The sequence below is a fragment of the Carcharhinus amblyrhynchos genome, chromosome 21 (genome assembly GCF_965287045.1).
Source record: "Carcharhinus amblyrhynchos chromosome 21, sCarAmb.v2.hapA, whole genome shotgun sequence".
Lineage (NCBI taxonomy): Eukaryota > Metazoa > Chordata > Chondrichthyes > Carcharhiniformes > Carcharhinidae > Carcharhinus > Carcharhinus amblyrhynchos.
In genome coordinates this window covers 43,100,301-43,172,389 of record NC_137344.1, presented here as the reverse complement: position 1 = coordinate 43,172,389, position 72,089 = coordinate 43,100,301, and positions in this window count along the sequence as shown.

Genomic DNA, 72,089 nt, shown 5'->3' with positions numbered 1-72,089 from the left:
GAGTCACAAAGTCATGGATTCAAGCCCCAGTCTGGGTTTGAGCACATCTTTGGACCGGCTTTCCAGCACATCATTGAGGAGTTCCTATTGTTTAAATCTCCCACTTGACAAAACAAACAGAAGCTCTATTCCAGTGGTTCAAGCAGACACGAAGAGAAGTCTCATGTCGCTCTTCGAGAAAGACCTGAGAGTTTCCAATTGTCCTGACCCTCCTGCCTCAAATAATGTTAGCAAAAATGCTACAATTCCCATCAAGTAGGTCGGAGTGACCAAGATCGCAATGTACCCGCACTAAGGGCTCAATCTTATCGGCCATACATGCAGCAAAGTTGGAGAATTTGGCACTCAGCCAAATCTCCGTTTACTGCAGCAGGATGGGAAAATCCTGCCACACGAGTGGCTGTAAAAATTCAGGCCTGAGACATTTTTTTGGGTCTTGGGATGATCCCTGTGGAAAAGAGATGTGAGAGATCTAAAGACAGCCTGATCTCCAGAAGATCCTCCAGACTATACCCATACCCCCTGGCAAAGACCCCTCCCCACCCCGCACCTAATTCATTGGCACCAGCTCCACCCCATTGCCGCTACTAGCAGCACCCCCCCAAATCAGTCAAACCCCACTATGAGTTGCCAAAGGCCCCCCTCTTCAGGGCCTCCACCTTCCCCCCCCCACTTTCAGGTCCTACCTTTGGCAGTACCAACCTGACAGTGCCAAAGTGTCAGGTTGGCACTGCCAGGTTGACAAGCAGCAGTGCCCTCCATATCCCTGACCACCCGGGGCTCCAATGGTATCTGAGCCCCCACACCCAGCGTGGTCTTCACATCTGGTCTCCATTTGTGGAGACCAGTGATGATTCCTGCTGGTTTCACATTGTGTGGGTAAATTCCGGAAGCCAGGTGGATCCAACTTAAAACAGAAAATATGACTTAACTGAGGATTTAAATATGCTAATCGAGTTCACGTCCTCATTGGGCATGTCGCAAATTGCATCATGGCCCCTCTGCTTAAGTTTCCAGCCATTGCAGGATTTGTGCCTGCGTACCCCATAACCCCTGATCCCCTTTAATCAAGAACCTTTGTCTTAAAGACACTCTGGCCTCCGCAGCCTTCTGCGCCAACAAGATCTACAGATTCACCACTCTCTGGTTGAAGAAATTCTTTCTCACCTCCGTTTTAAAGGATTGCCCCTTTAGTCTGAGGTTGTGCCCTTTGGTTCTAGTTTTTCCTACTAGTGGAAACATCCTCTCCATGTCCACTCTATCCAGGCCTCGCAGTATCCTGTAACTTTCAGCAAGATACCCCCTCATCCCTCTAATCTCCAACGGGTACAGACCCAGAGTCCTCAACCGTTCCTCATTTGAGAAGCTCTTTATTCTAGGGAGCATTCTTGTGAACCTCCTCTGGACCCTTTCCAAGGCAAGCCCACCCTTCCTTAGATATGAATCAATATCAATCACATGAGTCTCAAAAGGTTGGTATGCAAGAACCACAAATGATAGGAATGCTGAATGTTATCTTTTATTGCAAGAGGAGTTAAATGCAAAAATAGGGAGGCTATTCCTCAGTTATATATTGCACTTCAACCTTAACTAATTATGAAACCCTCTTCCATCGAAAAAAAGATGCAAAGTCTGAGGTCACGTACCAACCGACTCAAAAACAGCTTCTTCCCTGCCGCTGTCAGACTTTTGAATGGACCTACCTCGCACTAAGTTGAACTTTCTCTACACCCTAGCTATGGCTGTAACACTACATTCTGCACCCTCTCCTTTCCTTCTCTATGTATGGTATGCTTTGTCTGTAAAGCTTGCATGAAATTATACTTTTCGCTGTATGTTAATATGTATGACAATAATAAATCAGATCAAAACATTCGTGAAACCGCTTCTGGAATACCTTGTAGAGTATTGCTCTCCTTATTTAAGGAAAGACGTTGTAGGTGGTTCAGCGAAGCTGTCCGTGATTACTATCTGGAATGGGTGGGTTGTCTTATGAGGACAGGTTGGACAGGCTAGGCTTGTATTTGCTGGAGTTTAGATGAGTGGGAGGTAAGTTGATTGAAGTATATAAGATCCTAAGGGGTCTTGACAGGGGACAATGTTTCCTCTTGTGGGAGAATCTAGTATGAGGGACTGAATGGCCTACTTCTGCTCAGAATTTGGATGTTCGTACAAGCCTAAACAATTGCAGTTCAACATTAATTAGTTGTGACAATCAGTTTGCAGTTGCAATCCGATAAGGCACTATTAAGTCTCAAGCACTTTATCACATAGCAATGCCAATGCAGACGGAAATAACATTTTAGCAATTAAATGCTTAACTAATATAATCTTACAGCTACAGCAAAGTATAACCAATCCTACAGAGTTAAACCCCTGAGAAAGGGGAATCGAGTGGAAAATTTCCACCGATCCCCAGAAAGAGATTGTAAATGACTATGCAACAATCAGTCATAGTTTCTACAAATACCGGGGGGTGGAAATGGGGAGTGGCATTGAATGGATGTGCCCAGGGAATTCTCTGTCACCTGAAGAGTCACCAAGAGCCCTTTGTTGCCTTTGTTTGGGAATATCCACCATATCTACTGCCTCACAGGCACTCAATTGGGCAGCAATGGATCTTTCCTGGCATCAAGGATCCCAGTGGTGGGAATCCCGCGCCAGAGAGATGTTGACCAATCAGAGCCCAGCAGCTGTCACTGCAGGCAGCGCCAGTGGGAGAATGATGGCAGCTTCCAGTAATGCAGCCAGGAAGAGGTCACGGATCGTTGAGGGACCCAGGCCACTGGTGAGTAATAGCAAGATGGAGGCCGTTGGGGAGTGTGGTCAGTGGCACCAGGAGATAATAGCTCTCAGTGGGCCTCCCCTTTTCTGATGAGAAACCTCGTGATCAGGTACTGAGTGCCTTTAAATCAAGGGCCCTCTCAGGAAGCCCTTAGACAACCCTAACATGGTGTGCTTTTTGGGTTTCTTGCATAGTACACCCCCTCCGCCTGTTGTTGGAACGCTCACACAATGAGGCCCCTAAGTGGGTATAAACGCATGTGTTTTTGACTTTTAGTGGTGGCACGGTGGCACAGTGGTTAGCACTGCTGCATCATAGTTCCAGGGACCCAAGTTCAATTCTATTCTTGGCTAACTGTCTGTGTGAAGTCTGTACATTCTCCCTGTGTCTCCATGCATTTCCCTTGGGTGCTGCGGTTTCCTCTCACAGTCCAAAGATGTGCAGATTAAATTGATTGGCCATACTAAATTTCCCCTCAGTGCCAAGAGGGCTAGCAGGGTAAATACATGGGGTTCAGGCGATTGAGCCTGGGTGGTAGTGTTGTCGGTGCAGACTCAATGGGCCGAATGGCTTCCTTGTGCATTTTAGGGATCCTATGAGTCCCTACTTTGATTAACTGTTCAGAAGAATAGTTCCTCAATCCTTGTTGTATTTCTTCTGTATCCGATCTTTCAGCACCTGATGGATGTAGTGGCCAATGGTTTGATTGATCTGTGTTTGATTATGCAGGTCTGGTAATTTATCTATGTTCACTGAGCTTGATTAGTTAAGCCTGGATTGGACTTGGAGCACAGCAAGCAGAGACTGCAGAAACTATGAAAACAGAGCTACAACAGCATTTTACAGGTATTACAGAGCAGGCATTTTATGATTACAGTGGTACTTTAAAACTCTTATAAATAAACATGTTGCACATTAGCATCTGGTGTTATCTCTGCCTAGTTCTGAGATATATAAAAAGTACAACAATGGAGACTAAATGGTGCTAATTGTAACTACAGAGTCACAGAAATTATGAAACGTGGGAAGCTTCATTTATCCAGTACCTTCCCCATCCTCAGGAGCTTCTTCACAATGAATTACTTTTTCCTTGTAGTCATTGCTATTCAGTAGTTTAACATTTATTTATTTATTGTCACAAGTAGGCTTACATGAACACTGTAATGAAGTTACTTTGAAAATCCCCCAGTTGCCACACTCTGGTGCCTGTTCGGGTACACTGAGGGAGAATTTAGCATAGCCAATCCACCTAACCAACACGTCTTTCAGACTGTGGGAGGAAACTGGAGGAAAACCACACAGACACGGGGAAAACATGCAGACTCTGCACAGACAGTGACCCAAGCCGGGAACCGAACGTTGAACCCGGGTGCGTGGCGCTGTGAGGCAGCAGTGCTAACCACTGTGTCAGCATGCTGCCCTGCAATGGTTTTATTCTATGGAATTGCCCAGGTTAAGAGCCTCGACTGATGGCAGGGAATGAAGGCCATCCGTGACCCCTCCACCCTGGATTTGAATTGATTAGATGTGAGAAGGTGGCGCAGTTCCTGCCAGTCACCATCCCACCTGATTAAATGCTCTGTACCCAGCCCCATAGGGGCATTATAATCTCATTAGATTACCAGGGAGAAATCCTGTGTGCAGTTCAGCGCAGCTGTGAGATCGCGATCATTGTTCAAGAGGTCTGGGTATCTCAACTTAGTGAGAAGTCTCACAACAGCAGGTTAAAGTCCAACAGGTTTATTTGGTAGCAAACGCCACTAGCTTTTGAGGTTTGCCCCTTCGTCAGCTGAGTCACGAAGGGGCAAAGCCCGAAAGCTAGTGGCGTTTGCTACCAAATAAACCTGTTGGACTTTAACCTGGTGTTGTGAGACTTCTTACTGTGCTTACCCCCAGTCCAACGCCGGCATCTCCACATCATGTCTCAACTTAATCCATCGGTTTTCCAGTAAACACAGGAGAGCTGGTAAGCTTTGAATTGAACTGAATTCAACACCTCAAGTGGAAGAAAGGGGATGCAGAGATTAGCTAAAAAAAAGTGCCTGGCTGCGAGGATGTGAGAATTCCTATTACACTCACGGGGTTAAAAAGTATAATACATGGCATGGCTGAAGAGAACAATGAGACAGGGAAGCTGGAGATAAGCAGTACTGAATAGTGCGATGAGCTGACAGTGTGACTAATCCTTTGCAACAGTCGGAAATAAATGAAACCCTTGTACTATCACAACTGGCTAAAAATCAAGCTTGTGTCTGTGGGACTCTAGTCCCTCTGAAAGTAAGCTATTTATATTGAAAATCCATGCATTTTTGAACACAGTATAGCTTTAGATAAGCCGTGCACTTGAACTGGTGGTATTGATTTTAAGCTCTTTCACAAGCAGTTGGTGAAGTGGATGCGATGTTTCAGAGGTGTATGATTACAATGGCTCCTTTTTTTGTCAATTATGTAAAACGTTCTGTTCAAATGGTTAATCCCTCGAGTCCCTCCCAGCCGGTTTGTGGCTCGCAAAGAGCCAAAGCACCTTTCCGGGAAGGAGAGATGGGGGATTTGCGGAGCAGGGTGAGTGCATAGTGACAGTGACTGACTCAATTAATCCTTTGATTAACAAACCAACTGGTGAAATAACGCACTGGGAATGGGGCTACGAGAGGCAAGGTACAGCCAGCATTGATCAGACACTCCATTAGATACTTGTGCTGAATCATAGAAACCTGACTGCGCAGAAGGAGGCCATTCGGGCTGTCGAGCCCGTACTGCTGACAATCCCATCCACGTCCTATCCCCGTAACCCCACACATTTATCCTGCTAATTCCCTCTAACACTAAGGGGCAATTTATCATGGTCAATCAACCTAACCTGCACATCTTTGGAGTGTGGAAAGAAACCAGGGCACCCAATGGAAACCCACATAGACACGGAGCAAACTCCACATGCAAACATGCAAACTCCACACAGTCACCCGAGACCGGAATTGAACCCAGGTCCCTGGTACTGTGAGGCAGCAGTGTGAACCACTGTGCCACCATTCCATCCCAGATGTTCTCTGGAGGACAATAGATGAGGATTGAACACTGGAGATCGAAGGGTAATTTTGTTTGACGGCCTTGAGCAATCAGGGAGTTTTGCGTAGTGTTTCCTTTCATTTGGTTAAGAGGCGAAGATGGGATATATTTTACTACAGCTGTACCATTACATCAGTTAAGCACTTAATTACCAGATTTTGTAAGCATTGGCATTAATTTTGTAATAACTATTGGACTTGTAAGTGCTTTATCGGATTGAAACTTCAAACTGATTATCATAATTAATTAATGTTGAAGTGTAATTGTTATTCAGATATATATATAGACATCCAAATGAGGAGCAGGAGTAGGCCACTTGGTCCTGGACTAGATTCTTCCACAAGAGGAAACGATCTCCCCACACGGACCCTGTCAAGACTCTGTGCAGAAGGAGGCTATTTGGCCTACTGAGTCTGCACCGACCACAATCCCATGCAGGCCGTATCCCCATAAACCCAATGCATTTACCCCAGCTAGTCACCCTTACACTCATGGGCAATTTCAAGTTCAAGTTTATTATTAGTCACAAGGAAGGCTTAAATTAACACTGCAATGAAGTTACTGTGAAATTCCGCTCGTCTCCATATTCGGCGCCTGTTCAGATCAATCACCTAATCAGCACATCACTGGACTGTGGGCGGAAACCAGAGCACCCGGAGGAAACCCATGCAGACACAGGGAGAATGTGCAAAGTCCGCACAGACAGTGATTCAAGCCGGGAATTGAATCCGGGTCACTGGCGCTGTGAGGCAGCAGTGCTAACCACTGTGCCACCCACATGTTGAAACTCTATAGTTGGGATTATTTTGCCTCTCTGCAATGTGTTTCCTGGCAGCAGGAGGTGGCCCACCACTCGCTGGTGAAGGGATCTTATGGTCCAACGATGTATCCCATTATACACACCCCTTACTGCTTGGAAATCCATGTTGGGAGTATGGTGTCGGCAGGACCAGAAGTTCCCTGCGGTGAGAATGGCAGCAAGATTTTGGCGGACAATTTCATGTGCGGCACCTTCCCACCCTGCCTGCCACAGGCACCGTAGTGGGCAGGGAACAGAGCATGTGAAGGGCTGTTGACCTTGGGCAAAATTTTCCGGTTCTGGGGTGAGCGCGGCTGGAAAATCCCACCTCATGACTTTGTTTCCAGTTTGCTTTCAAACACAACAATGTGATGAGGCTTTTTGTAAAAAATGATCCATTAGTCTGAACCAACAACATTTCACACAGAAAAACTAAACCTGGGCCTTTTCCCCAGAAATATTGAAATAATCGGGGCTTGCTGGCAGTGATTCAATATCTCCCTTTCCCTGTTCATCAACATGACTGTGTTTGCCCCAGAACTGAGTGGCAGATGCCTCTTTTTCTTCATATTGTGATTGATATGGGGATTCTGTGGAGCTGGTTCCTCTCCATTGGTTCAATAGCCATTCCAGTTTATGAATATTGTTGTCAATGAATTAAACCGCACACAGTGGAGAAATGCTTATCCACTTGGAGTAATGTACTTGGTGGATTTTACATAGTACCGCACAACATCATGGGGCGGTTAGCACTGCTGCCTCACAACGCCAGGGACCCAGGTTCAATTCCGGCCTCGGGTCACTCCCTGTGTGGCATTTGCATGTTCTCCCCGTGCCTGCGTGGGTTTCCTCCGGATGCTCCAATTTCGCCCACGGTGCAAAGATGTTTGACTTGGGTTGATAGGTCATGCTAAATTGCCCCTTTGTGTTGGGGAGATTGGCAGGTAAATATGTGGTGTTGCGGAGATGGAGCCTGGGTGGAATTGTTGGTGGTGTAGGCTCGATGGGCTGAATGGCCTCCTTCTGCATTGTAGAGATTCTATGACCATGCAAATCTCTTGGAAATGGCTATGTTGGCATACAGACTTAAAGATAAAATTTACCAATATGCTTACCCACAAATAAATACTAACATGATGAAATCTCAAATATTGCAACCTACCAACATACACGTGAATAAGGTGATAAGAGCATGCATGGAAGCAAAAATGGGCCACCCCATATGCAAGCCCCTTCACCAGTTAGATCACAGCTAATCCCCTGTATTTTAATTCCATTTACCCATCTTGGTCATGCAATTTCCTTGCCTAACAATTTATCAATCTCAATTTTCAATTGACCCTCAATCTAAACAGTTCTTTGGGGGAAGGAGTTACAGATTTGCAGAACCTAGTGTAAGATCAAAAGAAATAGGAGCAATGTAGGCCATTCAGCCCCTCAAGCCTGCCCTGCCCCTCAAAAAGGTCATGGCTGATCTTCGGTGGTCTTTATCCCATATTCTTGCCACCCTGCCATAGATCCTTCATTCCCTTGTGCGAAGAAATATTCTCTGACATTACCTTTGATCAACCAGCTCTGATTTTAAGGCTTTTCCCCTTTAATTCTGAGTCACCCCCTCAGGGGAAGTGATTTCCCCCTACTAGGAGCATATCATATTTAAGGTATGGTTACTGTTTGTGAAGTGGGAAACACATCATCCAATTTGTATGCATCAAGCTCTCACAAGTAGCAATGAGAAAAAAGGCCAGGTAATCGGTTGTTTCTTTGGTGTAAGTTCATAGAATTATAGAAACATTACAATGCAGAAAGAGGCCCTTCGGCCCATTGAGAATGTACCGAACACTATCCTATCCAGGCCCTTCCCCCATATCCCTACATATTATACCCACTAATCCCTCTAACCTACGCGTCCCTGGACACTAAGGAGCAATTTTTTAGCATGGCCAATCAACCTAACCCGCACATCTTTGGACTGTGGGAGGAAACCGGAGGAAATCCACACAGACACGAGGAGAATGTGCAAACTCCACACAGACAGTGACCCGAGCCGGGATTCAAACCCAGGACTCTGGAGCTGTGAAGCAGCAGTGCTAACCACTGTGCTACCATGTCGAAGTTGACAGATAAATACCAGCCGATACACTGGAGAGAATTCCACCAATCTGCAAATTATACTACAGGATCTGTTATGTCATCCTGAGAGAGTAGGCAAGAGAGGAAAGCGTTACTCTCCAATCCGGAATGTGAACCTTTGTGTTTTATTTATATTTTAGTGGTTAAAAAGCCTGTTTGTTTTATGTTTCCAGACTCCACATCAATTCCGTTCATAGTTAATTGAACTCCATGAGACAGCTCTGCTTCTGATTAATCTCCAGAAAGACAAATTAACGAGTTAACACCATTTTTTTAAATCTCTGAAGCACCACACAATAATTTGGATCCATTCATTTTGAAGGTTGAATGATTACCGAGTGTGAAAAACCTATTACTGGTTTTAAAAAAAATCTCATTGAAGTGTTGACAACACTGTGTCTTTGGATCGATTTTAGCCCTTAAATAGATTGAATGAAATGTCACCATAGAATCCCTACAGTGCAGAAGGAGGCCATTTGGCCCATCGAGCCTGCGCCAACAACAATCCCACCCTGTCCCCATTACCCCAAGTATTTGCCCTCCTAATTTCCCAACACTAAGGGGCAATTTAGCATGGCCAATCACCTAACTCCATATGTTTGGACTCTGGGAGGAAACCGCAGCACTTGGAGGAAACCCATGCAGACACGGGGAGAATGTGCAAACTCCTGTGGCCAAACAGGCCACCTAAAATGGTGATTTGTAAAGCACTCTGGGACAATTGGGCAAGAACTAAAACAGCAGGCTGCTGCCTAAAGATAGAGATAAACAGGTTGCAACTCAGACGACTGAATACACAGGATATGGATCATCTCCAAAACAAAAGGGATTTTCTGGTCAAACTGGGTTGTTTACCAGAGATAGGGGTGCTGTAACCCCTTATTTGGGAGGGAGGTGTGTGTCCTACGTGTCTCCAGCACCTACAGACATGGCTGTTGTGGCCCCACCCAGAGACTGGTATGGCAGCACCCAATTGGACTTTATCGATCAGGGTGATCAAGTCCTGATCGATTGATTGGCAAAAGAGGCGTGGAACCCAATGGGGGTATAAAGGGTGCTGCGCAACCAAGAATCTCTCTCTCTCTGACCCCACGAACGAGCTACAACAACAGTGACCGTCGCCAACGACGACCAACACGAGGAGAGCCACCACACCCGAAAAGGAAGGAAGACCAGAGCCAGAGTGCCAGACCAGACCAAAGGACCAGGCTACGCGGAGGAGGACCGAGACCAGCGCACAGATAAAGGCCAATATCTGCTTGGGTACTTAAAGCAGATTTGGGTGAATTGCATCCTTTGTCATTTTTTGGGAATGTGCCACCCAGAAGCACAATGTTTCTGGGAGACATGTTGAGGGCCTATATAAATAGAAATCACACGCATCGCTGTGAGAGGGGAGGAAACTCATAGAATCCTACAGTGCAGAGGGAGGCCATTTGGCCAATCAAGTCTGTACTGACCACAATCTCACCCAGGCCCTACCCTCATAACCCTATGCGTTTACCCTAGCTAGTCCCCCTGACACTGAGGGGAAATTTTGCACAGCCAATCCACCTAACCTGCACGTCTTTGGACTATGGGAGGAAACCGGAGCGTCCTGAGGAAACACACACAGACACGGGAAGAATATGCACACTTCACATAGACAGTGACCCAAGGCCAGGCATCGAAGCCGGGTCCCTGGCGCTGCGAGGCAGCAGTGCTAACCACTGTGCCGTCCATAGTAACCCCTTTACCACCAATCCCCACTCTTCACCTCATTTGCCAAGGCATTTTCTAGCGCGCCATGGAGTCAATTTGTATTTATGTGGGCTAGTGCATTTGTTAATGTGACTCACTGTGTAACTCAATGCTGTGTGGAAGAGTGAAGTGAAATTAAGTTAGGATAACTTTTGCTTCATAAATATCTAACCTGCCTCCAACAGGCCCCATTGGAATAAGCATTTAGTTTTATTTCGATTGTGAAGGAAACAGCCCATGAAATTGTAATGTGCCACTCAAGGGCAACGCTCTCAGCCATGTCAGGATGAAGCTGCCTCGAAGCAAGTGTGGGAAAAAAAAACTGCAAAAGCATTCTGATTAAAAACACACCAGAGATATATTTAAATAATCAAATTAATATTAATTTAGAGCTCTTTGCCTCAAAGGAGAAGCTAACAAGTAAAGGTTATCCAACCGTGCAGCTCCATTAATCTGCAGCCTGTGTATGTTTATTTTCTTGTGGATTATGCCTTACCTTGCAAAGTGTTACAGGGTTAATCATCTGGTCCCATTGAACATTGTCATCCAGGTTCTGATCTGCGGTTCCTGTTCAATGGCTTAACCCAAGTTCGTTTGTTGATCATCCCATTTTTACAAACTCTGTCAAACCCTCAATCTCACCACTCACTGGGTATTAGTGCAATACCATTTTCAATCTCAAGATAAAACACTACAAATGTGAGCAATTTTAAGATTATTTGTCACAAGTAAGCTTACATCAACACTGCAATGAAGTTACTGTGAAAATCCCCACACTCCAGTGTTCGGGTACACTGAGGGAGCATTTAGCATGGCTAATGGACCTAACCAACACGACTTTCGGACTGCGAAAGGAAACCAGCGCACCCGGAGGAAACCCACGCAGACACGGGGAGAATGTGCAGACGCCACACAGACAGTCACCCAAGCTGAGAATTGAAACTGGGTCCCTGGTGCTGTGAGGCAGCAGTGCTAATCACTGTGCAGCCTCAAACACATCACCGCCGAGGATGGGACTCGAACCCACGCGTGCCAAGCACAGTGGATTAGCAGCCCGTCACCTTAACCACACAGCCACCGCCACATTAAAAATAAATTTGGAACAGATACTGAGATTGTTGGAAACAGCCAGCATGTCACAGAGGATGGGGTCAAACACAATTAACTGGCTTATTTTTAACACCCAGGAGTTTGATGGATTGGTGTCAGGTCAGGGATTGACGTTTTAAAAATCTCAAGCCCCGATTATCAACTACCTCCAACCAGCTCACCTCCTGGTTTAATGAGGACTGAACTATAAACAGGCAGCCAATCCATTCTCGGGAAGTGGGCCGGGCTAGTTGTTTGGATGTTTTAATGAAGTAAAAAGTCTGACAACACCAGGTTTTAGTCCAACCGATTTATTTGATAATACTCACAAGCTTTCGAGGGGACTGCCTCTTCGTCAGGTGAATGGAGAGCTTGTGAGTATTATCAAATAAATCGGTTGGACTAAAACCTGGTGTTGTCAGACTTTTTACTGTGTTTACGCCAGTCCAACGCCGGCATTCCCACATCATGTTTTAATGAAGCCAGGGCCCCTGATTTAATCTGGTTGTGTTTTCCAGGCGTCACGAAACCTGACCACTGAAGGATTTTTTTTTAAATTCATGTGTGGGATGTGGGTGTCGCCGGCTGGCCAGCATTTATTGCCCATCCCTAGTTGCCCTTGAAACTGAATGGCTTGCTTGGCCAGTTGAGAGTCAACCACATTGCTGTGGCTCCAGAGTCATATGTAGGCCAGACCAGGTAAGGATGGCAGATTTCCTTCCCTAAAGGACATTAGTGAACCAGGTGGCTTTTTCGACAATAGACAAAGGTTTCATGGCCATCAGTAGTTTCTTAATTCCAGATTTTTTTTTATTTGAATTCAAATTCCACCATCTGCCATGGCAGGATTCAAACCCAGGTCCCCAGAACATTAGCGAAGTCCCTGGATTAATAGACTAGCGGTAATATCATTAGACCATGAGGAAACACATTGGGGAGAAGCTCAGTGACTTCACAGCAATGCTTGTGGGCGGGGAGGAGCAGGAATGACTCTGCTAGCCTACCCAAGCCAAACCTCACACCAACCTCCCCTGGCCTCAACAACAGGCCCTCACTCTATAGAAAAGGTCCAGCAGTCGAAGTTCACAACCTCTTCTCCAGGATCTGCTGGGTCAGAAATCAAATTTCCCGCACCATCCCTGTTGTAAGTGAGGTGTAACCAGGAGGAAGCCTTGAATCACAATGGTGACGTATTGAAGGATAGATGAAACTGTACACAATAAGTTCAATGCAGGTGCAGGCGTAGTTTCACTGACTACCGGGCTCACACCAAAGGTTCCCTCCTACCAGGACCTGCGCTTTAACACCCAAAAGGTACCGGTTTGCACACTTCCTTCTGACAGATCCCAGAAGGGTCCTGTGACCCACAAACAACTCAAAACAAACAAACAAACACCTCCTTATAAGTAGTGGCTCACCTGATGAAGGAGCAGTGCTCCGAAAGCTTGTGATTCCAAATAAACCTGTTGGACTTTAACCTGGTGTTGTGAGACGTCTTACTGTGCCCACCCCAATCCAATGCCATCTCCACATCATGACCCCTTAAAGGGCCTTGCCACAACCCTCTTTGACTCCAGCGTTGTGGACTGAACTACTTGATTGGGTGGTCAGTTCGGGAATGCTTCTATCCGACTGGAAGGCTGACTTTGAGTGAGGTACCTGTCGTTAACAAAAGATGCACGTTCTAGTTAAAATACCACATTTGGAAAACTCAAAGTTGCAGACGGCTCCTCTGAAACCACCATGCCACTCATCTCACGCTCCTTCAACTGACCCCACTAACATAATCTGCCCCTGTAAATATCCAGGCCAACATTTCAAGTCAGTGACCATTGATCTGAAACTTGAATTTAATTTTTCCCTTTAACCCTGGGGTCAAATATCTTTTTTTTGGGGGGGGGTGGGTGTAGTTTCTTTTGTCTGACAGGGGGTTAAAAAATAATAATCTGTAACTGTGCTGGAGGCTTGTGAATTTGAACTTAGTAATAGAAGCACAGCAAGGGCTCTGGATTTTAATATACGTTTAAGGAATAAAGTTCAGAGCTGACCTCTTATTCCTTGCCCGCAATGCTGCTGCAGTATTTTACTTGTACAACGTCCATTATATGCTGACTCATAAATGCAGCATGGGATTCTGGCCGCAGAAGGAAATTGAACCCTGTGAGATGCAGAATCCTTTTTGATAGCTGAGCTTCACTGTTGAGAGAATTCCATGTACAAGAAGACTGAATAATATTGTCCCCTGTGTTGAAAATTGTTGTCCTATGTTACTGTGAAATGATAACATTAAACCATGTTTATGTTATGCAGAATGTGTAGTGAATGTGAATGACTTGTTCCTGTACTGACACAGTTAAAAATTGATGAGAGATTGCACTTGGTTCATGTATTAATTCAAGTTCTATCACAGATTTAAAAAAAACATATTGTCACAAGTGTAAATTTGAGAGGAAAGGGCGCATTTTGTTCCAACAGCAAAATATCATCCAGTTCAAACACTAGGATGACTGTAACACTACATTCTGCACTCCTTTCCTTCTCTGTGAACTGTATTTTTTTTTCTGTATAGTGTGCAAGAAACAATACTTTTCACTGTATCCCAATACAGGTGGCAATAATAAATCAAATCAAATCAAATCAAACGTTCACTGTGACAATGAAGTTTGATATCTACAAAGATTGGGTTATCATAGAATCTCTGTGGTCAGAAGGAAATCATTCAGTTCATTGAGTCTGCACCAATTCTGATTTGATTTGATTTATTATTGTCACATGTATTAACATACAGTGAAAAGTATTGTTTCTTGCGTGCAATGCAGACTAAATATACCTTTCATAGAGATGGGAACAAGAGAGTACAGAATGTAGTGCTACAGTCATAGCTAGGGGTGTAGAGAAAGACCAACTTAATGCAAGGTAAATCCCCTTCAAAAGTCTGACGGCGGCAGAGAAGAAGCTGTTCTTGAATTGATTGGTCCATGACCTCAGACTTCTGTATCTTTTTCCCAAAGGAAGAAGGTGGAGGAGAGAATGTGTGGGGCCCTTACTTATGCTGGCTGCTTTGTCGAAGCAGCGGAAAGTGTAAACCAGGGTCAGTGGATGGGAGGCTGGTTTGCATCATGGATTGGGCTAGTTCCTTGCAGTCTTATAGTTCTTTGCCGTCTTGGGCAGAGCAGGAGCCATACCAAGCTGTGATACGACCAGAAAGAATGTTTTCTATGGTGCATCTGTAAAAATTTGTAAGAATTGTAACTGACATGCCAAATTTCCTTAGTCTTCTGAGAAAGTAGAGGCATTGGTGGGCTTTCTTAACTAGTATCAGCATAGGGGGACCAGGACAGATTGTTGGTGATCTGGACACCTAAAAACTTGAGGCTCTTTCTACTTCGTCCCCATTGATGTAGAGAGGGACATGTTCTCCTTTGCACTTTCTGAAGTCGATGACAATCTCCTTCATTTTGTTGACATTGAGAGAGAAATTATTGTTGCTGTACCAGTTCACCAGATTCTCTATCTCATTCTTGTACTCTGTTTTGTCATTGTTTGAGATTCGACTCACTATGGTGGTGTCATCAGCAAATTTGAAAATTGAATTGGATGGGATTCTCCAACAGAGCATCCTATGTTTGCCCTGTCCTGTAACACCAGTAATTTACCCCACTAATCCCTCTAACCTACACATCTTTGTACACAATGGGACAATTTAGCATGACAGCGTGCACATCTTTGGTCTGTGGGAGGAAACCAGAGCAGCTGGTGGAAACCCATGCAGACATGGGGAGAATGGAGGCATGGTGGCACAGTGGTTAGCACTGCTGCCTCATAGCACCAGGCACTTGGGTTCAATTCCAGCCTCAGGTTGCTGTCTGTATGGAGTTTGCATGTTCTCCCTGTGCCTGCGTGTGTTTCCTTCCACACACCAAAGATATGGTTAGGTTACTGGCCACACTAAATTGCCCCTTATGTGAGGGGGAAATAGCAGGGTAACTACATGAGGTTACGGGGATAGGAGCAGGGTGGGATTGTTGTCAGTGCAGGCTCGATTGGCCGAATGGCCTGCTTCTGCACTGTAGAGAATCTGTGCTTGTACAAACTCCACACAGACAGACACCCAAGACTGGAATTGAACGCAAATCCCTGGCACTATAAGAGAGCAGTGCCAACCATTGTGCCACCATGCCACCCTCAAATAACCTTTAAACTAAAAATGCAGACAGTTTGTAACTTTTGAGTTATCCCAGTGTTATTTCAAGATGGCCCGGAAGCCAGCAAGTATTTAGTGTTGGTAAATTGAATGGAGATGAATGGTTAGTTGACTGTCTCTGGTACAACATTTAAATTTTCTATTCATCTGGGTGACTGACTGGTTAAAGAGAAATGAGTCCAGAAATCGCTTGTGTTCTGAGACTTGACTTTCAAACGGTTTCCCAGTTGTGCTGCCATCGCAAAGTGCACTTTCTTTTATTAATGTTGCTCTGAGGGAAATATTACTGCCCGAGACTAATTAATTCCCAGAATGGTAAGGTGCACAATGACTTTTACACTGATTCTTTGTCATTTTCCCAGTCACATGGCCAGCAGAATACCAATATGTAAATTGCTCACTCGTGAAGATAAATTGAAAATTTGTATCAGGCACAACTGAAAATCACTGCATTATTCACAAATTCCTATTTACAGAAACACAGATACACATAATACACATAATACAGTGAATTATCAATAAAATACGAAAACTCATATTTCTGTTTCCAACACTTAAGCTGGCTTTTATGAATTTCTACATCCATGTTGGGTGGCACGGTGACACACCAGTTAGCACTGCTGCCTCACAGTGCCAGGGACCTGGCTTCGATTCCAGCCTTAGGTCGCTGTCTGAGTGGGGTTTGTGTGGAGTTTGCACGTTCTACCCATGTCTGCGTGGGTTTCCTCTGAGCGCTCCAGTTTCCTCCCACACCCCAAAGGCTGGCCTCGTTAAGTAGTGTCCCAAGATGTATAGGTTAGGGGAGTAAGTGGGTCAATATGTGGGGTTACAGGGATAGGGTATAGATAGAATGCTCTGTTAGAGTCACTGCAGACTTGCTAGGCAGATCGGCCCCCTTCCGTGCTGTAGGGATCCTATGTCTGTAGCGAAAGCTACCAAATTAAAATTTTCACACTCATTATGACTGCCCACCAGCAGTGCAGCTGTGGTGTTAATGGATTTTCTGCACTTCTGGTAAAATGACGTCAGTGGCGTCGAGGCAGCACTGTGGAACCTTCTGGTACGTATCAATATTCAGGGTTTGATTGTACGTTGGGTGATAGCAGAGTGGAGAGGGTAAAATCTGATGGAAATCGGGGGCTATCTTTCCAGCACTGAGAATCGGACCCAGCATCAAGGAATTGGGTTGCAGTTGCTGGAGGCCAATCGTCTCTGCCCTTGAACGATGCTGCAGGAGATCCTCAGGGTAATTTACCAAACCCAACCATCTCCATCTGCTTCATTAATGCCTGTCCCTCCATCGTAAATGGGGATGATCACCAATGAGTGGGCAGAATTCACTCGTATCTCTACAGATGGTGAAGTGGTCCTTGCCTACATGTCGCAAGATTCTGACGGAGGGTCATCCAGACACAACATTCTCTCTCCACAGTTGCTGCCAGACCCGCCGAGATTTCCCAGCATTTCTGTTTTTGTAACAAGACTTGGATGGCTAAGGGATCAGTAACCTTCATTGCACTCAAGTTGGGGGGGAGTGACCATTTCTGACTGAGAGGTCGTGATCTTACCAGCGCACCGAGCTAGTAAGAATGCAGATGAGGCTAGAAATCAAGTTTGTACCCGGTTTCGAGTCACTGGCAGAGTTAGCGGCCATGGTTTTGCCAACAGGATTGGCACGGCCATTTGTTGACACTTGCGGGCATGTCCTCACATCAACAAGAGTAACAGCTGGTCTCATCAGTGGAGACCCCGCACCTGTGGCCACGCCAGGAAGATCGGAGGCCGTTGAAGACCCCAAGTGTTTGTGGGAATGGACAGAGATCTGGGAACCTGGCACTGCTTGGTTGGACAGTATAAATGTGCCAGGGACAGTGCCGGGAGGGGCCTGTGTGGGTGTTAGCCTCTAACGGGACAGGGTCATGGGCAACTGTGATTGCTGAATTCTTTAAGGATTATGGGCAGTTCATTAAAGTGATTGTGAGCTGTTAGAATAGTCGGCAAGATGGGTTTCTTCTAAGTTAAATTATAGTTAGACAACTGCATTTAGTTTTGATTTTTTGCATTACAGGAAGGATGTAGTTACACTGGAAAGGGCACAGAAGACGGTTATGGGGATTTATGGGAATATTTTGCCTTTAACTCAGTGTTGAACTCATTGCCATTTCTCCTCCCTGAAGAAGAACTGTTCTTTTCTCTGACAGAATTTCCATTATAGCGTCCCCTCCCTCCCCCCACCCACCCTCCCTTTACTCTCAGCTCTGAAGAAGGGTCATCCAGATCCAAAACATTTGGCTCTGTTCCCTCTCCACAGACGCTGTCAGACCTGCTGAGATTTTCCAGCACTTTTTGTTTTTGTTTCAGATTCCAGTATCTGCAGTAATTTGCCTTTCCTTTTATTGTGACGTTGCCGGGATTGGGGAATTCTAACTCCGAGGAAACTTTCAAAGGGCTAGGTTTGTTTTCTTTCTTTGGAACAGCAGAGACTGAGGGAAGGTTGGTATAAAACTATTTTGTGGGGCCGCAGTCTTACCGGCGCGCCAGAGTTACCAGCACGCTTTTTCCAGCAGGATTGGCACAGCCGTTTATGGCCTCACTTGCCACCTTGCCGGCATGATCTCACACCAGCGAGGGTCACAGCCGGTCTCCACTACTGGAGACAAGGCACCGCGGCCACACCAGGGGAATCCGGATGTTCAGCGGCATGGCCAGACAGTATGCATTGGGTCGTGTCAGCCTGGTGGTGCCCGCCTGGCACCCTGGCACTGCCCACCCGGTACCCTGGCGCTACCTGGTTGGGCAGCATAGGTGTGCGATGGACAGTGCTAGGGGTATGGCCTGAGTGGAGGTGAGGCCTGAGTGGGAGGGGATACTAGTTAGAGTGGATAGGAGATCTTGTGATTCAGTAGCAGTGTCCCCACTTGTGAGCCAGAAGCTCAGGGTTCGACTCTCATTCTGGGACTTGATGACCACAGAAATTGTCTTTATGACATGGGCATACAGGTTTGTTATTAATATGAAAATCCTTCCAACATACCTGGAGTAGACAGTAAGAGCAAGAGTCTTCGAATCAGCCAGAGTGCAAATGCAGTAGGAAACCACTGTGGTATCTTGCCAACCATAAGCATGGACCAACAATTGGAATCCATAGTCACCCATGCTTTCTTAGGCTTGGTAAAGGGTTTAAAGTTTATTTCTTAGTATCACAAGTAGGCTTTCATTAACACTGCAATGAAGTTACAGTGAAAATCCCCCAGTCGTCACACTCCGGCGCCTGTTCAGGTACACTGAGGGAGAATTTAGTGTGGACAACGCACCTAACCAGCAGGTCCTTCAGAAAGTGGGAGGAAACAGGAGCATCTGGAGGAAACCCATGCAGACACGGGGAGAATGTGCAGGCTCAGCACAGACAATGACCCAAGTCAGAAATCGAACCCAGGTCCCTGGCGCTGTGAGGCAGCAGTGCTAACCACTGTACCACTGTGCTGTACTTGAAGAGAGGGAGAGGTGGAGTAAATAGGGAGAGCCTATTTCCTTGGCAGAGATGTTAATGTGCAGGGGGCATAGATATAGAAGGATTAGAGGTGATGTTGAAGCAAAGGATTGTCACCCAGAAGGCAGTGGGGTTCTGAAACTCACTGCTTGAAAGAGTTGTGGCAGCAGAAACCTTCATTATAATTAAGAAAAAGCTGGGATATGTGCTTGAAATGACGTCAGCTTCAGAGCTACAGAACAAGAGCTGGAAACTGGGGAATAGGCAGGATTGCTGCACTCTGACTCGCACATACACTGCTTCCTTTTATACTTTACATTTTGAAGTTACCAAGTAATTTAAAAATAATAAATGCCTTTTCCTTGGAGGAAACCCACGCAGATATGAGGAGAATGTGCAAATTCCACATAGACAATGACCCGAGGCTGGTATTGAACCGGGGTCCATTGCACTGTGAGGCAGCAGTGCCAACCTATAAATGAGGTGAATGCATCTTTCAGTTTTGTATTCCCAATTTACTAATAGGTAATTCCTGATTTGCTGGACTTTATTGCTCCTGCTCCTTCTACATTTCTGCCCTCCTTTTCTGAAGACACTTGCTTATGTTGGGGAACAGTGATGTCTCTGCAGATTTCCACTTTTGATGATTCTACCAAGAAGTAGGACATCTGTTGAAGGTGTGCAGGGTAGGGGCTGCTTGTTAACCAGTAGATTAGTGCAGTTGATTACTATCACCGCTAAGCTTGGCTTGGCTTGGCTTGGACTTGACCAACTCACCGATAGATTAAATGGCAACCTTTCACCCCTGACCTTCCATTTATTCTGTGCCATTTTGGAGTTAGCAAGGGAGAGCTGTTGATTGGAGACTATATACTTTGGGTGGGAGGTAAGGGAATATTAAAGGGAAAGGGTAATTTTCTCAGGATGTGAAGAATTAGACAGAAATTATATAGACCATGGGGGCGATTTTCCCCAAAGAATTCAGTGTCTTTTCCCACCTGATTCTGGATGAGTTGCATTTCATGAATTCACAGCACTCTGTGCTATACAAAGGCTTGATGTGGAGATGCCAACGTTGGACTGGGGTAAACACAGTAAGAAGTCTCACAACACCAGGTTAAAGTCCATCAGGTTTATTTGGTAGCAAAAACCACTAGCTTTCGGAGTGCTGAAGGAGCAGCGCTCTGAAAGCTAGTGGCTTTTGCTACCAAATAAACCTGTTGGACTTTAACCTGGTGTTGTGAGACTTATTACAGAGGCTGTCAGGTGATTCACACGAAAGGGGGGGTGGTCTAAACCCATGAGAGAGACCAGAAGCAGAGTGCTCAGGGGGCCATCGGGCATGCACCAGTTTCCCAGCATACTGGGACATTGGTGGACATTCCCCCCGGACATTGCCGGCCTCCCGATCATCCCTCCCTCATTGCCGATTCTGGCCCTCCCCCTCCCCCTCCCCCTCCCCCTCCCCCTCCCCCTCCCCCAATTACAGCATTAACCCCCTCAACCAATCAGTAGCCTCCCAATCAACGGCCCCAGCTCCCCCACAACACTACACACCCCAAAACCCCATCACCAGATCCACCTATAGGCCCCACCTCCCTTCCTACATCTGACGAAGGGTCATCTCGACTCTCTGACTCTATTCTCGCTCCACACATGCTGCCAGACCTGAATCATAGAACCCAACAGTGCAGAAAGAGGCCCTTCGGCCCATCGAGTCTGCACCAACCACAATCCCACCCAGGCCCTATCCCTACATATTTTACCCACTAATCCCTCTAACCTAAGCATCTCAGGACACTAGGGGCAATTTTAGCATAGCCAATCATCCTAACCTGCACATCTTTGGACTGTGGGAGAAAACCAGAGCACCCGGAGGAAACCCACGCAGACACGAGGAGAATGTGCAAACTCCACACAGACAGTGACTCAAGCCGGGAATTGAACCCAGATCCCTGGAGCTGTGAAGCAGCAGTGAATTCACCTGATGAAGAGGGAAACCTCGAAAGCTTGTGAGTTTACTATCAAATAAATCGGTTGGACTTAAACCTGGTGTTGTCAGACTTTTTACTGTGCACACCAGTGAGGCCATCACATCTAGTCCCTGTTGCTGGAGACCAGCTGTGATCCCACTGGTGTGGACCTCCACCGGCAAGGTCAGAATTTCAAATTACCCGGACAATTGCGTCTGGAGTTCACTAAACGGATTGGAATGAGCTGATGGATATTTAAGTCAGTCTCACTCCATTCCCCGGCACAATGTTGATTATGCCAAAATTAATAGGCCGGGAAGATCACGACCTGTCAGAGTCAGGGCAGGAATTAGATTGTTTTGGATCGCACTGAAATTTCCCATCGCATTGCGCTGTTTGAGTTGTGTAGCAGGGTGGGAAAGTCATGCCCCATTAATCTTGGGCCAGATAGTTTGTTTCCCAATGGAGATGGAAGTGGGATTGGGAAACTTGAAACCTTGAAGTTTTTGACTGAAACAACTTCTCCCTTCCCGGCCCCACTATATTTTCCTGTGACCTTTCCATGCGTTGTTAAAGACATGGGTCGCAACCCCACATGCATCTCCTCTAAGATTGGAGTCCTGATTGTAAACCCTACAGCACATTTAAAAACCTCCTCTCTCCACCTGCTATTTTCAAGTGGTGGTATGGGTTTTGGAAGCTCTTATTAGAGAGTTTGTGACCACATGCTGAGGGGTTGGGAACATTCTGGAAGATAATTCATAAAGTTAAATCTCAAGAGATCCAGGGTAAGGTATCTAAATGGATACAAAATTGACTTCTTAACAGAAGCCAGATGGTGGTTGTAGAGAGTTGTTTTTCAAACTGGAGGCCTGTGACCAGTGGTGTGCCTCAGGGATCAGTGCTGGGCCTATTGTTATTTGTCATTTATGTTAATGATTTAGATGAGAATGTAGGGAGCATGGTTATTAAGCTTGCAGATGACACCAAGATTGGTGGCATCGTGGATAGTGAAGAAAATTATCTCCAATTTGCAACTGATTAATTGGGCCAGTGGGCTGACGAATGGCAGATGGAGTTTAATTTAGATAAATGCAAGTGATGCAGTTTGGTAGATTGAACCAGGGCAGGACTTACTCAGTTAATGGTAGGGTGTTGGGGAGAGTTACAGAACAAAGAGATCTAGGGGTGCATGTTCATAGCTCCTTGAAAGTGGAGTCACAGGTGGACAGAATGGTGAAGAAGGCATTCGGCATGCTTGGTTTCATCGGTCAGAACATCGAATACAGGAGTTGGGATGCCTTGTTGAAGTTGTACAAGACATTGGTAAGGCCACACTTGGAATACTGTGTGCAATTCTGGTCACCCTATCATAGAAAGGTTATTATTAAACTAGAAAGAGTGCAGAAAAGACTTACTAGCTTGCTACCGGGACTTGATGGAATGAGTTATAAGAACAGGCTAAATAGACTGGGACTTTTTTCTCTGGAGCGCAGGAGGCTGAGGGGTGATCTTATAGCGGTCTATAAAATAATGAGGGGTATAGATAAGGTAGATAATCAACATCTTTTCCCAAAAGTTAAAACTAGAGGGCGTAGGTTTAAGGTGAGAGGGAAGAGATACAAAAGTGTCTAGAGGGGCAATTTTTTTTCAGAGGGTGGTGGGTGTATGGAACAAGCTGCCAGAGATAATAGTGGAGGTGGGTACAATTTTGTCTTTTAAAAAGCAGTTAGATAGTTACATGGGTATGATAGGTATACAGAGATATGGGCCAAATGCAGGTAATTGGGATTAACTTAGGGGTTTAAAAAAAAAAGGGTGGCGTGGACATGTTGGGCCAAAGGGCCTGCTTCTGTGCTGTAAACCTCTATGATAAGTTTAAACTTTTTGGCATTTTCAAATGCCACCATTTAGCTACTGTATTGTAATGTGGTGTGTTATAAAACATGTGTGCCTGGCTTGCACAATCGGTGGAGCATGAGACTCTTGGGTGGCATGGTGACATAGTGGTTAGTACTGCTGCCTCACAGTGCCAGGGACCTGGGTTCAATTCCTGGCTTGGGTCACTGCCTCTGTGGAGTGTGGGTTATGAAGGTGTGATGAGTCACAGACAGGGCACAGGGACTATTTGGGAGCATGGAGGGAGAAAAGGGACCATGAGAGGGCATGGAGGGGGCACAGGAGTGGGAGAGGAGTGAGGGGCATAACATTAATATTGAGAGCTGGTTGCTGTTGCCAAGAACCAAGGTGGGCCTTCTAACCAGCCCTCTTCTGCACACACATTCCTGCTACACTGCATCACTAAACCCGACTGCTCCCAGCCCACTTGAAGACAACAATATGGAGACAATAGCGTTCAGAGGTAGGCTTGCATTTCGGAAGCTCCTATCTCTACATGAAAACCCAGCCATCCAAATTTGAGTCAAAGTAACAATTAAATGGAAGAGCATTCATGCAAATGCATATCAGAAGCATTCTGGTTAAGATAACAATACTAATAACTCTATAAATGAAATATAAGTGTTTGAACAACACGTCCATAAAAAATAGGAACAGGAGGAGGTCATTCAGCCCATCAAGTCCACTCCACCATTAAATGCAATTACGACTCATTTGAGGTGATAATCCTCAACCCCACTTTCCCACCTTATCCCCATCAACATTGATTCCTTTACTGATTCAGAGGGGATTTTATAATCTCGCACTCCAAGCTGGTAAATCAACCTCCCTGGGAGTGTGACATGGGTGTATTTCCTATTCATAGATTCCCTACGAGTGCAGAAGGAGGCCATTCAGCCCATCGAGTCTGCACCAACCACAATCCCATCCCACCCAGGTCCTATTCCAGTAACCCAACATATTTACCCTGCTAATCCTTGACACTAAGGTCAGTTTAGCATTGGCCAATCAATCTAACCCACACATCTTTGGATTGCAGGAGGAAATCCACGGGACAATGTGCAAAATCCGCACTAACAGTTACCCAAGGCTAGAATTGAATCCTGGTCCCTGGCACTATAAGGCAGCAGTGCTCACCACTGTAATTTTTGATTCCATACCTGCTGAGGGTGTGGTTTTCCCTCAGAAGAGGAGTGCTATGGCATCATTCTTTCTCGGTACATCCTGGAATCGCAGTCCTCATCTCAATTTTTGTTTCGCTATGTTGGCTTTTGAGTAGACGGTAACGTCTAAAGAATTTTTTGACTGAGATAGAGACAGAGGTCGGAATTTTAGCGGCAATGCCCGAGGCTCGTAAGATCGCGTCCAAGGCCAATGAAGAATGCCGTTCTGCAGGACACATCCACTTTGATTTCAGGGCAGGCGTGCCAGTAAAATCATGGCCTGAAGCTACAAATACTTCCCACTTTGGCCAGAGTGTAGGGGATGTACTGAGTAACTGGGAGCTGAAACAGAGACCTCACTGAAAGGATTGTTCCCCTGACCTTGTAATTCAATGGCTCATAAACTTATAGACATTGCTAAACTAATCAGAATTTCCAACTTCTTGAGGGAAGAAAAGATTAAATATTTAATTAGCCACAGAAGCCTGAAAAAAGTAATTAGATTTATCCTTAATTCATTCTAAATTGTACAGATTCCATTTTCATAAATTTCAGATTACTGTGAATCTCATTGAAAAATTCAACAATAAGTCAGTGCTTTTTAAAAGAAGGAATAAATGTAATCCTACTCTTATTCAGTCCGTATTGTGTTATCTGTACCTTCATTAGTCTCAGGGCCCACAGTTCCTTGCAGAGATTTATAATATTTTGGCAATGATACCATCCGTTCCAAATACTCACACAGCTAAATGAAGAAAAGATAACTCCACTCATTTACCTGAAAGAATTATTGGGTAGGAATCTGTAGGTCTGGTGAGAAGTATTTCTGCTCATTTTACTGAGAGATAAGGCAGCTAAGTGCAGTTAAAGTGGGCATCACTTACGGCCTCCTTCTGCGCTGTAGGGATTCTCTGGATGTTTTACTTTGACCACTTGCAAGTAAACAGGCTTTGATTTACTATACTAGTTGCAGAATCTGAATGCCTGATGTATTTACTTCTGCTTTTATGTTGTTTAGATAATGCAATAGCATGGTGGCACGGTGGTTAGCGCTGCTGCCTCACAATGCTTGGGAACCAGGTTCGATTCTGGCCTTGGGTGACTGTTGTGGAGTCTACACGTTCTCCCCATGTCCGCGTGGCTTTCCTCCGGGTGCTCCGGTTTCCTCCCAAGTCCAAAGATTAGGTGGATTGGCTGTGCTAAATTGCCCCTTAGTATCCAACGGTGCGTAGCTTTGATGAATTAGCCATGATAAATTGCCCCTTGGTAAGCAAAGACATGTAGGCAGGGTGGACTGTCTATGGTAAAGGCACAGTGTTACAGTGAGTGGTGGACCTGGGTATAATGCTCCTTTGGTTCTGACTCAATGGGCTAAATGGCCTCCTTCTGCACTGTAGGGATCCTATAGATGTTTTACTTTGACCACTTGCAAGTAAACAGGCTTTAGTTTACTATACTAGTAAAAGTTAACTCTCAGTTGAAATGATAAGTCAATAAAGAGCTGGCTTGAATCCACAACTTGTGACTCAGTAACAAAGATGCTGACACAAAGCATAGTCAGCGGGTGGTTTGGCAATACTACATCAGACCATAAGACATAGGAGCAGAATTAGGCCACTCGGCCCATCAAGTCTGCTCTGCCATTCAATCATGGCTAATATTTTTCTCATCTCCATTCTCCTCCCTTTATCCCATAACCTCTGATCCCCTTATTAATCAAAAACTTATCTATCTGTCTTAAAGTCAATCAATGACACAGTCTCCACAGCCTTCTGTGGCAAAGAGTTCCACAGATTCACTACTGTCTGGTTGAAGAAATTCCTCCTCATCTCCGTTCTAACATAAGAAATAGGAGTAGGCCACCTAGCCCCTCGAGCCTGCCCTGCCATTCAATAAGATCATGGCTGATCTGAAGAGGATCAGTTCCACTTTCCCGCTTTCTCCCCATAACCCTTAATTCCCTTATCAGAAATCAGAAATCTATCTACCTGTGACTTAAACTAACATGATTTAACGGATCGTCCCTTTAGTTTGAGGTTGTGCCTTCCGGCTCTAGTTTTTCCTACTAGTAGAAGCATCCTCTCCACATCCACTCTATCCAAGCCTCGCAGCATCCTGTAATTTCAATAAGATCCCCCCTCATCCTTCTAAATGCCAACGGGTACAGACCAAGAGTCACAACCGTTCCTCATATGGCAAGCTCTTCATTCCAGGGATTATTCTTGTGAACCTCCTCTGGACTCTTTCCAAGGTCAGCACATCCTTCCTTAGGTAAGGGCCAAAAACTGCTCACAATATTTCAAATGGGGTCTGACCAGAGCCTTATACAGCCTCAGAAGTAGATCCCTGCTCTTGTATTCTAGCCCTTTCGACATGAATGCTAACACTGCGTTTGCCTTTCTAACTGCTGACTGGACATGCATACTAACCTTAAGAGAATCTTGAACAATGACTCCCAAGTCCCTTTGTGTTTCTGATTTCCAAAGCACTTCCCCAATTAGGAAATAGTCTATGCCTCCATTCCTTCTTCCAAAATGCATAACTTCACACTTTTCCACATTATATTCCATCTGCCTCTTTTTTGCCAATCTCCTAACCTGTCCACGTCCTTCTGCAGCCCCCTGCTTCCTCAATACTACCTGTCCCTCTACATATCTTTGTATCATCTGCAAACTTAGCAACAGTGCCTTCAGTTCCTTCTTCCAAATCGTTAATGTATATTGTGAAAAGTTGTGGGCCCTGCACTGACCCCTGGGGCACATCACTCGTCACCAGCTGGCATCCTGAGAAGGACCTCTTTATCCCCACTCTCTGCCTTCTGCCAGTCAGACAATACTCTATCTGTGCCAGGATCTTACCCTTAGCACCGAGGACACTTAACTTTCTGAACAGCCTCCTGTGCAGCAACTTGTCAAAGGTCTTCTGGAAATCTAAATAAATCACATCCACTGGCTCTCCTTTATCTAACTTCCATGTTACCTTCCCAAAGAGCTCTAACAGATTTGTCAGACATGACGTCCGTTTGACAAAGCTGAGCTGACTCAGTCCTACTTTATCATGCGCTTCCAAGTACTCCGCGATCTCATCTTTAATAATGGGCTCTAAAATCTTGCCAATGACCGAACTGGGGCTAACCAGCCTATAATTTCCCAACTGCTGCCTCCCTCCCTTAAACAGCGGTGTTACATTCATTACTTTCCAGTCCTCTGGAACCCTCTCTGCCTCCAGTGATTCTGGACAGATCACCAGCAATGCCTCTGCAATTTCCTCAGCTATCTCTTTTAGAACCATGGGTTATGGTCCATCCGGTCCAGGTGATTTATCCACCTTCAGATCTTTCAGTTTCTCCAGAACCTTCTCCTTAGTAATGGCCACTACACTCACCTGTGCCCCCTGACTCTCCTGCAGTTCTGGCATCACACTGGTGCCTTGCACTGTGAAGGCTGATGCAAAGTAACTATTCAGTTCCTCTCCCATTGCTTTGTTTCCTATTATTACTTCTCCAGCCTCATTTTCCAGCAGTCCAATGGCTATTTTTGCCTCACTCATACTTTTCATATATTGAAAAAAACTTTCTTTTTTTAATATTACTAGGTAGCTTACACTCATATTTCATTTTCTCCTCCCAGATACCCCGTCATACTACTTTTTTAGTTGCCCTCTGCTTGCTTTTAAAGGCTTCCCAGTCGTTAGTAGTTATCTTTATTTAATCATTATACCATTACATCTCACTCCAGCTTCTCCCTCTCAAACTGCAGGGTGAATTCTATCATACTGTGGCCACTGCTCCCTAAGGGTTCCTTCACTTTAAGTTCCCTAATCAAGTCTGCCCATTACACATCACCAAATCCAGAATTGCTGGTTCCCTAATAGGCTCTGTCACAAGCTGCTCAAAGAAAAAATCTTAGACATTCCACAAATTCCTTTTCTTGGGATCCTCTACCTGCCTGATTTTCCCAATCCACCTGCATATTGAAGTCACTCACAATTATTGTGATATTGCCTTTTTTATATGCCTTTTCTATCTCCTGGTTTATTTTCTGCCCCACATCCTGACTACTGCTAGGGGGCCTGAACATAACTCCCATCAGGGTCTTTTTACCTTTGCAATTCCTCAACCCCACCCCTTTTGCCCATCTGCCTGTCCTTCCGATAGGGCACGTATCCTTGGATATTGAAATCCCAGCCCTGATCCCCTTGTAGCCGCATCTCTGTGATGCGTACAACATCTTACCAGTCAATTTCAATGTTCACAACAAGCTCATTTACCTTGTTCCGTATACTGTGCGCACTTGGATACAACACGTTCAGTCCTGCATTGACAACCTCTCTTCTCATACTTGTCACCTTTTTCACTCTGCCTGAAGTTAGATGATATCAAATGGACATAGGCTAAATAACATACTCTATTCTCCTGATCTCTTTATAATTGCACATGCATGATGACACTGATGAGATATTGGAGACATTGGGATCATTTTGGAGGCCAGTATTCTCTCAGGGGTGACCCTTGCCACTGCAGGGCCCACTCTTGGGCATATGATACCCAAACAGGAGGAGTCCCTCCAATTCCAGCCTGCCAGCCTCACCACTTGGCATATGCATCCCTCCTCCCTCCTCACAGCAGCTATTCATTGGCCTAGGAATGCCCAATGCCCAGGGGACATGGTGGAGTGGGAATGGGGTCTGTCCCTGTTCGTGGCTCAATCAGTTGGGATGGTGAGGGGCTCTCCAGCCCACATCTTCTTGCCAGATTAAATATCCCTCTCACATAACCCTCCTCCACTCCGCACCCCCCACCCCACGCTACTCCCTCCCCGTCCATCCCCAACTTACCAGCCCACTTGTGGGTGGAGAATTAAATTCTGCTCACTGAAAGAATGGCACAACTTCATTCTCAAGCAAGTATTATCAGAGAGACCCCTTAAGGGTGGCACGGTAGCACAGTGGTTAGCACTGCTGCTTCACAGCTCCAGGGACCTGGGTTTGATGCCCGGCTTGGGTCACTGTCTGTGTAGAGTTTGCACATTGTCTTCATGTCTGCATGGGTTTTCTCCAGTTTCCTCCCACAGTCCAAAGATGTGTGGGTTAGGTTGATTGACTATGCTAAGAAATTGCCCCTTAGTGTCCTAATATGCTTAATTAGCGGGATTAGTGGGTAAGATATGTAGGAATGTGGGGTAGGGCCTGGGTGGGATTGTGGTTGGTGCAGACTTGATGGGCCAAAGGGCCATTTTCTGCACTGTAGGGTTCTGTGATTTAACTTTGAATCAACCAATAGATTGTTGGCACTCACTATTGAACTACATCTGGTGCCAAAGCCCCAGAAAATATCACTGCAATTCCTAAACTGAGGTTGAATCTGAGCTCTGGCCAAGTTCCAACATAGTTTGATTGATTTGGATCATCAAAAACATACAAGGGCTGAATTCACTCCCCTCAAATCTGAGTAGATAGACATTATCCAAAGCTCATTTCCATGAAGAAATGGCTTCTCTGAGACTGTGTAGAAAATGTCATTAAGATGTTGGTGATTGTAGTTGTAAAGATCATTTGGTTTATTGGTAATCCACAACATGTACATATCCAAGGACAGCACGGTGGCACAGTGGATAGCACTGCTGCCTCACAGTGCGAGGGACGCAGGTTTGATTCCAGCCTTGGCTCACTGTCTATGTGGAATTTGCATATTCTTCTCATGTCTGTATAGATATCCTCCGGGTGCTCTGGTTTCCTCCCACACTCCAAAGACGTGTGGGTTAGGTTGAGTGGCTATGCTAAGTTGACCCTAGTGTCAGGGGGATTAGCAGTGTTAATGTGTGGGGTTATGCTAATAGGGCCTGGGTGGGATTGTAGTCGGTACAGACTCGATGGGCTGAATGGCGGCCTCTGTGCTGTTGGGATTCTGAGATTTGTACGACCATGCATGGGGAAGTGGTGGGGTAGTGATATTGCTGCTGGACTAGTAATCCAACAACAACCACATCTCCTGAATGAACAGAAAGATAAATAAAATTGGTATTGTCTCCATGTGGGTCCCTCCCAGACTCAACTATACACAGTCTGTGGTCATGTGACCTTCCGCATCCCACTGTGGGTGGTACTGTTCTCCAGTCCCATATTAACCCTTGTTTTGCTGAACACTTTCATTCTGCAATGGCTTACTGCTAAAAATGCATATCACAAGAATTGTAGTGAGGCCAACTGATAAAAAGACTGCAGTTTGCAGAAAGTGACTGTAATCTGATAAGTTATGCATCCTTTGCTTGGCGTAATATCTCCATCTAGCATAAAGTACTGACTACCCATTATTGGTTTTCAAAATACAGAAACATAAAATTCTGAATAAACTCAGCAGGTCTGGCAGCATCTGTAGAGAGAGAAACTGAATTAACAGGGCAAATTTTCCCATCCTGCCCACCATAGGAATTATGCAAAGATCTGTTGATCCCGTTTCGGGGCAAGCTCGTCCAGAAGATCCCACTCAATCTTTGGAGTCCATACGACCCTTGTTCAGAATAGAAGTAGGATCGAAATGTAATGAGTTATATAGTTGGCAATGGGGGCAGATGGAGCAGAATAGAAGGTCAGGAAGAAGGGAGATTGACAAAGATGTTATGGACACAAGACTAAGCGAGTATCAATAGTTGCATTAAGGACTAAAGAAGTGTCAATAGTGGCATGATGATAAGAAAGCAGAACGTCTTCATAGGAGACCAAAGATCAGTGAATATTTTTTAGTCTGTGCTACAGGAACGATACACAGATTAGGGAAAATTACTCTGAACAAAACCATCTACTTTCGATACAGTAATAGAAAGAGACTTTGCTGCCTCCCCAGTGATAATAGAGCTGGTTACTTTAGATGATCTTTTGCAAGCTTTGTTTGACGAAAAGTTGGATCCTTTTGAAAATGGATGGACCTTTTATAAGAAAGTAGTTATGACTGGTTCTCTAATGTACCTGTAAATCCACGTGGCTAGCTTGAAAGAAGAACAAACGTTGGTTTTCATGCTTTAGTGTTTCAGATGATGGAGACGCAGACTGAAACAGGCTGTCAATCCAAAACCACGTTCATTTAAAAACAAATAGTCCTGCAGCGAGGAACTTGTTTGTATTTTAGTACAGAGGATGCAAATTAGCTTCACTACGAAAGGCAGACAGCCTTTCTAAACATCATTCTCAATGGGTACACTTTAGTAAATTTGCAGACAGGCATCATTAGCTTTTAGATTTCCATTTGAAAGTAAGTGATCTCTCACTGTAATTGAGGACATAAAGTACATTTCAATTTAACATTTTTCATTAAAGAATGGTTTTTATTGTATAAAGAGCAGAGCCGGCTAGGTGAGAATGCTGCGGGAGGCAGTGAACCACGGATGTTTACTGCATAGAAAGAGGCCACTCAACCCATCTAAACTGGCTTCTTGCTAGCCCAATTTTTAAAATTTGCCTTGTCCAGCCATACACCTCAAAACCCTTCGTCTGCCTTTGCTTCAAATATCATTCTATTTCTTTTAAAACATACTATGATGCTATCTCAGTTATTTTCCATGGCAAAGCACTGGGGCCAAGCGGGGGTGTGGGGCTGGGGGTGGCCGAGGAAGTAGAACTAGTGACCATTTGCCCATCTGCATTGCCGGTTTTCTGGATCATTGAAGACCGGATGTACGGAACCCTGTGGAAGTCCTGATGTGTCGATCTGTGTGGAAATTATCCAAAGTTTCCACTTCTGGTGGGTTCTCAAGGATCCTCTGAGGATGTCTCTGATTTTAACTCGGAGAATTTGGACAACACCGTGACACTTCCCTGGGTAGTTACCCAAGGAATTTAGACAGATAAAAACCCAATCTAATGTCTGGATAATTACTGTAGTGTGCAGGTCTGATTTTCCACTGTGTATACAACGACAAATTCGAAAGCTTTTCCTCCCTTCTGGCTAGTGAATAAATACATAGACAATTGTGATACAAAATCAGAAGGATGCAGCTCTAATCCACAATGGGGATTGATTTAGCGGAATGCAAGGAGACTACAATATGCTCAAGTTTAGAGGGAAAAAGGGTGGGAAAATGAGCCATTATTTCAATTCCCAATCTCTACCCCATGACACAGAGAATCATGGAATCCCTACAGTACAGAAGGAGGCCATTTGGCCCATTGAGTCTGTATTGACCACAATCCCACCCAGGCCCTATTCCCATAACCCTCATTGACACTGCTTACCCTAGGGTCAATTTAGTATGGCCAATCAACTTAACACAACCTGGGTCCCTGAGGCAGCAGTACCAACTACTATTCCATCATGCCATCCTTCTGGTCTTTTCCATTAGCTTCATTTTTTTCCCCTTTCCTGGACTTAGCCAGTTCTCTTCTGAAAGCTGCTATTGAACATGCTTCCACCAGCTTTTCAAGCAACATTTTCTGGATCACTTGTTACAGTATTTCTCCATGTCGCCTCCGGTTAATTTGCCAATCATCTGAAACCTTACCTCTAGTTTCTGCTTTTCTGATGTTAAGAAGAACCTGTGCATGGATGTAGGGGAAAGGACATAGTCAACCTTAACCTCAAAAGTAAATTTTATGCTAATGATCACGATAAAATCTCACTTTTTTAGGAATAGCTGTGCGGTTAAGGGACTAAAGGGACAACTGTTAGGAAAACAGATCCCATTAACAGTACCCACAGGGCAAAAATTGGCAAAGATCAATAGGTAAAATTGACATTGCCCCTTGTAAAAAAAAATTGCCAGGAAGGTGAGGTTCCAGCTGTGGAATAGTAACACGAATGAAGTAATTTTCGTAATGCTCATGCACACCACTTTCTTTGTAAGAGTGCTATTCAGAAAGTGGTGGAACGCTACTTTCGGCCAACAGATTGTTGCACATTCTAATGGCCATGTGTGGATCAAGGTGGATTGTAACCAAAGTGAGGTTCATCTTTCACGGTAGCTAATATGTCTGCTCCTTCAACTATGTGCTCAGGCCAGAATAGCTGAGATCCTGTGCATCGTTAAGAAGAGTTTGAACCTGCAGTGAGAACTGGAAGGTGTAAACAAACACTGGGGGTGGGGGGGTGGGAAGGATTCACAGGCCCCGTTTGCCAATAAGAGGATTCCTGATTGCCGGCTGAATCAGGCATTGGGGCTAAAATCGGGATTCTTGCCAGGCGTGTGGGTTATCAGGATTCACCCCACCTGCTACACTGACAGTAATTGGGTTCCTGCCCAGAGAAAGTGGCTACAAGATTAACATGCAAACCTGCTAATTGTAATAAAATGTGAACCTGGTCTGCTGGACCCAAGGGCCCTGGAGAGCACCATTAACCCCTCAGCAAAAAGGGGAACTCTTCCCCCAACATCAAATAAGGGGCCACCATCCCTCACCTCACCTCACCCCAGATACCATGGAATCATGAGACTGACCCAACACCCACCACCCCGAGGCTCCTGCTCCCTCCCCTCAGTCCCCTTTCTCCTGAAATCCCCACTCAGGCTCCCCTTAGCCCTGCTTCTCCCTCTGACCCTCGCTCAGCCCTCTTTCCCCCCCCCCTCTGTCACCCACACAGCCCTCCCTCCCCTCCACCCCCAACCTCCTGCTCCCCAAAATCCCACACTCAGACCCCTTTCAGGCCACATAGCTTGGTAGTGCTGATGATGCACTGCCCCCTGGCATCTCAGCACTACCAGTTCTCCAGATTATTGAAGACTGTAAGTCCTGATGTGCGGGTCTATGTGGGAATTTCCGGAAATTTCCACTTCTGATGGGCATTTTGTCTGCTCTCAAGTACCCTCCGAGATCGTCTCTGACTCTAACTCACAGAATTTGGACTATTCTGTGGTACTTACCTCGATAGTTACCCAACAAGCTCCCTGTCCACACCACCCGACTAGCCCCCGGAATGACTCAACTGCCCCCACCTGACCCAGCTACCCAACAATCCAACCTGAAGACTCATCCCAACTTGACACAACTGCCCCCCGATTTGACTACCCTCACAACCACCTATCTAGCCCCTTGAACAAGATTTGACTACCCCGGTGCCAAAGCAACTACCCCATAACCACCCACCTAATCTCCTGACCCAACTATCCTTGATCACCTGACTGCCCCAACCCAACTACCACCCAACCAGACGATGCAATCACCACCACCTACCTCACCCACTTCACTTACCTACCCACATACCCTCTACTTACTTACCCACCTCATCTATCTCCCCACTTATCCAGCTCAAGCCCCAGCTGTCTCATCCAACTATCCCTCCGTATTTACTACCCCCACCCATACCCTAACTATTCACTCATTCATTCAATCTGTTCACTAACATACATTCCTTTATTCAACATTCAAATACTCATACGTTCACTTATATTCAAATTGGACATTTAAACATATGGTAGCTAGTGTCAATGTGTGCTATCTTCCCCCAACTCTGCTCTGTTCGGAGGGAACTCACAAGGGCCTCTGTGCTCTGCATGTAAGCCAGACTCCAAAGACCCAGTAGATACACGCAGCAGTATTGAGTCGGAGGAATATTTAATCACAGTGGCAATCTGGCGATGATTGCCACTGCTCCGAAGATCCAGGCCCAGGTTTCCAACGCTCTTTTGTTAAAGGTTTGAAGGTGGAGAGGAAGTGTCCCTGAGGGTTCCCGGCCTAAATGCCACAGCACTCTGAGGTCACGCTCCTTTTGAGAAAAATGGGGTGACTTCACTGCAGCATAACTTCACTCAACTGCAAAGATCCTTAGCACCTTCCAAACCCACGACCACTTCCATCTCGAAGGGCAATGGTAGCAGATACATGGGAACACCTGAGGCTACAAATGAACCCAGGACCCTGGAGATGTGAGGAAGCAGTGCTAACCACTGTACTGACCTAACAACAGAGATAACAACAAAAATAATCATTTTTAATGTTCCTATGATTTTTCCATAGGGTTCCACAAAACTACGGGTGGAATTTTACTGGCCACTTGGGGGTGGGGCGTGGTGGGGAGGGTCAAGATGATAGAACCAGTGGCTATTTGCCCATCTGCCAAATTGCAAATAGTTGTATCTCGGGATGGGCAATAAATGCTGGTCAGCCAGCGATGCCCATGTCCGACAAATGAATAGCAAAAAGAATACCTTTGACGATGTGGAGATTCACATCGAACTGATTTAAGGTCCTTTCAAAGGAGGAATTACTGGGTTGCTTATTGGAAAGTTCCTTGAGTTGGCTGTTGAAATTATTTTTCAGAATTCTTGAACACCATCACTGTCAAACAAGTTTTCATCTGACTCACTGTGAGAAGATCTCACCCTGGCTGATCTTTTACGTACATCCGATATGATATAATGTCCTCACTGTGGCTTTCGGTGTTAAAAAAACACTAATATCCACCTGCTCCCAGAATCTGTATTTGCAACAGAAATCCTGGCGAGACATGGCTGTTGTTGAGATTTATCTCATGCGGTTCCACAATACATAACTTTGTTCTGCGGTGGGCAATGCAACATGCATTGTATGAATGAAAATGCACTGACTGCTGGTGGGGAAACATGAATTCGTAAGATGGTTTTTCAGTAAAATTTACGACCACCGTTATCCACTTTATCAGAAGCAAAATGAACCTTTGACCTCATGAATGTAGCTAACAATCAGCAGGAATGGCTGAAAGCAAACCTCATCATACTTTACATTGTATACGATTTGAATATTGTAATTGATATTCTGCATTGGATCACCTCTCAGACAAGATACTCTGAGACTACTGTATTGAACCTGAAAGGATAGTGTATGTATTTTTGAAGAGTTTTTTTAAAGTCTGTGTTTCAGATTGGAATAAACCTAACGAGGGCATAGGAGATACGCATTAACTAAGTGCAATTAATGTAGTATTGTTCAGTGCTACCTTCAGCTCATTCTGAGGGAACATTTGTGCAACGGGTCATGAATCAGACAGGAATGTGTTCCACCCTGTTTTCAGTGAGCAAGAAAGCCAGTGGAGTGAGAGAATCCTGCAGGAATCCCACCCTGGAAGAATTTCCCATTCCAATTGTCCCCACCTTCCCTACCATTGACACGATGGTGCTCCCACCATGAAAGGTTGAGACCCCATTACCATACACTTGCATCCAATTCATGGCCCTCTCAGCTCTGTTGCTCCCGCTCCACATTAGGGATTTCTTCCAGTGCAGGCCAGATCTACAACAGGTCCTAACAAATGCTGAGCTGGCAAAGAGAACCTGCCGGGGGTAGGGGGTGGGGGTTAGGGGGAGGTGCACAGGGAAACACAGCCCCCGAGATGGGGGCAAGGGTGTCACACCCTGCATTATCGTGGCAGTGCCTGAGCCTTTGGCTCTGTTCTCTTGAACCAAGGGGGCAATGCCAGGGGGCAGTCTCTGTTGGGGGCGTCTATGAGATGAGAACGGTTCCCTGTGTCCATGGGAGTTGAGGTGGATGGGGGTTGTTGGGGGGTTAGATAGGGAATCTCCACGTTTGTTTTTTGTAGATTGGGATGCCCTTTCAGTTGAAAGTGGAGGTTACAGGCAGGGTGGAAGCAAAGTGTGACATCATGGGACCTGCCTCCTGAATATTAGCGTCAAAAAGTTTAGTGGAGACAGCTGGATGAGGAGCCACACACTGCTTTTCCTGCCTGAGGATTTCAAAGGCTTTGAGCTTTCTACGAAGAAGCGTCTTGTTAAAAGAATGTAGCTAAGTGAACAGCAGCGGGGAAGGAAAATTATCCCTTCACAGACCTCCACCCTTGTGACTGACTGACTTTGAAATCCTTTTGAACATTTTGAAAACATTTGTTTCCATTCATTTTCAGTCCAGTCCTTTTAACTCACCTTTGATTGACAGCTTAATGGTTTTTCAACAACAAGCAGTCAGCTTTAATACTGCGGATGCTGGAATCTAAAGTAAAAACAGAAAATGCTGGAAAATCTCAGCAGGTCTGACAGCATCCGTGGGGAAAGAATAGAGCCAAAGTTTTGAGTCTGGATGACTTGCTGAGGATTCCCAAGTCCCTTTGCATTTCCAATTTCTGAATTTTCTCCCCATTTAGAAAATAATTTTTGCCTCCAGAGGAAGCACTGGGCATGTCTTGGTGGGTCATGATGTGGAGGTGCCGGCGTTGGACTGGGGCAAACACAGTAAGAAGTCTCTCAACACCAGGTTAAAGCCCAACAGGTTTATTTGGTAGCAAAAGCCACTAGCTTTGGGGGCTTTTCCCCTTCGTCAGGTGAGTGGGCACTCACTCACTCACCTGACAGAGGGGAAAAGCCCCGAAACCTAGTGACGTTTGCTACCAAATAAACCTGTTGGACTTTAACCTGGTGTTGTGAGACTTCTTACCATGTCACGGTGATCTATTAGGTCATGGCAGGGTGCACACTAACCTCAGGAAGATGGCTGGTCCCTGAATAACTTTTCCCAGGGGAATTCAGGTAACATAATGCTGACCTGTAGTTAGAAGAACAAGCCCAGTCTGGGAGGGCTTTCTCCAAATCAGAGCCTTCTAAACTGCGGGTCGTGACCCCCACGGTGGGGTCACAAGATAGGATTCTGGGATCATGAGCTCTGAGGCAGCAGTGGCTGACGTGGAGTTCAGACTGATTCCTGACAGCCCCTTTTAAGGGGTTATTTGTTGGTGAGTGTGTCCTCATGAACGGGTCTCTGAGGCCCCATTGTTACTGCTTCCAAAAAAAAAACAAGCAGGGGGGAGAAACCTTGCCTTTTCATCAACTCTCCCAATGAGGGAGATGGGGTGGGGGGGGGGCAGGGGCCTGTGAAGGAGGTGCCGAGGAGCGGTGGGGAGGGGGGGTGTGGGGGGGGGGGTGGAGATTGTGTGGTGAGGGGGGTGTGGAGTGTTTGGTAGAGGGAGGGTGAGGTGAAGGATGGGGGCGTGGGATGAAGGTGGTGGAGATGAGTTAAAGGATACAGCCCCCAAAATTTTCACACTGCGGTCACACAGACTCTGAAGCATTAAAGTGGGATCGTACTGGAAATAAATCTGGAAGCAGTACTCTCAATATTTTGATATTAACACCTTAGACTGTAAAATAAGCTTTACCTGCCTGATTCCTGAGACGCCGAAATAGTCCCTTGTAAACAAATGAATAGCCAGCTGTATATTGTCTGGAGTTTAGAAATTTGACAGCTGATAGCATTGAAAAATAGGAAACTCTGAAGGTGTTTGACAGCTAAGTGCTGGCTGGGGAGCCTAGAATAAGGAGTCACAGTCTCAAAATAAGCAATTAGTCAGTTTGGATTGAAATGAGAAGTAATTCCTTCTCTCAAAAATAGTGAATTTGAAATTCTCCATCCCTAAAAATGTGGATGTTAAGTTTATAGAAGCATAGAATCCCTACAGTGTGGAAGGAGGCCATTCAGCCCATCGAGTCTGCACCGACCACAATCCCACCAAGGCCCTATCCCCATAACCCCATGCATTTACACTAGCTAGTCGCTCTGACATTAAGGGGCAATTTAGCATGGCCAATCTACCTAACCCGCATATGTGAGCGGAACCAGAGCACCCGGGCAAGGTTTATCGTTCTAAGTGAGCGAACGGGAAAAAGAATCAAATCTCCAAATACTTGGCAGTTTCCCTTGGACTGTCTAGGGTAGTTTCGTTATTGCAGTTTCTTAGTACTGCTTAGTCCCGTACACCCTTTCAGCATCACGGGTTGACTGTTGAATTCTTCGGTGTATCATCTCATCCTAATTTTCCTTTGACCCTTCAATCTTAGTCCATCAGACTATCTGGTGTGGAGTCTGCGTGTTCTGGCCGGGTCTGCGTGGGTTTCTTTCAGGCGCTCTGATTTTCCCCCACGGTCCAAAGATGTGTGGGTTAGGTTGGTTGGCCATGCTAAACTGATCCTAGGATTAGTAGGGTGAATATGTGGGTTTATGGGAATAGGGTTGGGGTGGGATTGGTGTCGGTGCAGACTTGATAAGCTGAATGGCCTCCTTCTGCAGTGTGGGGATTGTATGAAATAGGAGCAGGAATAAGCCTAATGGTCTTGAACATGCTGTCCCTGTCAATAAGGCCAGGCTGATCTTTAGGTTCAACCGCACCTCCCTGCATTATTCCCACATTCTCCCACCATCTGAAAATCTATCCATCTGTTTCAAATATATTCAACAACTTGGGTGGTACAGTGGTTAGCACTGCTGCCTCACAGCATCAGGGACCTGGGTTCAATTCCTGGCTTGCGGCCCTGCCCTGTCTGGAGTCTGCACATTCTCCCCGTGTCTGCATGGGTTTCCTCCAGGTGCTCTGGTTTCCACCCACATGTGCGGGTGGGGTAGATTGGCCATGCTAAATTGCCCCTTAGTGTCAGAGCGACTAGCTAGTGTAAATGTATGGGGTTAGGGCCTGGGTGGGATTGTGGTCGGTGCAGACTCGATGGGCTGAATGGCCGCCTTCTACACTGTAGGGATTCTATGCTTCTTTAAATTTAGCATCCACATTTTTTAGGGTTGGAGAATTTGAAATTCTCCATCTTAGAGAAGGAATTTCTTCTCATTTCAATCCAAAGTGACGAATTCCTTATTTTGAGACTGTGACTCCTCATTCTAGGCTCCCCAGCCAGGGGATCTATTCACTCAGCACCCAGCTGTCAAACACCTTCAGAATTTCCTATTTTTCAATGCTATCAGCTGTCATTTTTCGAAACTCCAGAGAATATACAACTGGTTATTCATTTGTTTACAAGGGACTATCTCTTCCTCTCAGGAATCAGTTAAATAAGCTTGTTTTACAGTCTCTCTAAGACAAGTATATCAATTCTCAGCGCAGGAGACCAAGACTGTGTATAATACCCAATGCGTTATACATTTGCGTTAAGCTGTCTTGCCTGTTGCACTCTAATCCTTTAGTAATGAAGATTAAGGTGAAATTTGTTTCTCTAAGTACTTGCTATGTACTTGGTTTCCACCCTCAATGCCAACATTTCCAGTGTCTTGCTATTTAAAACAAATATATTCCGTTTTTATGAATCTTCCTAGTGAAGTGCTAACATTCCATCTGCCACATTCTTGACTTAACCTGCGTAAATCCCATTGAAAAGTTTTTTGTGATCTCCTCACACCTGACTTTGTATCATTAGCATGAAATAGATGAGGTAGATTGCAAAATGTTGAGACCCTCTCATAGCGAGGGGGATTGAATATAAAAGTAGGGAGGTCTTGCTGCAGCTGTATAGGGCATTGGTGAGGTCGCAGCTGGAGTACTGTGTGCAGTTTTGGGCACCGCACTTAACGCAAGGATATTTTGGCCTTGGAGGGAGTGCAGAGGAGGTTTACTAGGCTGATACCGGAGTTGAGGGGGTTGAGCTATGAGGAGAGGCTGAATAAACTAGGCTTGTACTCGTTAGAGTTTAGAAGAATGAGGGGAGATCTCATTGAGACGTATAAGATGATGAATGGGATGGATAGGATAGAGGTGGAAAGACTCTTCCCGCTCAGAAAGGACAGTAGGACTAGGGGGCACAGCCTCAAGATAAAGGGGGGACAGTTTAGAACGGAGTTGAGGAGGAACTTCTTCACTCAAAGGGTGGTGAATCTCTGGAATTCTCTGCCCGTTGAAGTGGTGGAGGCTGCCTCGCTAAATATTTTTAAGACGCGGGTTGATGGGTTTTTGATAAGAGAGGGGATTAAGGGTTATGGGGAGAGGGCGGGAATGTGGAACTGAGCCACGACAGATCAGCCATGATCTTATTGAATGGCGGGGCAGGCTCGAAGGGCTAGATGGCCTACTCCTCCTATTTCTTATGCTCTTATGTATGTTCTCTCACTGACTTTTGTGACACCCTCTCGTAACAACCTACCAACTCAAAAATGGTCTGTGTATTCCTACTTTCACTGATCTGTCTGTTAACCAACCTTTAACTCATGTTACTGCATTAATCCAGTACCATGAACACTACTTTTCTGTGTAACTCTCTTCAGTGGCATCTTATTAATACTTTTCTGAATATTCAAATATACTACATTCACTGATTTGCTTAATAGTTTAAAACTATCATCAATACTAAAGGAAGTATCCCAAGGAAATTTTTTGGGTTTTCTCTGCTGAAATGTTGAAGATCTTGAGTTGGTACGGCTGCATTGAACAACTAGAACTACGAAGTACACAGGATAAGTTCACCTGTGCTGAGTTGGGTGAATGATTGCCTAAGGATATATTGGCCTTGGAGGGAGTACAGAGAAGGTTCACCAGGCTGATGCCAGAGATGAGGGGGTTAGCTTATGAAGAGAGATTGAATAGACTGGGTCTATACTCAGAGTTTAGAAGGCTGAGGGGGGGATCTTATAGAGACTTACAAGATAATGAAGGGGCTAGATAGGGTAGAGGTAGAGAGATTCTTCCCGCTTAGAAAGGGAAACAGAACTAGAGGGCACAGCCTCAAAATAAAGGGGGGGGGGGGCGCAGGCAGTTTAGAACAGAGTTGAGGAGGAACTTCTTCACTCAAAGGGTGGTGAATCTCTGGAATTCTCTGCCCGTTGAAGTGGTGGAGGCTACCTCGCTAAATATATTTAAGTCACGGGTAGATAGGTTTTTGGTAGGCAAGGGAATTAAGGGTTATGGGGAGAAAGCAGGAAAGTGGAACTGATCCACTTCAGATCAGCCATGATCTTATTGAATGGCGGGGCAGGCTCGAAGGGCGAGATGGCCTACTCCTGCTCCTATTTCTTATGTTCTTATTAGTGGCATGGTGGGTAGCATTGCTGCCTCACAGAATAGGGAATTGGGTTTGTTTCCATCCTTGGGTTGACTACCTGGTTCAGATGGCCTGTTTCTGCACTGTAGGGATTCCGTAGTTCCCTGTTGTCAAATGAAGGGATTGGATTTCTTTGGAGCTGGATCACTGCGTTGGATTTACTCACAATTTTTGCTGAACTATATCTAAGTTATGAAACCTATTTAGTAATTATAGCAATGGTGATGTATGTAAGAGTGGGGGGAATGGGAGTAGCTTATTGCTGTATGAACTAACCAGCGCACAGTCTATGGATGATTGACTCCATTCTGTAATTTGTTCTTCTATATTTCCATGAAAACTGCAATAAGTTACTTTTCTGCTACCTCAGCCTTTCCCAGATTCATAAGAAACATAAGAACATAAGAAATAGGAGCAGGAGTAGGCCATCTAGCCCTTCGAGCCTGCCCCACCATTCAATAAGATCATGGCTGATCTGTCGTGGCTCAGTTCCACTTTCCCGCCCTCTCCCCATAACCCTTAATCCCCTCTCTTATCAAGAGCCCATCAACCCGCTTCTTAAAAATATTTAGCGAGGCAGCCTCCACCACTTCAACGGGCAGAGAATTCCAGAGATTCACCACCCTTTGAGTGAAGAAGTTCCTCCTCAACTCCGTTCTAAACCGCCTCCCCCTTATCTTGAGGCTGTGCCCCCTAGTCCTACTGTCCTTTCTGAGCGGGAAGAGTCTCTCCACCTCTATCCTATCCATCCCATTCATCATCTTATACGTCTCAATGAGATCTCCCCTCATTCTTCTAAACTCTAACGAGTACAAGCCTAGTTTATTCAGCCTCTCCTCATAGCTCAATCCCCTCAACTCCGGTATCAGCCTAGTAAACCTCTGCACTCCCTCCAGGGCCAAAATATCCTTGCGCAGGTGCGGCGCCCAAAACTGCACACAGTACTCCAGCTGCGGCCTCACCAATGCCCTATACAGCTGCAGCAAGACCTCCCTACTTTTATATTCAATCCCCCTCGCTATGAAGGCCAGCATCCCATTCGCCTTCCTGACCACCTGCTGCACCTGCAAGCTGGGTTTTTGCGACTCATGCACAAGGACCCCGAGGTCCCTCTGCACCGTCGCCTGCTGCAGTTTTTCGCCACGTAAGTAATAGTCCTTCCTACCATTCTTCCTACCAAAGTGGACCACCTCACACTTGCCAACATTAAATTCCATTTGCCATTTCCTGGCCCATTCGCCCAGCCTATCTAGATCCTTCTGCAGACTCTCCACACCCTCCGCACAATTTGCCTTTCCCCCAATCTTGGTGTCATCAGCAAATTTCGACACCCTGCACTCGGTTCCCTCCTCCAGATCATCTATATAAATGGTAAATAGCTGAGGCCCCAGCACCGACCCCTGGGGCACCCCACTAGTCACCAACCGCCAATCCGAATAGCACCCATTGACCCCCACTCTCTGCCTCCTATTTGACAACCAATCCTCTATCCACGCTAACACCCTACCCCCAACTCCATGTCCCCTGACCTTCTGCAATAACCTCTTGTGAGGTACCTTGTCAAACGCCTTCTGAAAATCAAGAAAGACCACATCCATCGGCTCTCCTCTATCCACTGCCCTAGACACATCCTCATAGAACTCCAGTAAATTTGTCAGACACGACTTCCCTTTAATGAAACCGTGTTGCGTCTGCCCTATCAAGCAATTCCCTTCAAGATGCTTCGCAATTTCCTCCTTAATTCCTTCAGATAAAAAGTGCTAAGTGAAAGTAATAAGATTCAAGCTAATGTCATTTAAGAAATCCATTAGATACGTTCAAAATATCCATTTGTGAATTATGATTTTCTTTGAAATGTTATGCTCATTGAAGTGAGAGATATGAGAAACAGAGGATGGAACACTTTTCCCATTTCAGGCTCACAGTGTGAGCTTCCAGTGCTCCCAAGTTAAAATAAGCAGCATAATTAGAGTGGTCAACACTCCATGGTTGGCCGAGAGTCTACAGGATTTGAAGGTCAATCTCCAAGACGTAACCTGGAATTATACCGGCACACCCACCCCGATTCTGGGTCGGGCAAGGCTCGGAGAACAGCATTCTCCACTGGCTGCGAGGCGGACCAACCAGTAAAATTCCACCCTTGGTTTTGTGCAACCCTGTAAAAAATCATAGGGACATGAAAAATGATTATTTTTGTTGTTATCTCTAAGCATTTTAGGGCAGCAAGGTGACACAATGGATAACACTGCTGCCTCACATCTCCAGGGACCCAGGTTCAATTCCAGCCTCAGGTGATTGGCTGTGTGGAGTCTTGCACATTCTCCCCGTGTCTGCATGGGTGCTCCGGTTTCCTCCCACGCAGTCCAAAGATTGTTAACTAGACCGTCCATGTTAAATTGCCCCTTAGTGTTCAAAGGCATGCAGGTTGGATGGATTAGCCATAGGGAGTGTGAGGTTACGGGGATGGGGAGAGGGCTTGGCAAAGATAATCTGTCAGAGGGATGATGCAGAGATGATGGGTCAAATGGCCTCTCCTGCATTGTTTGGAATCTGTGATTTTTCTTTAGCAGATATTAGAGGGAGGGTCGGAAGGGGGTGGGGGGAGGCTGGCAGTCAAGTAACATCCATTGGCTAATGAGTCTTTTTGCTTTCCAGTTGCTATAGATAACAATTTGATGTTTTGGTTGTGTGGAGGAGATTTACCAGGATGTAAATTACCTGGTATGGTGGGAAGGTCTTCTGAGGAAAGGCTGAGGGACTTGAGGTTGCTTTCATTGGAGAGAAGAAGGATAAGAGGTGACTTAATAGAGGCATATAAGATGATCAGAGCATTAGATAGGGTGGACAGTGTGAACCTTTTTCCTTGGATGGAGATGGCTAGCTCCAGGGGACATAGCTTTAAATTGAGGGGTGATAGATATAGGACAGATGTCAGAGGTAGGTTCTTTACTCAGAGTAGTAAGAGCATGGAATGCACTGCCTGCAACAGTAGTGGATTTGCCAACATTAAAGACATTTAAAAGATCATTGGATAGACATATGGATGATATTGGAATACTGTAGGTTAGATGGGCTTTAGATTGGTTTCAAAAGTCAGGGCAACATTGAGGGCCGAAGGGCCTGTACTGCGCTGTAATGTTCTAATGGATGGAGTTTGGGGGGAAAGTCGCGTGATAAAACTTGCAGGAATACGTTTAAGCACACTTAGTAGCCCCAAATATAAACTCCACTCATTCTGCCTTAACAGTTTGCTTTGGCTTGAATCTTGCATGAACTCCCTGCAATATACTGTGCACAGTTCCAGACTCCACACTTCAGAAAGGATATATTTGCATTGAAGGTTCATTTAATTGGTGTCAGGAGTGAAGATCCTGTGATGAGAGAGTGAGTAAATTGGGCTTATATTCTCTGGAATTTAGAAGAATGAGAGGCAACCCAATTGAAACACTTGAGATTCGGAAAGATCCAGCTAGGGTAGACATTGGTTGCTTTCATTGCTCAAGAAATCTAAAACACAATCTCAAGATAAGGGACCAATCATCTAGGACTAAGATGAGGAGAAATTACTTCACTCAATTGGTTGCGAATCTTTGGAATTCTCGACCCCAAAGGGTTGTGGATACTCTATCGTTGAATAGACTTAAGGTTGGGATAAACAGATTATTTGTGTCTCAGAGAATCGAGGGATATGGAGAATGGGCAGAAAAGTGCAGTTGAAGCCCAAGTTCACCATGACCATATTGAATGGTGGAGCAGACTCAATGGGCTTACATGGCCTACTCCTGCTCCTATCTCTTGTGATACTTTCTTACTCCCTATGTTTGAAGGTTGTTTAGCTCAGCTGGCTGGATGGCTGGTTCCTGATGTACAGCAATGCCAACAGCGCAGGTTCAATTCCTGTACCGGCTGAGATTATTCATGAAGGCCCTGCCTCCTCAACCTCACCTGAAGTAGGGTGATCCTCAGATTAAAATCACCAACAGTCAGCTGTCCCGATCAAGGGGAAGAGCTGCCTATGGTCATCTGGGACTATGCTGACTTTACCTTGGTCGCCCTATAGCTTCCTTGACTTGGATTGGCTGTTTAGTGCGAATTGTTGCCTTAGAATCATAGAATCCCTACAGTATAGAAGGAGGCCATTCAGCCCATCGAGCCTGCACCAACAACAATCCCATCCAATCCTCATAACCCCACATATTTACCCTGATAATCCTCCCCCCTTCCCCAAAACTACAGTTAATTTAGCCTGGCCAATCAACCTAACCCGCATATCTTTGGACTGTGGGAGGAAACCGGAGCACCCAGAGGAAACCCACGCAGACATGGGGAGAATGTGCAAACTTCACACAGACTCAACCTGGGTTCCTGGGGCTATGAGGCAGCAGTACTAACAACTGTGCTGCCTTATTAATAGTAGTCCTGTGTCATAAATGCATGTGAAGAGCTGCCCGAACCTTTTCCCACAGGACTTGTGGAAACCAAACCGAGGAGGGTTTCACCCCCATCAAACCCAGGTGCCAGAGACCAGTGTTTAATTCCCCCCCCCACTTCTTGCAAAATGTATTCTTCAAGCATACAATCAACAGGGTAGTGTGAAACGTGTTTTGCTGGCTATATTAAGATGTGCTGGTGAATGAGATTATTATTATGTGTGAATATCATTATTTCAGATCAGAAGAGGACAGCTTGAACAATCAAGCCACAAATATCAGCCATCAGTCACGAGAACCCCAGCTGTCTGAAGCGAGTGCACCTGTTAGTCAGATAGGAGGAGGCAGAATCATGAGTCAATTAGTTATTATTGTTGGCCCAGATTTTGTTGTCAGGAAAAAAGCAATTTTCATGGCATTCAGTATTAATGTGCAAATTTACCAGTAACCGAATGCGAGGTAAGCCAGTAAGCCGATCTCCACAAGCGCTAGACAATCGGATCATAAAATCCCTACAGTGCAGAAGGAGGTTATTTGGCCCATCGAGTCTGCACCGACCATAATCCCACCCAGGCCCTATCCCCATACATTTACACTCACTAGTCCCCCGACACTAAGGTTCAATTCAGCACGGCCAGTCCACCTAACCCACACATCTTTGGACTGTGGGAGTAAACCGGAGCACCCGGAGGAAACCCACACAGTCATGGGGAGAATGTGCAAACTTCTCACAGATTGTGGCCCAAGCCAGGAATCGAGCCCAGGTCTCTGGCGTTGTGAGGTAGCAGTGCTAACTACTGTGCCACCCCATTGGTGCTGCTTACCTCGCAAAAACTCAGAAGTTTATCCTCAGCCTCACTGTGAGTTTTGTGAAGTTGCTGCATTTTCACTTTGATTACCCTTTAAACTGACTGCAGAAAGTTAGGGCTAGAACTCAACAGTGTTTTCACCATCAGATGGATGCCACTCAAAACATCTCTGCTTGAAGAAGGGGACAATATAAACCGCTGTGTTCAGAAGAATGAGGGTGGGATCTCATAGAAACCTATAATATTCTAACAGGACTGGTCAGGGTCGATACAAGAAAGATGTTCTGGATGGCGGGCCTGTCCAGAAGCAAGGATCACAGTCTGATGATATTGGGTAGTCCATTTAGCACAGTAAGATGTCTCCTAACACCAGGTTAAAGTCCAACAGGTTGATTTGGTATCACAAGCTTTCAGAGCGCTGCTCCTTCATCAGGTGAGTGTTGTGAGACTTCTTACTATGTCCTCCCCAGTCCAACACCGGCAACTCCACGTTTAGGACAGAGACGAGGAGAAAATCCTTCACCCAGAGAGTGGTCAGCCTGTGGAACTCGTTACCACAGCAAGTAGTTGAGGACAAAACATTGAATGTTTTTAGGAACCAGTTTAATGTAGCACTTGAGGTGAAGGGGTTCAAAGGATATGGAAGGAAGGCAGGATCAGGATATTGAGTTGGATGATCAGCCATGATCATAGTGAATGGTTGGAGCAGGCTTGAAGGGCCAAATGGCCTTCATCCTTGTTTCTAAGTAACCTGAAAGTACTAAAGTGTAAACTAAAATTTTACCATTGCAATTTCTTTCTTGCTTTTCATTAATGTATGGTTTTTAATCCGATCTTTGTCTTTTTCTTTCTGTATCTGATTTGACACTAACTAACCCTATTTCCTTACCCTTTTGTTGTCTATTTCTTTCTCAATTTTTAAATCTCTTTGTTTAAGGGGATACGCTGTTGGTCCCATTATTCACCATGGTCCCAGATATCCATTGCTCTCACACCGCCCTCTTAGACTCGCAGCAATTTACAGGGGAATTTGTTTTTGACCTGAAGATCAAGGGAGGATTTTAACTCATGGGGCATGTGGTGAGAAGCTGTGCTCCACCAGATTCTGGCCATTATCTCAGTTCCATCACTCAACAATGATTTGTGTGCACCCAGTCATTTTGGGTTTTTCCAACTGCGCTTGCCCCAAGACTGGAAAACCCTGCCTAAGGTCTGCAAACATTTGCATGGCCCTGCCCCGCCTGCTACGATCCCTGTAGCTGGTGGAATGGGAAAATTCCACCCTTTGGCCAGAATTTTACCACTATGCCTGCCTCGGAATCAGGGCTCTCAGAAGGGAATTCTCTTTTGGCCTTGTTTCTAAGTAATCCAAAAGCATAAACTAAACTTTTACCATTGCAATTTCTTTCTTGCTTTGCATTAATGTCTGGTTTTTAATCTGCTCTTTCTCTTTTTCTTTCTGTACCTGATCTGACCCAAATTGACACTATTTCCTTGTCCTTTTGTCCTCTATTTCTTTCTCAATTTTTAAATCTCATTGTTTAAGAAGATACGCTGTTGGTCCCATCATTCACCAAGGTCCTACTGCCCTCACACTGCCCAGGTGAGGTTGTGAAATAGTCTGCTCCCTAAGGCATTGGGCAGTAATATTCCTTATCTTGTATATTAATTTGTAACTGAGAATTTATAGATAATCAAAATGTTCTTCAAAAGCAAATTCATCAGCTGTGTGGAACACAGATGGATAATCCATTTAGATGTATAATTGAACTATTTAAATTGGTGTACGTAGCTCAATTAAATGGGACTAAGCAATCCAAACTTTAAACTTTTTTTTCCAAAATCAACATTCTTTCGGCACACCATCCCCTCATTAATTATTTACCCTCTGCATTCTGAATTGGCCTTTAATAAAATCCACGTAACAAGGTAGGTGACTTGTAAAATGGGAAAGATGGTACTAATTGGAGCTTTTGGGTATTCGACAGCCCAGGTTCTAGCAGTACTCACTGCAAACAGATTGTGGTTTGCATTCAAACTGTGTGAATATAATGGATTACTGGCCCAGACTGCATTAGTCTGTGTCATTCTACCTTTCCTTATTATGAATTCTCGTAAGGGTGCCACTGAAATTTCCCCTGTGATGACAGTTGGTTTGATTTAATGCATGCTAGTTCATCTTGAAGAACAGGTATGGAGACAGTTGAGAAAAATACTTAAAAGGGAAGAAAAGGAACACCACAAGGGATGCAGAGGAGCGGGGCTAATTAGAAAGTTCTTTCAGATACAGGCACAAGGGCAGAAATTTTCCAGACCTTCTCACAGCTGGGGTCTTCTGGCCCCATCGATGGCCAACCCATGGCATGTTCCCCAGAGGCTGCAGGGCACCCAAAACATCATAAACATCAGAGGGACCATAAGATCCCACCACTGACCAATGGCGGGTTTACCCAGCTACTGGAAAATACACTGCAGGGAGCAGGAAGATCTACCTTTAGCTGTGCGATGCTATTTTATGATTCAGTCGTCCTACATTATTACAATTTTTTAATAAAACTGCATGCATCTTTGGTAACCATTACGTACAAAGTGGATATTTGTGTAAAATCAACCATAGAAATTCTATAATAATGTCATTATCATCACTACATTATCTAGCTGTAACTGCACTCCATCTATATGGCTCAATATTATTTGTGCACTATGTAATCTTGAGATTAATCGCCACAAGTTCAACACGTGTGATTTTCTGCTCCTGTTTAATAACGGGGGAAAATATCTTTTTTTTTCACAAAATGTTAACACATGAAGGTTAACCAGGCTGATTCTTGGGATGGCAGGTCTATCATATGAGAAGAGATTAAGCCGGTTAGGATTGTATTCACAGGAGTTTAGAAGAGTGAGAGAGAGCCTCGTAGAAACTTAAAATTCTAACAGGATAGATTCAGAAAGAATGTTCCTAATGGTGGGGAATCCAGAACTAGGAGGTCATAGTTTTAAGCATAAGGGCTTTTAGGACTGAGGTGAGGAGAAATTTCTTATCTAGAGGATGGTGAATGTCTGGAATTCACTACCAGGGAAAGTAGTTGAGGCCAAAACACTGCGTGAGTTCTAGAAGAAATTAGATATAGCTCTTGGGGCTAAAGGGGCCAAAGGATATAAGGGGAAGGGGGAATCAGGATAATGGTGATGATCAGTCGTGCTGAAGTGCTGAATGACCTACTCCTGCTTCCAGTTTCTACATTTCCCTCGCAGGCCCCTGTCGATCTGCTCAATGGCCTGGATTGGGAATGAACCATTACTGTCGATGGCACCCTGCATTGTCAGATTGCTTCACACCAAAGAGGGATTGTTTTTTTCTGAGCTGTTCTCAGACAGGTTGTCTGACCTTCAGGTTGCAGTGACTGGCAGGAACCGTGCTTGAATATAAATCCCTTGCTGGTTCGCACAGTGCCACTGGCAGGTGGAACTAAACGAGGGGTTGCTTCGCTGGAAACTCATTGTTTATGTAACAAGGAGGAATAATACGCAAACCAGAACTGCAGGATTGGAACAAATGAGTTCTCTCTGCACTGAAACGCTGACTTTTCATTCAACAGAAGAAGCTTAAGATCAGCTTCCACTTGAAATGGAAACTCATTTCATGGAAGTAACTCAGACTCAAATCAGTACAGCACTGCAGAAACTTGATAAAAGTGCGATTGGATGCTTAGATCAGTACAAGCATCATTTTTAATCAGCCAAACGAAAAAGTATCACTCCCCTCTTAACAGAAATCAATTTGCTCAAAGAGAGTGATGGAAATGAATTATTGTTCTGCTTTTGTACTGAGTGTCACCAATTGTCAGCTTCAGGGCGATACAGCTTCACGATAAGCCTCCCTGAACTCCGTCTCAAAATCAGAACAGATACCCCCCGCCATTCTGAGTTCCATTCCTCCAAAACGTTGTGGCCCCTCTGAGGGAGATTATCATAGAATCCTCACAGAGCAGAAGGAAGTCATTTGTCCCATTGCGTATGCACCGACCAGCGTCCCACTCAGGCCCTACTTCTGCAAACTCTCATATTGACCCTACTAATCCCTCTGATACTAGGGTTAATTTAGCGTGGCCAAATAACCCAACCCTCACATCTTTGGACTGTGGGAGGAAACTGGAGCTCCCAAAGAAAACCCACACAGACACTGGGAGAATGTGCAAACTCCACACAGACGGTGACCCAAGGCCGGAATTGAACCCAGTTCTCTGGCACTGTGAGGCAGCATTGCTAGATGCTCTGAGGCAGCATTACTAACCACTGTGCCACTTGTCAGTCCAAGCCTGGATATTGTCCAGGTTGTGCAGCATTTGAACGTAGGCTGCTTCAGTATCCGAGGAATCACAAATGTTATTGAACATTGTGCAGTCATCAGTGACCAAGCCCACTTCTGACCTTAAGATGGAAGGAAGGTCATTGATGAAGCAGCTGAAGATTATTGGGCTTTTATTCCATTCAAGGGGACATGGGCATCACTGGCTGGGCCAGCACTCATTCAGCATCCAAATTCACTCTTGAGCTGAGTAGCTTGCTAGACCATTTCAGAGGGCAGTTGAGAGTCAACCACATTAGTGTGGCTCTGGAGTCACATGTAGGCCAGACCAGGTAAGGATGGCAGATTTCCTTCCCCAAAGGACATAAGTGAAGCAGATGGGCTTTTCTGACAATCGACAATGGTTTCGTGGTCATCAATAGATTCTGAATTCCAGATACTTTTATTGAATTCAATTTCCATGGTGGGATTTGAACGCAGGTCCCCAGAATATTAACTGAGATTCTGGATTAATAATTTGTTGATAATGCCATTAGGCCATCGCCTCCCTGAGGACACTACCCTGAGGAACTCTTGCAGTGGTGCCCTGGAACTGAGATGATTGAACTCCAATCACTACATTCATATTCCTTTGTTCTAAATATGACTTGTGAAGGGCATAGATAGGGTGAACAGTGGGAAGCATTTACCCAGGCTGGAAGTGATGAACACAAGGGGTCACAAGTTCAAGGTTAAGGGGGCAAGGTTCAACACAGATGTCAGGGGGATGTATTTTACACAGAGGGTGGTGGGGGCCTGGAATGCGCTGCCAAGCAAGGTGGTTGAGGTGGACACGCTGGGATCGTTTAAGACTTATCTAGATAGCCTCATGAACAGACTGGGAATAGAGGGGTATAAATGAATGGTCTAGTTGGGCGCATGAGCGGCACAGGCTGTTCCTGTGCTGTACTGTTCTTTGACTCCAACTGGCAGAAAGGTTACTCCTGATTCCCACTCCTGATTGAGGAAGAGATTAAGCCAAGAGATGAAGGGATGCTTTGAACAAAATTACAGCACAGGCATCCCTACAATGTTATCCAAAACCCTAAATCTCCTAATCTATCCTACACCAGTGCTTCCCCTCTCTTCCCTGTCCTCTGTATTCCCTTCTTCGCTGTTCATCCCTCCATGCATTTCCCCCTTTTCCTACTCTTTCCCCTCCATTTTCACCTCAACTCCCACCTTCCAATCCCCAATCCTCCCTTTCCTTCCACTGCTCCCTCCCCTTCAACTCTCCCACTGTCCACCTCTGCTCCTTCACCTCTTCTGTGCTAACCTTCCTCTCCTCCTTCTTCCATTTTAGAATTTCCAACTTGAGTAGAACTAACACCTGGCATTGCGGACAGGAGGGGGTTTCATTTGCAACAGCCCTGATTTCTCCCCTCATTATCCTTCTGAAAACAGGAAGCCATTTTTGATTTTTAATTTCCCTCTTTACATTTTCCCCAACGCGTCAGTTTTAGAGGGACCCAATCCACTATTAATTACTCCACAACATATTCGAGAGAAGGTAAAATCAGAGGGTTAGTTTATTTCACACTCAAAACATGGGAAGGGGTGTCAATGCAAAGCCCCCAGTACATTCACACATTAAAGAGTTATAAGAGCAAGTTTAAGTTCAAGTTTATTTATTATTGTGACAAGTTATATTAACACTGCAATTAAGTTATTGTGACAATCCCCTAGTTACCAAACTCCAGCACCTGTACACTGAAGGGCAATTTAGCATGGCCAATGCACCTAACCAGCACACCTTTCAGACTGTGGGAGCAAATTGGAGGAAACCCATACAGATACAGGGAGAACGTGCAGACTCCACACAGACAGTGACCCAAGCCGGGAATCGAACCTCGGTCTCTGGCAGTGAGGCAGCAGTGCTAACCACTGTGCAACCATGTGATAAAATCAGAGGGTTAGTTTATTTTGCACACACTCAAAACATGGAAGGGAGTGTCACTACAAAGCCCCTGGTACATACAAACAATAAAGAGTTCTGAAGGCAAGAAGATGGTTCAGGTCAAGGACCACAGATGACGTAACAGTGATTGTTTCATTTGAGTCCAGAATTAGAGGTTGAACGATGCATTCTTTCAGATGGGATAGCAGGCTGAAGCTGATGGGGTATAATCCACTTTTCCAGTAGTGCTGACTTCCACAATGGGAGAAGCACATGGAATTATTGTTGTAGTGGGCACTGTTACAGAAATTGAGCTATCCCAGCAGGAGCAGTGTAGATGAGGGCCAAGCAATTTAAACCTGGACAGAGCTCTAGGTCTGCTGCTGTTGATGGAAAATGGCAAACTGCCTCCCTTAGCTTCACAAAGCAATATTACAGGTTCTGACAGTGGGCCATGCTGCACACTCCCACTTTTTCCCCATGGTTTGGACAAAGGATGCATAGTGCTGGTCAGGATTTGAGCAATGGTGAATGGTTCATCTATGAATCAGTCTGTCGGAGGTTTCAGGATCCTTTGTCCTCACAGACTAATTGTCCCCATTGGTCAGGGCTTTGCCTTTGTGCATTTCCTTGGAATTTGATTTCTGCAGTCATGAGGGAGGGGCTTTAGTGCCTCTTTAGAGATAGTGAGGTTATTGTGGGCTAAGATAAAAGCAACATGGATTAGTGGGATAAATGTGTGGGGTTACTGGATAGAGTAGAGATGAGGGCTTGGGTGGGGTGCTCTTTTAGGGAGTCGGTGCTGACTCAATGGGCTGAATGGCTACGTTCTACACTTTAGCCATCCTGTGCTTCTATTTCCAGCATCTGCGCTACTTTGTTTTTATTTTAGTAGAAAGCCTTTGTCCATTATATTTTAAATACAATAATTTTAGGATGTAGCCAGAAGGATATCAAGATATATAGAGATGGGCGGCACAGTGGTAAGCACTACTGCTTCACAGCTCCAGGGACCCGAGTTTGATTCCCAGCTCAGGTCACTGTCTGTGTGGAGTTTGCACGTTCTCCTTGTGTCTGTGTGGGTTTCCTCCGGGTGCTCTGGTTTCCTCCCACAGTCCAAAGGTGTGTAGGTTAGGTTGATTGGTCATGCTAAAAATTACTCCTTAGTGTCTTGAGATGTATACGTTAGAGGAATTAGTGGATAAAATATGTGGCAGAATGGGGGTAGGACCTGGGTGGGATTGTGGTTGGTGCAGACTCGATGGGCTGAATGGCCTCTTTCTGTACTGTAGGGATTCTATGATATATTTTCTTTCTTGTCCTTTTGGCAAGACACTAAAGATTTCATCACAAAATGACTCACGTCCAACACCCTGCCGAGTCAAAACCCAACTTCTTCTCAGTTCAAATATTTACATAATTAACAATGTTCAAAAAGAAATGATTTTATGCTCTTTGGTTTTCTCCTTGGTCTCTCCTTGGCGTGCCCAGCAGATTCATTCCTGAAGAATCTCCCAAGACAATCATGGAGAGACCCCACTGCCTGTCTTCGACTTAAATTAGTCAAGAATCCACTCTGGACACAATAGACTGTAAGATACTCTGCCAGAGAGTCGGTGCAAACTTGATGGGCCAAATGGCCTCCTTCTGCACTGTAAGGCTTCTATGATTCAACATTGAAATAACTCCTCAGAGGCCGGAGTACCTTCATCAAATTCCCTTTATTTATAAACTCAATTCCGTTCCTGGAATACTTCAGGTGCACAGTCAGAACCCAAAGTCTCAGAAGACCTGACATTGCCATCTTTATATACAGGCAAAACTCCGTGATTGGGTGGGCGTTTAAGACTTCGATCAGGGAGTTCACACTCCAAGAGGCCAACCTCAGGGGTCTCCTTGAAGTCAGTACAAACAACCGATAACTGCTCAGGCATTCTGGCGACCTCCATGCCTACCTATTCCACGAACTGACCCACCCCCAGTCTGGGCTAATGCCTCAGTGTTCCTCACCCTTTTGTTCTGAAGCCACAGCATGAATTAATGTCACCCTCATGTATAGCAGACACAGAGACATTTCTCTTCAGTGTGTCTGTGCCTCACAGTTCTGATCCATATCTGTTTGGCAGCAGGTACAATAACTGCTTACACATACAAGCCTCAATGCTGAAGCAACGATATGTTCCAGGTCTTGCACCTTATCTGCAACATGCAGATGATCCTTCCCTCTGTGTCTATGGGTCTCACTGGAATGCAGTGAGTCGCTGAACCTTTTGTGTTGCTGTATCCACAATCTCCGGTGGTTCCCTGCAGCACTCGCTGCTGTGATGTGGAGGTACTGGCATTGGACTGGGGTAAACACTGTAAAAAGTTTGACAACACCAGGTTTAAGTCCAACCGATTTATTTGATAGTAAACTCACTAGCTTTCGGGGTTAGTCCCTTTGTCTTCATCGTTCACCTGACGAAGGGACTAACCCCGAAAGCTAGTGAGTGTACTATCAAATAAATCAGTTGGACTTAAACCTGGTGTTGACAGACTTTTTACTGCACTCACTGCTGCCATAGTCACAATATCCAGGCCTTCTTAGTACCAGTTAAAAAAAAGACAAAAAAAAGGTGATGGCCAAGGGGGTAAATGATTTCTTTTCCAGCTTGGACCTCCTCCACTCGCTGCAGATCCTGGTTTGAGCGTGGTTGGGAAGCTGACTCAAACAGACTGCTCTGTGCGACAGTCTATTCATGAGCAAATAAGAGTACAATGCGCTAATTGACATTTGTGTGCATTAACTGTACACGTCATCAATATGAGCACTGTTAATAATGTGATTGAGAAACATCTGCATGTTTCTGTGTAAGTTGCAGCTGTCGCTCGATACTGTCTATACTGGCTTACTCCATCTTATTTGGACCGACAGCGCAGAAGGAGGCCATTCAGCCCATCAAGTCTGCACCAACAATAAACCCATCCCAGCCTCCATTCCCATTACCCAACATATTTACCCTGCCAATCCCTCTACCCCTGGACACCGTGGGCAATTTAGCATGCCAATCAACATAACCCGCACATCTTTAGACTGTGGGAAGGAGCCAGAACACCTGGAGGAAACCCACAAAGACACGGGGAGAATGTGCAAACTCCACACAGACAGTAACCCAGGCTGGGAAGCAAATCCAGTTCTCAGGAGCTGTGAGGCAGCAGTGCTAACCACTGTGCCACTGTGTTATGCTAGTACAATGTGTAAATGTGAAGGAATTGGTTAAAGGTCCACACTCTGTGTGTGCACCCAGAAAGATGAGTGGCAACAGAGCAAGTGGATGGGAGAACGAGCAAGGCAATGTCGTTCATTCATCCACTGAGTCTAGTAGCCAGTTTACTACATTGCTGCATCTCACCTGCCCCAAGCAGGAGTGCAAGATAATATCATCTCCATATCTTCATCTTGAGAATACGCTCCATGATTTGGTTCAAACACCTCAATGATTAGGATGAAGCAACGACAATTCTCTGGGAGGGAAATCCCACAATGCACCATCTGTTCCAGGATAAACTAACAATCGGATAACATTTACAACTTTGCTCATCTCGTATCCCACTAACCTCGCCTCCAATATGTGCATATGTGTGCGCACGCAGTTGTGTGTATGTATGTGTGTGTGCGTGTGAGTGCTGTGATAATATTGTGCTATTGATATATTTTATGTTTATATAAAATATTTTAAAGTTCAGTTTGTTTTACAGGTAGTCTGGTAGGAATGCAGCTCAGATACTGGAACAGGAGGATAATTAGACATTTTAGTGTTTATTTAGCAGAAGGCTAACAGACTGTTGTTTATTAATGGAGATTTCTCCCTGGGATGTTTGCTTAAAGGAGTAGCAGTTTTTTTTAGGTATATATACAGGCTCATGTGATCATATGGTTAATGGGAGGAACTAGTTTTGGAGCATAGAAACAGCTTTTTATTTCCGTTTAGAATTTAGTTTCTGGGTGGAGCTATTTAAAGATAGAAATCTGCTTTCTCTCTCCCCCTCTCAGCAAAGTCTCTCTGACAGCTTCAAGATTTTTTATACTCTTTTTTAAGCAAGTATGCCTGGGTTTGCTCAATATATTAAGGCTGGTTTTAAATCCAAAGGAAAAATATTGTATATTTGGAACTGAAATAGTGATAAGTTAGAAATCAGAGATGCCTCTTTTCATATATGCGCAGTACGGTGGCACAGTGGTTAGCACTGCTGTCTCACAGTGCCAGGGACCCGGGTTCAATTCCGGCCTCAGGTCACTGTCTGTGCGGAGTTTGCACATTCTCCCCATGTCTGCATGGGTTTCCTGTGAGTGCTCCGGTTTCCTCCTATAGTCCAAAGACATGCAGTTTACATTGATAGGCCATGCTAAATTGACCCTAGTGTTAAGGGGATTACTAGGGTAAATAAGTGGGGTTACAGGAATAGGGCCTGGGTGGGATTGTGGTTTGGTGCAGAATCGATGGGTTGAATGGCCTCCTTCTGCACTGTAGGGATTCTATGATTTAAGATTTTTCAACTGTTAAGAGTTAAACTGCTTCATTTTGTTAGAATTATACTTAAGCCGTGTTATGAGCAAAGCTTGTTTTGACAAAAGGTCCCTAATTGGTCAGTCAAATGAATCTTGGAGTGATGTATCCTCTCGTCATATTTATGCCAAAATGGAAACATTATTGGGATCTAGTTTAGCTTCACAATATACCTTGGGGTTCTGATCTGGAACTCTAGTTGGGAGCTCTTTCCAGGATTAAACAGTACGGGTCTTTATTTGGCTTGTGATTATTGAATCAAAGATAGTGAGTGTTGAGGAACTGGTGCTTTATTTCTGGTAATGCATTCAGTTAGTTTCAAAAAGGAGGTTAAATAAGGGTTAAATCTTACTGTTGAGAAGGGCATGGATGTTAGGGAACTTGGGGAAATAAGTAATAATATCTTGGGGAGTATACATTTTACAGAGAAGGGGGTGCTGGAAATCTTAAAGTACGCCATGGTAGACAAATCCCCGGGACCTGATGAAGTGTATCCCAGGACATTGTGGAAAGCTAGGAAGGAAATTGTGGGTCTTCTAGCAGAGATATTTGAATCAGTGACAGCCACAGATGAGGTGCCCGAAGGTTGGAGGATGGTAAATGTTGTGCCTTTGTTTAAAAAGGGCTGCAGGGAAAAGCCTGGAAACTACAGGCCGGTAAGCCTAATGTCTGTAGTGGGTAAGTTGTTAGAAGGTATTCTGAGTGACAGAATCTACAGGCATTTTGAGAAGCAAGGACTAATTTGGGACAGTCAACATGGCTTTGTGAATGGAAAATCATGTCTCATGAATTTGACTGAGTTTTTTTGAAGGGGTAACCAGGAGGTAGATGAGGGCAGTGCAGTCAATGTTGTCCATGTGAACTTTAGCAAGGCCTTTGACAGGGTACCATATGGTAGGTTATTAAATAAGGTTAAATCCCATGGGATCCAGAGTGAGGTAGCCAATTAGATATAAAATTGGCTTGATGAGAGAAGAGAGAGGGTGGCTGTAGAGAGTTGTTTTTCAAATTGGAGGCCTGTGACTAGTGGTATGCCTCAGGGATCAGCACTGGGTCCACTGTTATTTGTCAATTATATTAATAATTTGGATGAGAATTTAGGAGGCGTAGTTAGTAAGTTTGAAGATGACACCAAGATTGGTGGCATAATGGACGGTGAAGAATGATAGCTAGGATTAGAACAGGATCTTGATCAATTGGTCCAGTGGACTGACGAATGACAGATGGAGTTCAATTTAGATAAATGCAAGGTGATGCATTTTGGTAGATTGAACAGGAGCAGGATTTCAGTTAATGGTAGAGTGTCGGGGAGAGTTACAGAACAAAGAGATCTAGGGATACATGTTCATAGTCCTTTGAAAGTGGAGTCACAGATGGACAGAGTGATGAAGAAGGCATTCAGCATGCTTGGTTTTCATTGGTCAGAACATTGAATAAAGTTGCTGGGACGTCTTGTTGAAGTTGTACAAGACATTGGTAAGGCCACACTTGGAATACTGTGTGCAATTCTGGTTACCCTGTTATAGAAAGGATATTATTAAACTAGAAAGAGGGCAGAAAACATTTATGAGGAAGCTACTGGACTTGATGGTTTGAATTATAAGTAGAGGCTTGACAGACTGAACCTTATTTTCCCTGGAGAATAGGAGACTTAGTGGTGTAGATCAGCTAGATAGTCAACATCTTTTGCAAAGGTAGGGGAGTCTAAAACTAGAGGGCATAGATTTAAGGTGAGAGGGGAGAGATACAAAAGGATCCAGAGGGACAATTTTTTCAGAGGGTGGTGGGTATCTGAAACAAGCTGCCAGAGGCGCACCTGACCCAGGAGTGAAAATGTGTGTGTGTGTGTGTGTGTGTGTGTGTGTGTGTATGTTTATGTACATGTGTATATGCGCATGTCTGTATCTGTGTGTGGGTGCACATGTTTGTGCGTATGTGTAGGCGTGTGTGTGTGTGCAAATGTGTTTTTGTTTGTGTTCGTGTGTGCATGTGTCCATGTGTGTGTGCACTTATGCATGAGTCGGTGCATACACGTGTGTGTTAAGTTCCATTTCTTACCTTTAGCAATGGTTAAATCATCATAGTGATTTCCCTTGAGATTAAAGGCAGAAAGAACAGTGCAACCTGTTTTCCCATAACGGAGTTATTTTCATTTATTGATAATTTTATCTTGGAGGTCAATGTTTAATTTTCAAGATTTTCTTTGATTGCAAAAATATACATGCTAAAGCCATTCATTGCTTAATAACCTCAGCCTGAGGCTTTGACCTTGATCTCGCATTGTCAGCTGTTTGATACCTTGAGGTTTCTGTGGTAATAGATTTTGTGACTTCATTATATCTTTAAAAGACTTCTGGAGTGGGATTTTATGGCCTCGCTCATCCTGAAACTATAAAATCCCGCCCGAGGTCAATGGATCTTCCCATTGTCTGCCCCTCGCCCATTCCGATTCCCTTAGTGGGTGGGGCAGTAAAATTCCGGTGCTGATACGGACATGAATGGATTTCAAAAGCTAGTCTTTTGACACTTATGGATGAAACATTGCTAATTTATTTCCGTTGATGCTTGGAAATTGAACCTCCCCTCCTCACACATACCACTCCCCCACCCCCAGTAAATATCAAGAATTAACATTACTGTCTGTCTTGAAAAAAAATTAGAAGGGAATAGAAAATAGATTTGTTTGAAAACTATTCTGATAGAGTTTAAATGAGGCACCATCTGCTGTTTGAAGTTTTGGAAAGTTTCTATTGTTCTGTGAATGGAAGAAAGACGGAGTTATCCCTGATTGTTTTTAAATTGTTCTTCGGACTTGTGGGTATGGAGTCACCTAGAAACTGGAGCAGTAGGGATCTAGGTTCAAGACCATTTTATTCAATTTCAGAAGTTGGCAGGAATGAGATTTGAATTCCCCTGAGTTATCTTATCCATACCTTCATTTTTACACCAACATCTATCTGTGTGGAGTTTACATGTTCTCCCTGTGTCTGTTTTCTCTGGGTGCTCCGGTTTCCTCCCACAGTCCAAAAGGTGTACAGGTGGGTTAATCATGTTAAATTTTCCATTAGTGACCAAAGATGTGTAAGTTAGGGGAATTAGCTGTGGTAAATACATGGGGTTACAGAGATAGGGCCTGGATAAGATGCTCTGTCAGAGAATTGGTACAGACTTGATGGGCCGAATGATCTCCTTCTGCACTGCAGGAATTCTATGATTCTATCATGATTCAATGATCTTCATCATCAATTCTCCATAACACAACACTTTTACAAAAAAACAAATAAACTGGTTCTGATTTAACTTACTGTTTGTGGAATCTTGTTGAATGTTTGCTTCAATTGCTTACATAATTATCCAAAGCAGTGATTCAATGATACAGAGCAGGTTAGGGTGTTTTGTGGATTTAATAACGCATTATATCAATGCAACAAGCTGTAACTTTTTTCCATTATTTAATTCTCTCTTGCACCCCCTTCCTGCCTACTTTTCATCAATTAAAGATGCAATACCAGTTAATTGAGTTGACTTAGAATGACTTAGGAGAGGGGGCTGAAGGGTGGGTTAGTAAATTTGCTGATGACACCAAGATTGGAGGAGTAGTAGATGAGGTGGAGGGCTCTTGCAGACTGCAAAAAGATACTGATAAGATGCAGAGCTGGGCCGAAAAGTGGCAGTTTAACCGTGATGAGTGCAAAATGATTCATTTTGGTAAGACAAATTTGAATGAGGATTACAGGGTCAACGGCAGGGTTTTGAGGAATGTGGAGGAACAGAGAGATCTTCGGGTTCATATTCACAGATCTCTGAAAGTTGCCACTCAAGTGGATAGAGCCGTGAAGAAGGTTTATAGTGTGTCCGCGTTTATTGACGGGGGTTTGAATTTAAGAGCCGTGGGGTTATGCTGCAACTATACAGGACCTTGGTGAGACCACATTTGGAATATTGTGTTCAGTTCTGGTCACCTCACTATAAGAAGGATGTGGAAGCATTGGAGAGAGTGCAGAGGAGATTTACCAGGAAGCTGGAGGGTAGGTCTTAAGAGGAAAGGTTGAGGGAGCTGGGGCTTTTCTCTTTAGAGCGGAGAAGGATGAGAGGCGACTTAATAGAGGTTTATAAGATGATGAGGGGGATAGATAGAGTGGATGTGCAGAGACAATTTCCTCGGGGGGACATAGCTATTACTTGGGGGCATAACTATAAGGTTCATGGTGGGAGATATAGGAGGGATGTCCGAGGTATGTTCTTTACTCAAAGAGTGGTCAGTGTGTGAAATACACTGCCTGCTGTGATAGTGGAGTTGGACACTTTAGGAACTTTCAAGCAGTTATTGGACAGGCACATGGAGCACACCAGAGTGACAGGGAGTGGGATAGCTTGATCTTGGGATTGGACGTAGCTCGGCACAACATCTAGGGTTGAAGGGCCTGTACTGAGCTGTACTGTTTTGTTTCTGTTTGGATTTCAATTACCCCACCCACTTGAGAATTCTTATGAGAATATGGCAGAGTGTTGTTCCTGGTGAGAAAACTGATGTGTTTCTCTCCAGAGAAACTGTGTCAGTTCTCTCTCCAAATCTTACAATACTCTGCCTAAAAAAAATCAAGGTGGTGTGTTTGACATCAGGAAAGGGGCTTAAAGATGCTGGCAAAATGGGGCTGCACTGAGATTGGGGCGCCATGTTTAAAGTGCACCCCAATCATATCGGGAATAAACCACCCCCTCATCGCACCATGAAGGTCTCATCATCCCGATTAGAGTTGGCAATTCTCTCCACTTCTGTCTCCAGCCAAACCCTTACCCCATTTCCCCCATAATCATCGACCCATTCCCTCAATCATGGGCTCCTTCCCCGCCTCACCACAAACATCAGCCCCTTCCATCCTCACCCACCACACGTCGGAGCTGGCACCCACCCCCCCTCCCTCCAAATGGCTATCGCTGGCACCCCCTGCTCCTCTACCTGTTCTGATGTGGAGATGCTCAAATCGGTTGGACTTAAACCTGGTGTTGTCAGACTTCTTACTGCCTCTATCTGTTCCCAGCTCACCATCAAATCTGAATGATTCCCCCACTTCCCCTTGAGGCTCCCAGTGGCCTAGCCCCTGGTACTTGGCACTGACAAGTTGCCATGGTGCCACCCTGGCTGTGCCAACTTGTACCAAGGGGCATTGCCAGGCCATGCCCCTCTGCTCCAGGGCTACAGTCATATTTATGCCCCACTGGGGACCCCCAACAGAACTTGCATGTCTGGGTCATCCTATTGCAAATGGCACCAGTACCCACTGACTATCCAGTGAGAGGTGAAGTCTTGGAGAGAGTGCTGGCTAATGACATGATATTGTATTGAAATGAGTTTGCTGTGGTCCTGCAGTGTCTTTCACGCCAATCCACCGGTACAGTGCTGGTAAGACCAGAGCTCAGAACCTTGCCGGTGTGAACCACGCTCTCCGGATTTTGACCTCACGCTGTCATCCCCGCAGACGGAGAGAGGGGACACAAAATCGCACCCCCCCCCCCCCGCCCCCCTCATGTTTGACCTGGTTTCCACCAGAACTATGCTATCGTCTGCTTATCCAAGGCAATGTTTATTAAAGTATTTCAATTTATATTCAAAACAGCTTCAAATCATACATTTATTGTATGCCTGTCAAAACACAAAAGCAATCCAAAACTGCTTTCTTAAATCATGGTGCAGCTGGCCTTTTCTATGTTGCTGCCTTCCCTGCTGCTGTAAGAAGTCTGTCAACACCAGGTTTAAGTCCAACCGATTTATTTGATAGTAAACGTTACTCAGTTTACTATCAAATAAATCAATTGGACTTAAACCTGGTGTTGACAGACTTGTTACTGTGTTTACCCCAGTCCAACGCCAGCAACTCCACATCATTTCCTGCTGCTGGACAGTGGAGGACAAAATTAATGAGCTTTCCAGCAAGAGGTAATAATACTGCGTTGAGCAACTGCTTCGAATCAAAGACACATAATAAACCCTTGTCCGTGAGGGTAGGGTAGAAATAGACGTTGTGTAACGCGGTGCTGAGGACAAAGCTCCTGGGTTACTGGAGCCTTGAGAAGCAGCAAAACTGTCTGGTGAGAGATGACTTGTGTAGGTTAAAACAAAATATAAGAACTTACATTTCTAAATGGGAGTTCTTTCCCAAGCTCAGGATGTGTCAAAGTGCTTCACAACCAGTGGAAACTTGTGAAGCTCCCCTTGTTGTAGGATGGGAAACACAGCAGCCTAATCGTGTAGAGCAAGCACTTGCAACCAGCACTGAAAGGAGGGAGAACTATCCTACAAACTAGAATCGTAACATCCCTACAGTATGGAAGGAGGCCATTTGGTCCATCGAGTCCGCACCGACCATAATCCCACCCAGGCCTTAACCCCGTAACTCCACGTATTTACCCTGTGAGTTCTCTGACACCAAAGGACAGTTTAGCTTGGGGGGTCAACCTAACCTGCACATCTTTGGGCTGTGGGAGAAAACTGGAGCATCTGGAAGAAACCCACACAGACATGGGGAAAATGTGCAAACTCCACACAGATAGCAACCCGAGGCCGGAACTGAACTCGGGTCACTGGCACTGTGAGGCAGTCGTGCTAAACACTGTGCCACCGTGCCATGGAATCTTTTACATCCACTTGAAAGGGCAGAGTGGGCGCTGATGTGATTTAAATTTGATTTGATTTTTGTCACATGTTTTGGTATACATTGAAAAGTATACCAAAAGCATGCTATACAGACAAGGCATACAGTTCATAGAGTACATAGGGGAGAGGATGCAGAACGTAGAATTACAGTCATCGCTAGAGTGTAGCATCATCAGAGAGTTTATTGGAGTTAGAACAAGAGTAAAAGATGGAATTAGAGGGTATGCTGTAGACAGCTTGCATGAAGTCGTCCAGTGCTATCTTGAATTAACATCTCATTCGATTGGCACAGCAGCTTGATGGGCTGAATGACCAATGTTGCTACAGTGAGGAGGTCGGAGTAGGGGTTTGTAACATACCTGGTGAGCTAGGTGTTCAAATCTCGACAATTGGAACATGAACTGTGCAAAGTGGCATCAAAATAAGAAACCCTCTTTGACACAGATTTGGATCGGTCTTAATTTTCCTGCATTTGACAACAATTGACTGAACGAACAGACCTTTCTCTGGCTGTGGAGTAACTGATGCTAAAAAGCAAATAAACAAGTATGTTTAAAAATTCATAGGATCTAGGCATCACCAACTAGACCAGCATTTAATTGCCTTTGAGAAGGTGGCAGGGAGCTGCCTTCCTGAATCTCTGCAGTCCCTGAGGTACAAGTACATCGACAGTGCTGTTAGGGAGGGGATTCCAGGATTTTGACCCAGCGACAGTGAAGGAAAGGTGATATATTTCCAAGTCAGGATGGTGAGTGACTTAGAGGGGAGCTTCCAGGAGGAGGTGTTCCCTGCTACCTGCTGCCCTTGTCCTTCTAGATGGTAGAGGTTATGGGTCTCCTTACTTGAGAAAGGATGTGCTGATATTGGAAGGGGTGCAGAGGCGATTTCACTGCGTTTATTCCAGAGTTGAGAGGGTTGGCTTATGAGGAAAGACTGTGTAGACTGGGATTATATTCATTAGAATTTAAAAGAATGAAGGGGGGATCTGATTGAAACATTTTAAATTATGACAGGAATAGACAAGATAGAATTAGGGAGGTTTTTTCCATGGCTGGTGAAACTAGAACTAGGGGGCATGGCCTCAAAATTAGATTGAAGCAGATTTAGAACTGAATTGAGGAGGAACTTCTTCACCCAAAGGCTTATGAACCTGTGGAATTCCCTGCCCAGTGAAGCAGTTGAGGCTACCTCATTGAATGGTTTTAAGGCAAAGACAGATACATTTTTGAAAGGAATTAAAGGTTATGGTGAGCGGGCAGGTAAATGGAGCTGAACCCACATAAAGATCAGATTATTAAATGGCGGAGCAGGCTCGAGGGGCCAGATGGCCTACTCCCGCTCCTTGTTTTTATGTTTGGGAAGTGCTGCCTAAACAGGTATGTTCCAACAGAACATCTTGTAGATGTCGGGGGCAGTGATTTTTTTTTTTATGGATGGTTTGCCATTATTAATGAGTCTGCGTTATTCAATATAAATAGAATTTGACCACAATGGAAATCTTGTGCATTGGGAAGGCTAAGGGACTGGGGAAAATAGAAACCTAACTTGGCAGGAGGGAAGTGTGAGGTGGTCCACTTTGGTAGGAAGAATGGTAGGAAGGACTATTTCTTACATGGCGAAAAACTGCAGCAGGCGACGGTGCAGAGGGACCTCGGGGTCCTTGTGCATGAGTCGCAAAAACCCAGCTTGCAGGTGCAGCAGGTGGTCAGGAAGGCGAATGGGATGCTGGCCTTCATAGCGAGGGGGATTGAATACAAAAGTAGGGAGGTCTTGCTGCGGCTATATAGGGCATTGGTGAGGCCGCAGCTGGAGTACTGTGTGCAGTTTCGGTCGCCGCACTTACCCAAGGATATTTTGGCCTTGGAGGGAGTGCAGAGGAGGTTTACTAGGCTGATACTGGAGTTGAGGGGGTTGAGCTATGAGGAGAGGCTGAATAAACTGGGCTTGTACTCGTTAGAGTTTAGAAGAATGAGGGGAGATCTCATTGAGACATATAAGATGATGAATGGGATGGATAGGATAGAGGTGGAGAGACTCTTCCCGCTCAGAAAGGACAGTAGGACTAGGGGGCACAGCCTCAAGATAAAGGGGGGGGGGGGGCAGTTTAGAACGGAGTTGAGGAGGAACTCCTTCACTCAAAGGGTGGTGAATCTCTGGAATTCTCTGCCCGTTGAGGTGGTGGAGGCTGCCTCGCTAAATATTTTTAAGAAGCGGGTTGATGGGTTTTTGATAAGCGAGGGGATTAAGGGTTATGGGGAGAGGGCGGGAATGTGGAACTGAGCCACGACAGATCAGCCATGATCTTATTGAATGGCGGGGCAGGCTCGAAGGGCTGGATGGCCTACTCCTGCTCCTATTTCTTATGTTCTTATGAAATAGTTGGGATGTGTTGGAGTATCCCATTACTTTCTCCTTACATATATGTCACCGATGATGGATTTCTTAAAATATTTCAGCCAGATGATCATGCATTAGATGTGAAATAATGCCTCAAAGAACGGTGTCCTTTTATTTATGAACTCAATTTCACTCCTAAGAGTGCTTCAGGTACACAATCAGAATCGGGTGTATCTGTAGCCTTGACACTCCTCATTATACACACAGGTGAGACTCCCTGATTGGGCAGGCAATCATTACCAATCGTTTTGGTCAAACAAATAAACGACATCAAAATAATAAAGGGACATATTAAAATTGGGAGCTCCCAAAAGAAGAGGAACCACCCTAAACAGCGGACAAAGTGGAAAGGAAACTTTAAACATCAAATCAAAATGTGATTAAAGAGATCAATAATACACCCCAGCCCCTGCGGTGCCCAGCGGGCATGGAAGGCATTGACGGTACTCTTGGACACAGCATGCTCTCTCTCCAGAGGCAACGGCTGCAAATATGGCAGTGATAGAGCGGCAGACAGTTGGGTCAGACAGTCGCCTGCTGCCTGGACCTATTAATGGCAAGCTTTACCAGGCTCAGATTTAGGTTCACAAGGAGGTCCTCCTCCTTCTCCTCCATACCTGGTGTCCATAGATCAGGAGCATGGGGCTGAAGTGCAAACGCAACATTAGCAAAAAGTTTTTGAGAATGTGCAGCCTCTAACTTTGAAGATAGACATGGTTGACAGACTCCCTAAGATTGCAAAAAGGACAGGTCAGTTGGGAGTCTGTGAACCAGTTTAACCAAGCATTACCTCAATCAGGGAGCTCACACTCCAAGAAGCTAACCTCAAGTGCCTTGTTGAGGTCACTGCAAGGTGTAAGCTGACAGGGTGAGCACTAGTTGGATCCGGAACAATGGGACCTGATCTTGTGGCATCGTGCAGATCGCTGGATTGTGCAATTCTTCTCCAGCTGCTGGGAAAAGGCATTGCTGCCAGGAAATACAATCTCAGCCCTTTTAAAACACTTGTGTGGGAGTAAGTTGAACAAATGTGGCAGATTCACAGCATTAGGCCTTACTTTTTTTTAGATAGTTCGGTAACAAACACAGAAGGAACAGAAACATCGATTCACCTGCCTGTTTTCTGAAGCTGGCTTCTAGTTAAACATGTTAAATTGTAATTGTTTTATCAGTATGACTCATTTGCAGAATGGCACATCTTGACTCTGTGTGATAATGTAAAATAGGTGATAATGAGTTGGCAGCATAATTCATGTTATTGCACTACAAAATAGTGAGGTCATAATTTACCTTAATGAAATGATTTGTGGAATATATTTTATTGTGAAATCCTTCCTGAAATTGAATTGCAATCAAACAACTCTTACGCCTCCACACTACCTAATGTAATCTTGGTTACGTTGTTATCTACATTCCTGCAGTGATTATCTTGCTGTGAGACAGAGTCACTTTTCCCAGTGTTGAAGGGTGGAATTTTTCGGTCATGCTCATCCCGAAATGGGAATAGGGCCTGGGTGGGATTGTGTTCGGTGCAGACTCGATGGGCCGAAGGGTCTCTTACTGCACTGTAGGGTTCTATGTTCTATGAAACTGTAAAACGCACCCGAGGTCAAGGGACCTGTCTATTGTCCGCCAGTCACCCGTTCCTATTCCGCAGTGGGTAGGGCAGTAAAATTCCGGCTGAAATGTCTAATACCAGGGGGAACGCACTGAAGGTGAGCGGGGGAAAGTTTAAAGGCGATGTGAGGGACAAGTTTTTGTTACACAGAGGGTGGTAGGTGTCTGGAACGCTCTGCCAGAGGTGGTGATGCAGGCAGATACAATCGGGGCATTTAAGGGGCTTTTAGATAAGCATACGAACTGCAAGGAATAGGGGACCAAGGGCAGGCAGAAGGGATCAGTTTAATTTGGTATCATGTTCGGCACAGCATCGTGGGCCAAAGGCCCTGTTCCTGTGCTCCGCTGTTCTATACTCTGAGCCAACACCACATGGTTAAATATCCATTTTGTTGTGCTGATTTGTTCAGGCACTCAACTGCTCAATGGTTTAATTGGTCAGTATTTTATTATGTTAGTCTGTTCATTGATTTATGTTCACTGTTTCTTGGCTGATTGAGCCTAGGAGTAGCCTTGGAGAGCTGTGATGATACTCTGCTATTAATATATTTTATGTTTCTGTGGAATGTTTTAAGGTTTAATTTTTTTTTTCTACAGAGAGTCAGTATGTCTAGTTGGAATGCAGGCCAAATGCTGAAAAAGCAGGATAATTGTTCATTTTAGCCATATAATGTTTATTTAGCAGAAGACTTGATACACTCTAATTTACAAAAGAAACTGTCCCTTGGGGTTCTTTGAGTAAAGGAATGTAAGGTGAGTTTTGGAATATAGAGTCGTATGGTCATGAAGTTGATAGGAGGAGCTAGTTTTGTACCAGAGAGAAGAACAGCTTGCTGTTTAGTTGCTGATCGGAGCTGTTTGGAGTCAGAAGTCCGCCCTTGTTCTCTCTGAAGGCTGTTAACCAATTTAAAGCAAGTATGCCTGGAATTACTAACTATATTTAAAGTGGGATTCAGTCTATGGGAAGACTGTTGCTTACCTGGAACTGAAATAGTGATAAGTTATATTTTAGCGATTTTTTTAAAAGATGGTTAAATGTAGTACAACTGTCAAATGTTAAGCTATTCCATTTTTTCCAGCTATATTTAAATTGTTATGAATAAAGATTGCTCTGATAAAAGATCTCCAATTTGCCAGTAGAATCGTACCCGGAGTGAAGTACCCTATCTTCATATTTATGTCAAAATAGAAAAGTAGTTGGGTCTAATCTGATTTCACAATAGATGTTGGGATTTGACTCTGGAATCCTAACAAAAACTGGGGGCTCGTCTGGGATCCTTGTTTGACTTGGGATTATTGAACTCAAGCACGGTGAGCATTTTGAGGAGTTTGTGCTTTATTTCAGATGTTACACTTGGTTAGTTTTCATAAAGAGTGCCTTGTGAAAAGTGGCTCTTTCAATGGCTAAAGTATTCCTGGGTGTGGATGAGGTCACTTGGAGTAGCTAAAACAAAACTTTTGGAGCTGGCAAACAAGCTCCTGTTGACTGTGCCTGAAAGGGCAAGGAAGACAGAGATCATTTTAAAGATAGTTCAGCATTTAAATTTGTCAGATGCACAGTTTGAATCATTGGAATTGGATAAAATTCAATTACGAATAAAATAGTTGCAATAAGAAGAATAATTGAGACATCTTAAACAGGAAATAAAAATGAGACAACTTGAATTGCAAACAAAAGCATAAGAAAGGGAGGGAGAGACAATGGCAGAGGAGAAAGAGAGAGCACCTGAACTTCAGGAACTGAAAAGAAAACTTCAGCTTAAAATGGTAGAAAAACAAAGGGTGAAAACTGTGAGATTAGCAGCAGAAATGGCAGATGATTTTGAATTGTGTCCTAACTCAAAGTTTGGTTTTTGACATCAATTCCAATGTATGAAGGATAGAAACTGGGAAAAAAATAAATCGACAGGTGGTCAAGGCAAAGGAGGTCTCATTGAAGGTGGAAGGATAGTTTCCTTAAAGTTGAAAAGCAAATATATGAGGGTGGAAGAGAAATGAAAAGCTTCGGATGTTTTCACTGTGAGTAATAAAGTTGGACATGCCACGTCACAGTATTGGTGGCTTAAGAAAAATACTGGTCAGACAGATATGGTAAAATGAATAAGCCACTGGGGTTTAAGTTCCGGATCACAGAATATTATGGGGGGGCCGATTCTCCCAAAAGTGCTGAATTGGCGAGAAAACTGGTGTAAATCACGATTGTTTTCTTCAGTGGAAGTTCAGAACTGAATAGAACCATAGAAAATTACAGCTCAGAAACAGGCCTTTTGGCCCTTCTTGTCTGTGCCAAGCCATTTTTTGCCTAGTTCCACTGACCTGCACTTGGACCATATCCCTCCACACCCCTCTCATCCATGAACCTATCCAAGTTTTTCTTAAATGTTAAAACGTTCCCCAACTGCACCCGTTCTCCAGCTATGAGAGACATGCATGAATCAGGAACGCATGAGCGAATCCCACAAAATGGCCAACATGCTATTCTCTACACTCTGTGCAATGCAGGGAGGTTACAATCATGTATCTCATTAAAAGCTCGGGGTGGGCAGGGCCAATTCACGTTGGAGTCCGGAATTCTGCACATTTGTAGTAGCCCCGATCTATCAGAACGCAGTTTGCGGCCAGCTGAATCGCTGGCCAGCCCAGAACCCTCACACTGCTGCCACCATCCCCCACAACCACCCGATTGTGGCCCCGAAACTGAAAAACTTCTGACAGGATTAGATAAGAATAGATTCAGAAAGAATTTTCCCAGTGATGGCGGGGTCATAGTTTGAGGGTAAGGGGTAAACCTTTTAGAACTGAGGTGAGGAGAAATTTCTTTACTCGGGGGCGGTGAATGTGTGGAATTCACTACAACAGAAAGTAGTTGAGGCAAAAACATTTTCTGATTTCAAGAAGAAATTAGATATCGGCCTTGGAGCTAAAGGGAAGGAGCATCAGGATATTGAATTCGAAGATCAGTCATGTTGAAGATGAATGGTGGAGCAGGCTTGAAAGGCCTACTCCTGCTTCTAGTTTCTATGTTTTTTCTGTGTTGCTGTAGGCTTTTCTTGGATAACTATTCCCATTCGTTGATGGTGCAAGGACAAGGGTGCACAGATTTTAGGTCCTGGGCAAGGGCAGTATGAGGAAGAACATTTTTGCCCAGTGATTGGTAAAGACCTGGGACTCACTGCCCATGAAGTTAGTGGAAGCAGGAACAAAGAATGATTTTGAAAGGAAATTGGATACGGGCTTGAAGGAAATCAATGTGTGGGTCCATGGGGAATGACCGAGGAGTGAGATTGAAAGGTTTAGTCCTTGAAGAACCAGCATGGACTCAGTGAGC